We start from the raw sequence: 72,089 nt of genomic DNA, 5'->3' as shown, positions 1-72,089 counted from the left end.
TGATTGCAGACACGTGGTATTAGTCATGTCACAAGTGTCAGCTTGGGATATTCGCATCCAAACAGTTAACACCCTGAGGGCAATTAACACCTAGCTATTTAATCTCTTAATTGCCTTTAGTGTCCAACCGAAATGGATTACAATTAAAGGTGATATAATTTTTATGATCATAATCAATAATAGTTTAAAATTGAGGACAAGTAAAATAGCATCTTCAAAATAATTATAGCGTCGTGGGAATAATTATAGCGTCTGGGGAATAATTATAGCATCGCTGGAATTATTTTAGCATCACGGTGAAAAAATATAGCATCGCGGTACCACGATGCTAAAACGGCCTGGGGAGAACACTGGGACGTCAGAGTAATCTCAGACAGCCCCAGCTTGTCTGGCAAAACAGCCGTAGGACATCAGAGTAATCTCAGACTAAGGAAATCTGAACTGAAAGTCTGGAAGACTGATTTACCAGACTGATGGATGGACAGACAGACAGAAAGAGAGAAAACCTAATGCCCGCTCGACTTATTCGCTAAGGGACTAACAAACTTAGATGCCTAAAGCTCGCACTTATGTTTAAATAAAAGGACGTTTTGTTTATCTTATAAAAGAACATATATTGGTATTCAGATGTGCAAATCGTTTTACCAATGAATTGAACAAACTAACAAACAAATCGAATTGAATGAACGTTGGTCACATTCGATATGAACCAAATTTGATAATTTGTTACTGTGTGCATTTATTTTATGCTTAACATTGTTTTAAAAGAAGAAAACTTACTCGTCGCACTGGCCATCTGAACCGGAAGTTGTTTTATGGATTCAGAAAAATTATGTGTACGATTCCGACCTTGTCTCATATGATATGATTTTCATTTTTGTATTCAGAATTGACACTTTTTTGTTTCAAAACATTTATTGAATCGATTTATTCCAATAGGATAGTTTTTTTTAAATAATTTGTGACAATTCTTGCATTGTACATGTAAATTTCTTTAAATGGAGTTCGGGAGTTGAGTACATATTTTATGTTCAATAAAACAAATTTAACTAAAGACCAACTTTTGTCTGTTGAAGAAAACCAAAGATATTTATAAATTTTAGTGACTGAAAGTTATTTATGTAATTTGTTAGGTTTATTAATCTACTTTACATAGGTTTAAAGATAAATTATCACTTATACAAAAAGGCACAAATTGAATATTTAAAAAATACTGCACAGAGAGAAGTTTCATGAGTTTATAAGTACAACGGACTTAAATAGTTATTTACCTTTTTAATTAACTCGAATAATTCAAGCCCTTTCCGTGTCCGATTTTCTCCCACATGAGGGCTTGAACTCCTTATGATCATTGGCCGTGTCACCTGCTCTCTGTGAGAGAGATCCAATCGGCAGCGATCAAACTAATGAGTCTGCGCAACTGTCTTGTAATTGTCTTACCAAACATGTGTGTTCAATTAACACAAATCCGATAATAATCAATTAACATCAATTAACATCAGTTAACACAATTTAACATCAATTAACATCTGGAACTCCTCCTTCCTTAGCTGCCAATTTAAATCAAAATTCCCATATTGCATAGCGGTGTGAATTTTCCGGTTGACGGTCTTGATGGAGGAAGACGTTCAGGCGTTAATGTAGCCTTCGTAGATCAGGGGAATATAACAACTGAATTATTCGGGTTACTTTATAATGGTTATAAATTGTTGTATCAACAAACTGTAGGAAGCTTTTTAAAACACTGTCATGAATTTATTGTCTTATCACTATCACCTGTATCTTAACGATGCGACAAATGCATAGTCAACTGATCAAATGAACCACATCCAATTCTTCACAAGGAGGGTTGAAGGATTGAACAAAAAAACAAATAATATGAGCCAGGCATAACCTTTTAAAGGGGACGAAGTCTGTATGAATTATTTGTTTGTAATTCAAAAATGTTAAAAGAAGAAACAGAAATACTGTAACGTTTCTGATTTTGGTTCTGTTGTTAGGCATTTTAGTTGTGACGTTATCATGGTTATTTCAGTTATGACGTCATATTCAATGTAAACAAAGAAATTCGGTCATCAGGTACTGTTTTTTCATATCAAATAATTATAAAAAAATTAATTGGTTTTGAGTTCCTTACATTATTTTACTAGACTGATAAATATATATATATATTTTATTCAAATGAAAATTTTTGATTTAAAAAAAAAATCATTGATTTTTCTACTGTCAATGACTGTAATAGGGGACTTCTTCACGATATGATATACTGCAAAGTTCAGCAACAAACCACAATGAATTACAGGCTTCAACTTTAGAAAAGGCACATACATATTGTGGCTGGTTAGTACATGTACTAGTTTGCTGACACAAAACCCTCCCCCTAACCTGGAACAGTGGTGTAACAGTACAACATAAGAAAGATCTTTAAAAATATGTTCTGATTTACCTCCCTTACACTCCTTGTATATTATGTATAAACAAATCTCAGATTTTGAACTAATTGCAAAAAAAAAGGCTGGTGGTAGTTGTTTTCAATATTTTTTTCTTCAAATTTCTCAAATTCCAAATATTTGAAAAGTTCAAAAAATAAATCTTTAATTGCACAAAATTGCACAATAGATTTGTAAGATCTGGACATTTGTTTTGTGTCAGAAACTCATATTATGTAAAAAATTTGCTCACAATCCAAATTCAGAGCTGTATCAAGCTTGAATGTTGTGTCCATACTTGCCCCAACTGTTCAGGGTTCGACTTCTACGGTCGTATAAAGCTGCGCCCTGCAGAGCATCTGATTCATGTATAAATAAACATCAATTTTGACAATTTTGCTGGTTAAATTAATTTGGTTTAATAAACATGCATTGGTTTTTCAAGTTAAAAAAAAAGCAAAATGTGTGTTTGGTTTTTGAAACTATTTGATGAAAGTTACATTTAAAAAGATGATATTTTTAATCATTTTTTAAAACCTTTCCATTTTAGATTGTCTATGGATGTGAATGTAATGACAGTAGATGATTTCAACCCTCCTGACATATGTGGTGATGAAAGATGTCAAGACTATTTCATGGAGTTTGTGTATTGTTTCATTATTCCAGGGGGAATAGTGTTGTTACTGACAATGATAATTACAGTATCTATCCTCTGTACTTGCTGTAAAAGGTAAGATTATTTAAATCATTGTTATATTGATACTGACAAGTACCTGAAAGATAAAAGCACATTAGATAATACAGTATCAAATATGAAAATAATGCAATCAAAATGCAGGACCTCATATACTAAGTTATTTTTTTAATAACAACAACAACAACAACAATACTTTATTTTAAGAGGGTTACACAGTTAGCTATATAACTAATCTTCCCTGAGGCCCTCGTAAAACACAAACATATACTAGTACATTGCATACATACATTAGCATAAAAAGTCAAGTGTGATAATAATGTTCAATACAACTTGATAAAATGTGATGAAAAAATAAACATGATGACATGATCAGTTTTTAATATTATTTATACAGCTAGGTTGATTTCAATAAATGATCTGTTATTTTGTATTTGAAAGAATTAATATTTGTAATATTTCTTAATATGTGGGATCTGACAATAGTTATGACTTTATAAGTCTGATTGATTTTTTGTAATATTTCTTAATATGTGGGATCTGACAATAGTTATGACTTTATAAGTTCATTACAGTCATTCCTGGTCAAAATGGAATTGCAAAATCAATCAGTTTTCATCAAAATAACATACACTTTACATCTGGTTTGAATAGGCAGGATACAAATTAATGTCTAATCTAGGAATTGCGTCCCTTTGCCAAAAAATTAGAATTACAAACAATGTTGATTAAATAAACATTGTTTTTAAATAAATGGCTTATCTTTGATAAGAACCTGAAAAAATAGAATAACTGAAGAAAAAATACAGTGAACAAGCACTTTTAAGACACAATGTTCCACAATTTAGGGTTATGGAGTTATCTCCCATTTTGAATATTATTTTAGTTTATTAGAAAGAAAAATTGTCTCCCTTATTTCACATCTATGAAAATATATTTAAACTTAGTAAATGATTATATGTAAAGATGATAAAGCATGCTTAACATAGCTTCATAATTCATACTAAAAATGTTGCTTGATTTATAGGTGTGTCAAACTATTCTTGGTTTCATTTAGAAAACTGAAAACAGAAAATAAATAATTTATCAAGAAAAATGCAGATACAATGAAGTTTCTTCTAATTTAAGAAATACTGAGCAAATGGGAGAAAACTTATACTGTTATATTCAATCAATTAGAAAAAAATAATTATCTCCCTTTCTCCCTTGTTCACTGCTTAACATTAACATTTTTTGCACATCAATTGATTAAAACCTCATTATTATTTCTGAATTGACAGTATTTGAATAACTTTTAAATCAAATCTTATGCTATAAGACACTCTAATTTTAATTGACTAGGTTTGTCAGTTTTCCTATCGAAGGTCAGTTGGTTTTCTCTGAGCACTCAGGCTTCCTCCACCAATAAAAACTGGCCGCCAGAAAATTGCCTAAATGCAGTGCTTAAAAGTGGTGTTAAAACACAAAAATCAAATCAAATCAAGAGACAGGCTAACATAACACTTAGGCATATAATCTGTGTACCTTTTTACCATTTTAAACATATTTTTTTATTTTTTAGGAAAGAAAAGCCGGTGGAAGAGTAAGTCTAATGTGAAACATTAGTTATTATATAGCAATAGAGTATATATTCTGCTAAAGGAATGGTCACAAATACTTTTCAGTTTATATTGAGCAACAGACAAAGTACTAGCACCAATATACATGACATGTAATACAAAAGTCTATTCTTATTCAATTGTATATTTTTTTAAAAATGAAGATAATAAATGTGTGCTTAACTATAGTACTATTACAAATACAATTAATTGGTTAGGATTTGTTTAAATCAAATTAAGTGTTCTATCTGAATATTATGTTTTTATATATAAATATAAGAATTCAGTTCATTGTCTTCTGTTTTGCCAAAAAATATAGAATCTAAAACATAAAAATGAAGATAGAAATGAAAAAGGAAAAATATTATGAAGTTTATTATATTATCTTTGATCAGGTATGAAATGGAATGTTATAATACAATAAGGAGAGCATCTCAGAGTCTTAGAGATCTGTCACACAAGAGAGATACATTGTTAGAACCAAGGAGTGGATCTCTGAGCTTACCTAGAAATGGTTCCAGTGGCAGATCAAGAAGAACATGCTACTCTGCTCCTAATACACTACAAAGGTAAAAATTCTTGAGTTTGTCAGAATGATATAACTTAATAAGAGTCAAGTTAAATTCATCTTGAAATAATGGTGTTCCACAAGAGAATCTCTTTAATAAAAACGTGATACCTGTTTTAATGATATTAGTTTTTTATTGATTCTAAATATTTTGGTATTTTGCTGTAAGGGCCATTAACACTGGAATTTAAATCAGAAGGTTGCTTGCCTGTAAAGTGTAAGTTCATCATCACTACTTTACTAAACATGGATACAGCGCTTTATAACACTAAACTCACCCTGATCTTATTTATTTGTTTTGGTAATGTGTTTTTATTTATATTGCAAGAAGTTGTGCATCATTAGCATTTGAACGTATTCTTTTTTAAATATTTTTTACATTGTTTGAAAGTAAGCAATATGCTTGAAATATAGTTGACTAATTTATATTTTTCAGAGACAGACGTCGGCATCAAAGAGAAGAAACCCATAGTTTGTCACCACCCAGTTATCAAAATCCACCAGCTTATTCATATGTGTCAGACTTATATGGGTTAGTATAAAAATAGCTATTAAAATCCACTAGCTTATTAGCTCACCTGGCTCGAAGGGCCAAGTGAGCTTATGCCATCACTTGGCGTCTGTCGTCGTCCGTCGTCGTCTGTCATTGTCTGTCGTCGTCGTCTGTCGTCGTAAACTATTTCAAGAATCTTCTCCTCTGAAACTACTGGGCCAAATACTTCCAAACTTTAACTCAATGTTCCTTAGGGTATCTAGTTTATAAATTGTATCCGAGGTTTTGACCTATCAACAAACATGGTCGCTATTGCTAAAAATAGAACATAGGGGTCAAATGCAGTTTTTGGCTTATAACTCAAAAACCAAAGCATTTAGAGCAAATCTGACATGGGGTATCATTGTTTATCAGGTCAAGATCTATCTGCCCTGTAATTTTCAGATGAATCAGACAACCAGTTGTTGGGTTGCTGCCCCTGAATTGGTAATTTTAAGGAAATTTTGTGCTGTTTTTGGTTATTATCTTGAATATTATTATAGATAGAGATAAACTGTAAACAGCAATAATGTTCAGCAAAGTAAGATTTACAACTAAGTCAACATGAACGAAATGGTCAGATGACCCCTTTAGGAGTTATTGCCCTTTATAGTCAATTTTTAACCATTTTTCGTAAATCTTGGTTATCTTTTACAAAAATCTTCTCCTGTGAAACTACTGGGCCAAATACTTCCAAACTTTAACTGAATGTTCCTTAGGGTATCTAGTTTATAAATTGTATCCGAAGTTTTGATCTATCAACAAACATGGTTGCCATTACTAAAAATAGAACATAGGGGTCAAATGCAGTTTTTTGCTTATAACTCAAAAACCAAGCATTTAAAGCAAATTTGACATGGGGTTTTATTGTTAATCAGGTCAAGATCTATCTGCCCTGAACTTTTCAGATGAATCAGACAAGCTGTTGTTGGGTGGCTGCCCCTGAATTGAAAATTTAAAAGAAATTTTGCTGTTTTTGGATATTATCTTGAATATTATTATAGATAGAGATAAACTGTAAATAGCAATAATGTTCAGCAAAGTAAGATTTACAAATAAGTCAACATGACCGAAATGGTCAGTTGACCCCTTTAGGAGCTATTGCCCTTTATAGTCAATTTTTAACCATTTTTCGTAAATCTTAGTAATCTTTTACAAAAATCTTCTTTCTCTGAAACCACTGGGCCAAATACTTTCAAACTTTAACTGAATGTTCCTTAGGATATCTAGTTTATAAATTGTATCCGAAGCTTTGATCTATCAACAAACATGGCCGCCATGGCTAAAAATAGAACATAGGGGTCAAATGCAGTTTTTGGCTTATAACTCAAAAACCAAAGCATTTAGATGAATCAGACAACCTGTTGTTGGGTGGCTGCCCCTGAATTGATAATTTTAAGGAAATTTTGCTGTTTTTGGTTATTATCTTGAATATTATTATAGATAGAGATAAACTGTAAAGTGAGCAACAATGTTCAGCAAAGTAAGATCTACAAATAAGTCTATCTGACCAAAATTGTCAATTGACCCCTGAAGGAGTTATTGCCCTTTAAAGACTTTTTTCACAATTTGTTCATCATGTTGACTTTCTTTAAAAAATCTTCTCCTTTGAAACTGCTGTATCAATTTCAGCCAAACTTAGGCTAAATGAGTTTCATAGTATCTAGTATAAATTTTATATTTTATTTCCTTGTATGTCAAGAAACATAGCTTCTATGGCTAAAATAGAACATAGGAGAAAATGATTTTTTTTTGCTTTTGAAGAAAATAGGACGATCCAAAAAACATTTAAATAAATTGAAAAACCAAAATAATCATTGATGAGAGATTTAACCAAAAGAATTAAGAGCCTCTTGTTCATATGTGTCAGACTTATTTGGGTTAGTATTAAACTAGCTATTAAAATCCACCAGCTTATTCATATGTGTCAGACTTATTTGGGTTAGTATTAAACTAGCTATTAAAAATCCACTAGCTTATTCATATGTGTCAAACTTATTTGGGTTAGTATTAAACTAACTATCAAAATCCACCAGCTTATTCATATGTGTCAGACTTATTTGGGTTAGTATTAAACTAGCTATTAAAATCCACCAGCTTATTCTTAAGTAACTTCTCTTCTCTGCTACCAAAATCCATCAGGTTATTCATAGTTGTCTGATTTATATGGGTGGGTCACCACTCACCACCAACATCTATGAACTTATTCATATGTGTCTGACATCTCTGAGTCAGTCATTACTCAGCTGCCAAAATCCTCCAACTTATTCAGAAGTCATATTTCTTCATCATTTCATTTTAAAATATCATTTAAAGATGTGGATGAAAATAAAAAAAAAATATTGTAGCCAGAACATTCTTCAAAATTATATATTAAGAAAGAAAAATTTGTTGTACTAGCCACAATATTGTGCTTCATAAATATTTATTTAGTCCTGCACATAAAGAAGATAAAACACAAGCCTAAGACACTATCTTTATTCAGATTTTATTCTTGTATACAGCAAACATGAAGCTAATTTTTTACACTATTTATAGAACATGTTACTATGGTTATGTTTTAAAGTCTTTAACAATATGTCATATCACTTGATATATCAATTTAAAGGTCCTTTAGAACATCCAAGCTGGTTTAAATACAATACAGTTATCACTAATGATATGTTCATGTTAATATTTATACCCCCATTTTGAAAAAAGAGGGGTATACTGTTTTACCTCTTTCTGTCCTTCCATCTGTCAGTCCATCAGTCTGTCCGTCCCATTAATATTTATCATCACATTTTTCTCAGGAACTACACTGCATGGATTTCTAAAATCTGATTTCAGGCTTGATATAAGTTAGCTATACTGTATGATGCGTTTTCAGACTCATCACTTGACAACTTCCTGTTAATCTAACACTTGCATATTTTTACACTATTAATTTTATCCACGGGGTGGGGTATCATCAGTGAGCAGTGGCTCACAGTTTCACTTGTTTGCATTGTATCAGTAATAACATTTAGAATTTTTATGCTTTGTTTATCAGGCTTCATTGGTTTACTATGTCAACTCATACATGTCAAGTGTTCTTTTAAAATAACATATTTCTTATATGAAAGATGAATGTGCTGTATGTATGACACTTTGTATTTTATTTACAGATCAGAATCATACGAATTAAACCAGCCAAGTATGCCAACACATTACAAATATGACTTGTAACTACATGTACAGTGACCTAGATTTTGGATTCAAGTTATGAGTTGGGATTATAAGAATGTTACATATCCATACACTGGCAGCCTTATGTTACACAAGACCATCAGGAATTTGAGTGTTAACTTCTATAAGAAGTTAGATAATGCCATCAGTTAAGATCTTCAATGATGGCATATACATGTATAGTAAATAAATTCTAAAGAATATTCTAAATAAGGACCATTTTAATTTTTGGTCAGTTCTGTATCAATATGTTATTTATAAACTTTTTTTTTTATCACAGAATAAAAGCCAATAATTTTCTCTATTATTTTCTCTATTTTCTCTCTGTTCCAGAATATCGTTCATTATAAGGGCACTTTTTTATGACCTTTTCGCCCTTAAAATAACATTTTCATTTAACTTAAGTTGAAAATTTGCATTTAAAGTTTCCCAACAACTATTTTTATTAATCAATTTTAAACAAGGATTTCCAAAATACAGACAGATTCATATTAAAAATTAATTATTGGGTTGATATTGTCCTAGGGTGATTTATGATAGGAAGTAGATGGATTAAAAAGAGACAAAAGATACCACAGCTACATTAAAACTCACAAGTCCAAAAATACACTGTCAAGGCAATGGCTAAAATAAGACCAAAATACAAACAACAGTTAAGGTTTTATGTAGTTATGAACTTGTCATGGAATAGAAGCTCCTTTATGATATGAATTTATAATGGAAAAAATATATTGGAATATTTTTCCCACTGAAATATGCATTCATTCTTGAAGCAATAAAGGATATAGAATATTTGTTCTAAAATCTTCTTAGATTACTCTTGCCGTTTATCTGTTTATACTTATATTTTCATATTATTGGTATATTTTTTTCAAAATAGATGTTTATTGTTTTATTGTAGAATCTTTATATTCAAGTTATAATACTCCGTCCTAATATATGTGCCAAAATACTACATTTTAGTTAGTTATGTTAGTACATTCATTAAACATATCAAATTCATAATTCTTCCATATATAAAAATTAAAAACGTGTATTTATGTGCATATTTAATGTGATTTAATGTGAAATTTAAACCCACCATATTTTTGTCTTTATATTTTACACAATTATTTATTTGAACTTTGCATTTTAGTTTTGTGTAGTCTTGCCAGTTTGTAGAGATTTATCAGTGTATTTGATATTGTGCCTAGTATTGTATAGTTTATTTAAAAATTAACATGTATTTTATAACATATAGTTGTTTTTTCTGTCTTTTTTAATATCATTTGTTTAAATATTTCAGTGTATTTATACTAATATATTTTACAAGAAATAATTGGCTGGAAAAAAATAGAGATTTCTTTATCAATGTATTTTGCATGTAGTTTATTGAGAACATTTATATATGTAGCACAGCTGATATACACCAGTTTTCCTTTACTTATACCGGTAATATGTGTTCATCATTATGGCATTATAGATCAGTAGTCTGTTTTTATGAAAGAAACTATCAATGCATTTCAATTCTCTCTTGCCAGTTATTATTGTAATTGTATGTGGAGCATACAGTGTTTTTAAAGGAATCAATGAGGGGGGATAGGACCTTTATCTGGACTCCAGGATAGGGTGTTTTTAAGCTTGGAATTTCGGGATTCTGGAATAAAAAAAAATATTATCAAAATACTCATCATTACTTTGGTTAAATTTAAGATAGAATTATAAGATTGCTTTTTCATTTACATGCACCCCATACATATCATTTTATTTATATAATCCATTGTCTGCAATCATTACTAAGAAAACTTTAGAACTATTTGAACTCTAATTAAAATCTTGAGTGAACTCCAGTATTTTTGAAGAGTACTAAGAAGTTTGTTCTATAGTAATTGATAATCAAGGAATCCACAATCCCTAATATTTATAGTCATGTCAATTGTTCTTATTTTATATATATCTAAAAAGGTGCTATTTTAATGTAGGTTTTGTCAGATAGAAGGTAAACATGAAAAATGATCTAAAGGTTTAAAAAGAATTTACAAAAGTTTAATAGGTAATGTGTTAACCAATAATTTGTTCTCACTTCATGTACTGTCTGCATATTTGTTTACCAGAAATGCACAGGTCCATGATTAAAAATCTTTTTTAAAGTAGAAATGTAACAATGGATTTGTTTTCAAAAATTATCTTGAATTGAATTTATTTCCTATCTGACATACCTTTCATAGCAAGGACTTTCCCAAGGTGCAATATATCTATGTTTGTGTTTTTACAATATTTTTGTATTGATTGATAACATGTAATAAAATGTTGATAAACAAGCAGTGTTTTTGTTGATCAGTTTAATCTTTGTTAAGACCGAGACCAACCAATAATGGAATGGAAATCTTTACATATTTAAGCAAGTGCATATGCAGTTTGCAAAGACTGCAATGCAGACGCTGACTTTTTATATTCCCTCTTTAAAACAAGTGGGGGTAAACTGTTTTACCTCTGTTTGTTTGTTTGTCAGTCTATCTGTCAATTCAACTGTCAGTCCATCTGTCTGTCCCATGAATGCTTTTCATCTCATCTTTCTCAGGAAGCTGCATTACTGAAATTTTATTTCAGGGTTTATAGGGGTCAGCTATAGAGTGTGTTGCATTTTCAGATTCGTAACTCAACAACTTCCTTTGAACCCAACACTTACATAGTTTTAATCATGAACAGCCAAATTGAACATTTCGTCACATTTTTCTAAGGACAAATACAATGTCAATCACAGAAATTTGGTTTACAGTGCATTCTGTGAATCCGGTTTAGAAATTTCTACCATTTTTCAGAAAGAATCTTGTTTACAATCTCTGTTTGTTCATTTGGTTGTTAGATATATAACATTTTTGTTTAACACTGGATGGTGTAGTTCTATGAGTTTTTTTTTTACATGATTCCACTTAAAGAAAGAAGAGATATAACTATTTAGAAAGCAACCTTCACCATTGCCTTTGTTATATGTTTGCTTGTATGTACATGTATTGGAAACTGATCTATATGATTTTGTCTTGCCTGTAAATAAAAGACGGGATAATAACCAGACAGTGGCAGTGTAGATATAAACTTTTTGTATCAAACTTATGATTTCAGGAGGTAAAAGAGGTTTATGCTTTAAATCTTGTATACAGATATATGTGTTGCTATGAAGTTTCTGTCTGTTAAATTTCCTTGGTCCTTGAACCAAGAATCTTGAAAGGTCTACTTGTTCATTAGACATCATTTAATTTGACATCAACATCATTTTATGTATCAGTGATCAAGTTTAAGTTTTTAGGTCAACTATATTTTGTTTTTTTGGAATAATTGTAAGGTGTAGATGTTTGTTTGGCAGGTTTTATTTGACCTTACCCTCTTTTTCATAGCTTATTGTTCAATGATAAGGTCCAAGACCATAATTAATGACCCCGCTTATCGTTGTCCACAAATGAGGTTCCTTAATTTTTTTCTTTCCCTTTTGATTGTTTTGGGTGGAAATGAAAGAAGAGAGGTGAAATAAATTTTTGGAGGTTGTATTTAAACTGAATGGAATGAGTAAATAGGCCAAGTGCAAAAAGGTCATTTTTACAGTTTTTTTACGACTGCAAATTTTGAAAAAATTTCGTCGTATATTGCTATCACGTTGGTGTCGTCGTCATCGTCCAAATACTTTTAGTTTTCGCACTCTAACTTTAGTAAAAGTGTATAGAAATCTATGAAATTTTAACACAAGGTTTATGACCATAAAAGGAAGGCTGGTATTGATTTTGGGAGTTTTGGTTCCAACATTTTAGGAATTAGGGGCCAAAAAGGGCCCAAATAAGCATTTTCTTGGTTTTCGCACTATAACTTTAGTTTAAGTTAATAGAAATCTATGAAATTTTGACACAAGGTTTATGACCACAAAAGAAAGGTTAGGATTGATTTTGGGAGTTTTGGTTTCAACAGTTTAGGAATTAGGGGCCAAAAAAGGGCCCAAATAAGCATTATTCTTGGTTTTTGCACAATAACTTTAGTTTAAGTAAATAGAAATCAATGAAATTTAAACACAATGTTTATGACCACAAAAGGAAGATTGGTATTGATTTTGGGAGTTTAGGTCCCAACAGTTTAGGAATTAGGGGCCAAAAAGGGACCCAAATAAGCATTTTTCTTGGTTTTCGCACCATAACGTTAGTATAAGTAAATAGAAATCTATGAAATTTAAACACAAGGTTTATGACCATTAAAGGAAGGTTGGTATTGATTTTGGGAGTTTTGGTCCCAACAGTTTAGGAAAAAGGGGCCCAAAGGGTCCAAAATTAAACTTTGTTTGATTTCATCAAAATTGAATAATTGGGGTTCTTTGATATGCCGAATCTAACTGTGTATGTAGATTCTTAACTTTTGGTCATGTTTTCAAATTGGTCTACATTAAGGTCCAAAGGGTCCAAAATTAAACTTAGTTTGATTTTGACAAAAAATGAATCGGTTGGGTTCTTTGATATGTTGAATCTAAAAATGTACTTAGATTCTTGATTATTGGCCCAGTTTTCAAGTTGGTCCAAATCTGGGTCCAAAATTAAACTTTATTTGATTTCATCAAAAATTGAATAAATGGGGTTCTTTGAAATGCCAAATCTAACTGTGTATGTAGATTCTTCATTTTTGGTCCCGTTTTCAAATTGGGCTACATTAAGGTCCAAAGGGTCCAAAATTAAACTAAGTTTGATTTTAACAAAAATTAAATTCTTGGGCCTCTTTGATATGCTGAATCTAAACATGTACTTAGATTTTTGATTATGGGCCCAGTTTTCAAGTTGGTCCAAATTAGGATCTAAAATTATTATATTAAGTATTGTGCAATAGCAAGTCTTTTCAATTGCACAGTATTGTGCAATGGCAAGAAATATCTAATTTCACAATATTGTGAAATAGCAAATTTTTTTTTAATTAGAGTTATCTTTCTTTGTCCAGAATAGGAAGCAAGAAATATCTTATTGCAAGAATTTTTTTTACTTACAGTTATCTTTCTTTGTCCAGAATCAACTTAAATCTTTGTTATATACAATATACAATGTATATTCACTTTTTACTACCAACTGATAAATTTAAATAATCTTTACCATTCAGTGATAACAAGCAGTTTTTTTACATCTTAATATTTTATGATGTATTTAAATGAGTAGTTATTGTTGCAAACTCCATTAGAATATTTTAATTGAGATTAGTTTTGGAATAAGGGAAAGAGGGATGTGATTAAAAATTGGGTTCAATTTTTCTCATTTGAAATTTCATAAATAAAAAGAAAATTTCTTCAAACATTTTTTTGAGAGGATTAATATTCAACAGCATAGTGAATTGCTCTAAGAGAAAACAAAAGTTTAAGTTCATTAGAACACATTCATTCTGTGTCAGAAACCTATGCTGTGTCAACTATTAAATCACAATCCAAATTTAGAGCTGAATCCAGCTTGAATGTTGTGTCCATACTTGCCCCAACCGTTCAGGGTTCAACCTCTGCGGTCATATTAAGCTACGCCCTGCTCCTGATCTGGTTGGAACATCTCTTGACTTGTCAATAGGGGTATGGATGTGTATTGGCTAAATTTGTAAAAGTGATGGCTTCAATCTATCTGAATTTTGGATATAAATTTGGACTAGCACTATACATTACACACACACAAAATTTGACAAAAGTGCATGGTGCAATTTTTTTAATGATACAAAACATTAAGAACTGATAGAGGAATAAATGGTGGTCTGTGGCAATAAGTCTTTGTGTTTGAGTCTGTTTTTAATAGATACATAAACAAAAGATTACCTTTACTTGGTGAATGGAATGGCTGCTGTAATCTTATGTGTATGCAAATAATAATTTTATCTATAAATTCAAGTCAGACAAGTTAAATAAGGATGTCCATGAAAACAAAAACAAATATAGAAATGTCAAAAATCCTCAGCTGTGGGTGTGCAAAAGTTTGTAATTTAACGGCACACCCTTCATGAACTGATTATGACTGAAAAACTATTTGGAACTTTTTTTAGATCAACATCAATATAAAGTACTGATTGATAAGCCATTTAATTGATTTTTTTATTTAATTCAAAATATACTATGTGAATGGTTTAAAATACATTGTAAATATACATATATATATATAACATGAATAATAAAATCACTTTAAAATACATAATCATTTTTGTAACAATAATTATTTATTGGAATGTGTTTTAGCTAAAATCTATAATATTTGTCATTAAAAATTCTATGAAGTTTTGACAAAATTATTGATGCTTAAAACTTTAAAAACACCAAACTGTCTCTAATTACTAGATGTCAAATAACACTATAAGTCCATTTATCAGTAATATATGGAAAATGAAAGAAACAAAAAATGTTTGATCTGGCATTTGATCATAACAAAACTTATTGAATTTTTTTTTGTAAAATCCATGCTAGTTTGACAAGGTTATTGATGTTTTCATACTAAACCTAATTGTTGACAACCTACATAAGAATGTAGGATTACTTTGCTTTTGTGACATTGGTTTCTATTGAGATCAAAATATATGTGAAAATATCTTAATTATCACATTCATAAAAAGACTTTTGGAATTCAAATATTAAAGGATTGTATGTATGCTTTAATTTATCACTTTGCACTTAATATATTGACGTGACTATATATGGTTATTCTCAACAATTGGTTAAAATTTTCTGATCAGTTGAATCAAACTATGTGCTATGTTATTCCTTGTGTAAATAGGATTCAACATTCTGTTATTGATCAGGATACCAAAAATCGGGCGTATGACATTTGCGCCGATTTTGAAAATCTTCATTCTTTCATTTGCGCCGATTTCATTTTTTCATTTGCGCCAATTTTATATTTTTTCCTAATTGGATTTACAGGTAAGTTACAGGTAAGTTCATACTTTTACATTGGCCGAGCACAGAGTATAAAGACAAATCAAGTGACATTGCAATTGGTAAATGGCTATCCCAATGTTTCGGGTTACCATTCCTTTCCCTTAATGAAATCGATGACTGCTTCACATTTGACATTGTCTGATGCTCCGCTCCTTCTGATGACAAATTTCATACATTCGTAGACAACGTACAAGTACACATTCCATAACGGTCAACCAATTCGTGATGGCTTCCATAAAACTAACGAAGGGATGATTTCAACTTCACCATGTGGAACTCTTGGTTTAATAGCTCTCTTGTGAGAAAATGCGAACTCTAGAAATGTCCCCACTAGTACATATGCCAGGCAAAGAAAAGATGGCCTTCTTTATCGACAATTACCCCAAATATAGAAGAGACGAAATCATAAGAAAGGAATATATTAGATGTGTTGCCTACTAAACATACTCGGCAAAAACAGATTTATGATTTGAATGTATTCCGTTTCTATGGATTTGAATGACGACATATATTTTTAATTCGTCATTTTCGTATAAACAAAGTGCTTTTATCTTAGGTTTTTACTTCTTGATTTAAAACAGGAGATAACAGTTATATGCATGTTATGATTGACAATTCATAACATATGTACAACTGGCTAACGGAAGAGGTCTTTAATGATAAATGAAAATAACATTACTGGGATGGAGAGTTGTCTCGTTGGCACTCATACCACATCTTCTTGTATCATTTCACCTGTAATTTACCTGTAAAAAAATTGGCGCAAATGAAAAAAAAAATTGGCGCAAATGAAAGAAAAAATCGGTGCAAATGCAAAACGCCGCAAAAATCATACAGAAATTGTAAAAATTGTAAACAACATTTCAATACTTTAAAATCAATAAATACATACACATGTATACACAGGAAGTGCAAGAATATATATGCATAAGCTTTACTAATAAAAATACTACTTTACTTATTCTACAAGAGACTAAGTTGTCTATTATGGAATATAAATGGAGTAAAATTAATAAGTTATAAGATTTGTTCAAATTGTTATTCTTGTTCTTACATATTGTTAAAATTCAGCAATTCATTCATAATGGCAAAATATAGTTTAAGTATTTTTCAAAGGTAAAGACATTTTCTCTTATATATATCTGAATTTAGTTTGTGTAAAGTATTTTTGTAAAGACATTTCTAATTTTTCATTTATATCACTTAAGGTGGTACCTAACACTACAGGGAGATAACTCTGTAAAGTCATCTAAATGTTTTAATGACGTTGTGCGGTAAAAGGAATATTTTAAAAGCTTCTCAATGATCAAAATTGTAGTTTGTCAAACTGCTATATAACCAGTGTAATTTTTCTGACAAAACGGTTGGTTCAAAGTTTTTGAAATTTTTATATTTTTGTTAAAGGGTCAAAGTAAATACTTAGACAAAATTTAATGAAAATTAAACGAGCCAAACTAATTTTAGTTAAAGTGTTGGGTACCACCTTAAAATACGAAAAAATGAGATGATCCCTTGTTTGGAGAGCTTCAAACAAAAACATTAAATTAGACATTTAGAATTATCACCACCTGATTTTTGTCAAAATTTACAACACAAATATAATAGAACCTGTCTAGTTGACAGCACTGCATCTAAAATTTGTTCTGAATATCATGTGGTCTTTTAAAAAGTCGGTTTAATTAGTACGTGTAAACACTTTTAAAGGAATGTTATGAACTAGTTATTGTTAAAACGGGTGGCATCGCAAAAATTGTAATAAGGAATCCCTGATGACAAGACATGATAATAATACAAATTTTATTTACATTCTTCACGGTATTCAAAAGTTTTGAGTCCCACATCACATTGTATGTTTAGATATTCTTGTACTAGGAATGTATTCATAAATTAAGTTTGTGACATGTCAATTTTGACACACCTTCTTGTGAAAATCAACCCTGCAATATAATCATTTATGTTTTATAATTATTCAATATCTTTTAAAAAGGTTTATTAAATAAAATGGTAAAACTTACAATGTTCACTAACAGTATTATGCTAAATTTCTCACAGACCATGATTTCTTTTAATTTGGCTTCAAAGTATAGACCAAACTGAAACACATACACACTAAAAAAATATGTAGTAAACTGAGCAATTTTTGTTATTTTCCTTTTACAAAACAGTAACAGACAACATCCTTAGCATTGTATTCTGAAAAATATAAAGGCAATAAAATAATTATTGATAAATAAAATAACCTACCGGTGCAGATCCAGGATATTATGTCATTGGAGTTACTTTGAATATAGACTTATTTACACTTGTATGCAAATTTGTCTGCCATTACGTAGAATCACACAGGTTCCCATAAACTTTGACATAACAATTCAAAAAAATTGGCGTCACAATAAAAAAGTGATTGTTGCTTGACGTTAAAAGGTTATTCGTAGGCAATCTAAGGTCATTTGGAGACAAAATTCAGCTAAATATACCAAAAGTGTAAATATGTTTATAAGCAACTAAAGACATTTTGGTAATAATCTGACATTCATTTTCATTTTTTTCTCTTGGGCTTGGGGAAAGCCCCTACCTAACTGAATCTCCACCTGCCTAAGTACAATGACAACTTTTTTAAAAGAGCTAACAACAAATGTAACAGTAAACAAAATATGATGCTGGATCAAAATAAAACCCTGCATAACATAACAAATAAACAAAATTTTACAAAATCAGTGTTTTGAAACATACACTAAGACATGGTCAGTATATTCAGTTTATGGTCACTTTTAACATGATATATCTTGACTGACTACATTCATTCTCTTTCAATTTCACTGCTATTTTTATTACAGGGCTTGGAAATCCTGATAAATAATGTGGGAAATTTTTGAGAGGTGCTTTGTTTTCCATGTATTTCAATGATCAAGATAAAATCTTTGAAATATTCTTAAAATTCTTGATAAAGTTAAAAAAAAACAAAAAAAAACTTATGGTACTAGTTGCTTAATTATTGATGAATACATATAAGATTATAGCTGTAATGTAAAATCTATTTGATTTTCATATATTTTGTATAAACTTATAACATTTCTAGTACTGATATCTATAAATTTATCACTGAAAGAAATACAGTTCAAATGTAATGCAAAAATGGAATTCAGTTAGGAATGATATATTATTATATTTCATCTGGAATGTAAAATAAAAAAAACTAGCAAAATAAAATTTTATAAATCGCTTAAATTCTTACAAACTTTAAACCAAAGTTTAAGCATATTATAATCTTTTATTTGTAAACTTTTAAGGACAATCTTGAGTACAGTTTTGAATGCCCTAGTAACAACTTTCACCTTTCAATAAAATGACACCTTTAAAACTTTATAAAAAATTTAGCATCTTTATTCCTTGTTGAAAAAATCCATGGAAAAGAGCAAGTAAAAATTAAAAAATCTGTTCAATCTTAAAGTTTAGTTATTAGGAAATTATATGCAGGTGTGTAAAAATCCTTATTATTTCTTTGTTAATATATGTCAGAAAAAAATCTATCCAATCATATTTTACATGATTGGAAGGAGATGTTGGCTATGCATCAGTGAGACAGCAACCTGGTAATACAAAAAAAGCAAAAGATTTTAAATTATTAATATACACTTTACAACAATTGCAAATGTCATTAGAATATGTCAAAGTCTGAGTTTTGTCTATTTTAGAAAAGCAGCAAAAATATTTCAAAGAGATTATAAAAGATCTGATCTGAACACGAAACTCCCTAATGAATAAAAACATTACGATATAACATAAGACAAGCACTAGCCAGGTTCCTGACTTGAGAACATGGTCATGTGACAGGTTTTACCTTGAAAATTTAATTACATATAATATTGTCTGCAAGCTATATCATAACCATTTTTCATTATATTTACAGAGGGGAGTAAAAACGAAACAAACATAATACTCAATTATGAGAGGCATCATAATGCTTTTTTCAAGGCAGAATCTAGCAAAGTTCAATGAAATATGTATATTTAACACACACAATAATAAAATCATAAATATGCACATTTTAAAAATAGGTGTATTATAAAATAACATAGAATGATCAATAAAAATTCTCTACAGTATACATAATCCAGATAAACTTTTATATCCTAAGACAGTCTAAATACATTTTTCACATCCATAAATCATCACTAAATGGATAGTAATACATTATACAATATACGGAGCATGAACACATAAGAACAAGCATGCTTGAGATTATTGTAATGTTTTCACATTACATATGTGGCACCCTGATATATACCCAATGGCAACCACCTCGTGTTATTATCACAGATTTTATATTATTTATCACTAGACAAGACATGTAGACACTTTGCAAATTATGTTTATAAATACTTGTGTAGATCGTTTGTCATATGTTCTATGAAATGCACCCAACAAAAAGTGCCAAAATAAAACCATGGAAATAATAAGAACCAAATATCCAAACAATTTTCTACTTTTTTTTATGGTTAAATATTGTTCTTTGCTTATTTTCTAATTTTGAAATGACATTAAAACATTCTTTTTACTGGGAAATGATTAAATTTCTTTTAAAATGTTTTGTGTATTCCCTTAATTCATTATCTGCCCAGAAGTACTTTCAGGGTACTCGTGATGATAAACATATCAAACTGATAAATAATAGATTTAGTATTCTACAAAGTATTAAACTTGTTAACAACTTTTTCATTTGATACTGCTCAATCATGCATGACGTAGAAGCTTGAAATAAAATGTTGATAGATTGTAGATTTAGCTTGAAAACATTGGTAAAACTAACAATATTCTTTCCATGTGAGTTCTATGGCAGCTGTAGCTCTAGCCGAAAACAATGCTTCATCTCAAACAGAAAATCAAACACATTATCAGCCATTTCTATTCAAAAATGATTTAAGTTTTACAATATGACCAGTCTGTGAATGCATCAAAAATTATCATTTCATCGGAGATCTGATCAGCATCGTAGTGTCTTGTTTGCCGTCTTTGTGAACCAGAATGACGTCATTGGACTGGTGGTGTTTGATTAAATTTTCTACTGTCATAAATGACTGGAAATAAAAGTAATTACATAGAATTAATTTCAACTAACAATGTCTCTTTAATAATGCTTAAAGCCAAATAAATTAGAAATATACAATTTGGTTTCAATTTGTGAGCATGCACAGTAAAAATTGTTTCTAAAAAGATGTTGCCATTATGCTCAATTAATTTTTTGTACATTAAAGACATGCTCTAAAATTTATCTTGAAAGCCAATATAAAATCTGAACCAAACAGAAATTTAAAATGTCAAACCCATCAAAAGCTATGCGTGAAGGAGATTCTACTTTATCTCAAGATGAATTCTCAAATTGAGGTCACCTACTGGCCATTCATAAATATGTTTTGAAGCATATTTTCATGGATTTCATGGGTTAAAGTTTAAACCATGGATTTAAATGTTAAACTAAATACCAGTTTTCTGTAGGAATGTATGCAGACTTTGACAAAATCATGAAATCAAATATCTTTGAAAATTTGTTTTTTCCTCAATCCATTGAAATTGATATCCAAGATGATAAATAGTTATCAAATAAGAAAATAAAGAAAATAAATGAATCCACAGTATTCTTTAACTATATACAGTAAACAAAACTAAACATGTTATTATAGCATTTGAGCTATGTTATATTAACCTCCAACTAAGCATTAGATGAAGGTTTAATACATGTAATGTGTTTAAAATCTACACACAAACGTTTGAAGAGAGGAGAAGAATTATCATATCAACCTACCATTTCATCAGGTTTTTCTTCTCCTATAGCCATCCTACCATCATTTCTTTCTCTTATCTTGAGATTATATATATGGTCATTATATAAAACCATCAATGTATAGGGCTGGTTATTTCCACCTTTTGTACTTTTACGTAACAAGAAAGATCCATTCTAAAAATAGAATTACAACACTGTTATATGCATGTATGTAAATACATTCAACAAGAAAGATCCATTCTAAAAGAAAGAATTACAACATTGTTATATACATTCTCAGCATTATCAAGCTGAAAATCAGATGTTAAATTATTCACTTTCATGGAAGTCAAAAAGAAAGATTTTTACCCAAGTCTTTCAGATGGATGGAGTGGGGCATTGCAAGATCTGATTTAACTGTTGTATTATGCAATTGAGGTACAAATGAACACGATTTATAATAAAAAAGCATGCTTTACAAGATATAAGGAATAGTTTAGCTTGCTGTTTGGTGTGAGCCAAGGCTCCATGTTGAAGGCCTTACTTTGACCTATAGTGGTTCACTTTTACAAATTTAGACTTAGAGTTGTTTCACTGGCACTCATACCACATCTTCTTATATGATATATCTTTTAATTGACAATAAGGATCAAAATTTTAAACAAGAGGCTGTCACAATGACAGCAAACTTGTCTATCAACATGTATTTGTGACCTGGCTATATCACAAGAATCATAACTGATGAACAGTGAAAGTGAATTTCTTCAGTATCAAATTTGACCTCCATTTTATCATCAGTATCAACATATCAAAATTTGAAAAGCTTATAGGTTGAATGGTTCATGAGTAAATGCAATACAACATGAATGGAAATGTCATTTTTCAATCTTTCAAGAACCATAACTCCTTAATGGTAAAAGTCAAATTCGTCATTATTTAACTTGACCTCCATTTTGTCATCAGTAACAACATATTAAAATTTGAGAAGCATTGGTTGAACAGTTCATGAGTAAATGCACGAACACAACTAGAAGCGCCATTTTTCAATCTTTCTAGAACGATAACTCCTGAACAGTAAAAGTAAAAATCGTCATTATTAAACTTAACCTTCATTTTGTTGTCAGTAACAACATATTAAAATTTTAAAAGCTTTGGTTGAACAGTTCATGAGTTAATGCACAGACAACATTTGGTTGCTGCCCACTCAACCAACCGCCCGACTGCCCGGCCGCCCTGCATACATCCCCCCAAAATCAATAACCAACATTTTTGTAAAAAAATCCAGTTAAAAATCAACTTTTAAGTGGAGCATGCTGCTCATTTAACAAAAAAATTTAATACTAAATTACTCACTGTTCCCACTTTCTTTAATTTATCGTTTCCAACCATTCTGTCTATCTCTCCAAAATACCATCTCTCTTTCAACAACGGATCTTCAAACTATAAAATACAAATAATTACAATTAAAAGGCATACACTTTTTTAAAATTAACCTTCTGTCGTCCTCATATTTCATAAAGTGACTTCATTGTTTTCCTATGTTGTTCCAGTAAATATAGTTTATACATCTTTTTTCAACAGGGACCTCTATGGCTGAGTTGTTTATATAGTTCATCTATTGTATCTGACACTAGCCTAACAACACTGACGTTGCAAGTTCAAACCCTGCACATGGCAAGCACCTTTCATTCCAATCTTTATTTAAATTTACTAGGATAGCCAGTTTTTCATTGAAGGTTGGTGGTTCTCTCTGGCTTACACACCAATGAAAACTAAACCAACAGAATATTACAACTTGTGTGCTAAAACTAGCCTTTAAACTTTATATTGGCATTGTATAAACAATGTTTTAAAAGTTTTGAATCACAAAAAGTTTTGAACAGAAACAAAAGACTTACTGATATGGCATCATCATAAATTTCTTGGTCATCATCTTCATTATTGTTTTCCTCTGCATCGTTTACACTGACCTATAAAAATAATAAATGATAACAATTCACAGTAGTTATTGATCATTCTATCTAAAACATGTCTAAACTTCATATGGCTTAAAATAGAAAGCCATATTTAATATCATCTATAACAACATAATATATCAACTAATAGTGAAAACAAGCTCAGCAGTTGTAATATTCATTTCAAATGCCCCATTTGTCAAATGAGCCAAGATATCAGTAATCAAAAGCCAAATAATGCAATAAATATTTATCATCTAGAGAAAATGATGATGTGAAATGAACTAAGGAAAAAAACAAAACAATATGACAGAATATTATCTTTTCAAATCCACCTGAATTTTCTGTAGTTTTCCTTTGTTTCACTGCACATATTCAAGTGGCTGTATGAGCTCAATTAGTATACCCTCATCTTGCCTTAGCCAGTTAGCCTTGCTATAAATACTGTTGAGTAATTATCAATTTTGGGATTATGTTATGATATTCAATTTTCATTGATTTCATTTGTATAAGTTAACAAAATGAATCTGCTGCACTTTGATTTATCCCCTATGAAATCTAACTCCCCCTCCCAAATGATTGTATTGGTACATATGTGATAGCATTTTCCATATACAAAAGTAGTTCTAAGCATGGACTGAAAATCAAAATGACAAATCAGTGGGTTTAAGGACAAAGGATACATAAGAAATATCATGTCTTGTACAGACATCACAGACATTCTAAATCCCTAACAGAAAAATATAAAAAGTAACCCAATTCTCACATAAAGCAGGGAGATAACTCAGCTCCTCTGGATGGTTAGGAGTTCCTGCTCCATAAGTGAAGCAAGTGAAGCAAGTACCTATTATAAATAAAATAGAAAGCATACCTTTGTATAACCATCTTTTCCCCTGGGTGGTGGAAGACCAGGTGTGGCATTGGATGGAGGTGGAGGCAGATCTCGATGTTGGGATGGGATTTCTTTGACTGGTGGTGGCACAGGTGGCAAGGAATCACTAGATTTCTGAAATATAGCATTTCCATAAATAACTTTCATTTAAATACAATGAACATGTAATAGCTTTCTATTTCTATAAATAAATTTCACCTGAATAATGCTTTCTGATATACCATATATCATTTTTATAAATCACTTACACCTAAATAATAGCTTTTAAAATATATCTTTTCTATAAAAAAAAAAATTTTCACCTCAATAATATGTTGTGACAATAAACAAATATGGTGACAGACTTTACATGCTATTTGAAATAAACAGCATTAAAATTTATAAAAAAAGCGAAAAAAAACCCTAAGCTTCAAATCTAAATGCATATATATATACTAAAGACTGAGAAATTAATGTGATGATTTTCTCAATGTAATTACTTTAATAGAATAAATGTGTACAACTCTAAAACAACATATTTCAGTCATTGGAATAATGATTATCTTTTTTCAGTCAAAATTTAATTAAATGCTTGATTGTATTACTTTCAAACTAGAGGCTCCAATGAGCCTGTTTCAATCACTGTGCATATTATTCATAACATCTGATAGTGATATGGTTATTATTGTTACTCTAAGATTTGGAAAAAGGTATAGAAATATTAGTTAAGACATAAACATTTGTTAGATACAGTTTCAATTTGTATAGCTTTAGAATAATGATTGTTAAAATGAAACTGGAAATTTTCCACAAGTTTGTCTGTGAATTAGTTTTAGTCTAGATTATTGTCAGTCAATGTCAACATGGTCATCTCAGAACAATCATCATCGGTTATTAAATTTATTGACTGAAGAACATGATATCTGTAATCATGCATCTTAGACCCTGTTTACACTGACAAAAAGGTCGATCTTTGGTCCAGTGTAAACGGGTAAGATCGATCTTTAATTGGACTTAAAAAGCCTACCTCTAGAGGTGATTATAGAAATATCAAACTTATTTGAATTGATCTCTTTTGGTGTAAACGCTTAGATCAATCGCAATTGATTTTTTTTCAGGTGTTTGTTATATTTAGATGGGAAAATAAAGGTCAGACCGGTTCTTTTTATGTTGTAGTGTAAACGTACTTGATTAAATAAGCAATCTCGATTGATCTTGCTTGTGCAATGTAAACGCGAACTGGTCTTTTTAAGATCGATTCAAATAAAGATCGTTTCAATTTCGTTGCCAGTGTAAACAGGGTCTAAGGCTCTACCATTCTAACAATTGCCACTGAATGCTCCTAGACCAGATTTTTCAAAAAAAAGTGATGATTTCAAAATTGGAAAGAGGAATTTGTGGGAATGAAAAAGAAGCAGAAAGCAGTTTTTGACAAAATATCATTTATTGTTTGACGGAAAAGATGCAGTTAACTTTATAGAAATGAAAGTATCAAATAGTTTCATTGTTGTTTTATTAAATGCAAATTTCTTAATTTGAACAACGTAATTCTATGAGTATCAATTTTGGGTCATTCTTTTTGTGCATAGATTAGAATCTTTTAATAGCGAAGGGCTTATATTGTTTAAGTTTAAATTGTACATAAAGCCTTTAAATTTGCAACTGCCAATGTTTTATGAAAGATGTGGTCCTAATTGTCATGATAAACTAAACAAAGTGTATCAGGTATTGTCTTCCTGAGACTGAAATCTTACCAAAAAAATGTCTTTTTGGAAACATTTGAGCCTATGGAAGAACAATACAGCTTTTTGATACAGCTTTTTGATAAATTGATAAATTAATTTCAATTAAATGATGAAAGTATGAACATCTATGCCAAATGTGTTTGTTCAGGTATTAAATTAGTTAGACCATGTTTTATAGCATACTTTTTTTAGAGATAGACCCTTATGGATGATTCAAGCAATTTTTTCAAATTGATCATGTGATTTTTTAAATAAACAGATCTATGATATCTCATACATTTAGTTTTACACAACCAAAATCACTAATTTGAATATCATACATGTTATATGTGTATAATTATTATTACTACAGAACACATGCTAGTTATTCAGTTCCCAGTCTATACACTACAAGCTAATATGTACCTTAATTTCAGCATATATTACATAAAGTCAAGGTCTTAATCTGTTTTCTTAAACCAATACTAAGTCTTCATTAAAAGAATTAAAAATCTATCAACTTGGAAATTGACAAATTCAGAAGAAATATACTGTAAACCAACTTATTTTCGTGAGCGATTTATTTTCGCGACTTTCACGACTAGAAAATTAACGTGTATATAAATTGTCGCGAATATGTAAAACTTAGATCTTTCCTAAATTAACTATATCCAGAAATTACAAAATCGCAAAATTAAATAGCTGCGAAATAGTTTACAAAGGGTAAAACGCGAAATAAAGTATCCGCGAAAATAAGTTGGTTTACAGTAATCATTATTGGACAAAGTCTTGAACCTTGTAGCTTAATTAGATATTGATTATTAAAGATTATGACGAATACTGGGGATTCAATATTATTCGTTGGACACCACTTTTCAATGACTTTCGTGATACCAAGAAAATTATGTTAAACAAATAACAAATTTTCTATAAACTTGTATGCAGACTTCTGCAAAACCTTGAATATAAATGTAAACATACATTATTGGATGGAGAGTTGTCTCATTGGCACTCACATCACATCTTCCTATATCTATGTAAGTTTTCCTTAAGGGCATACGATACAGTTACAGGGAAGGTAATGTCGTTGCTAACGTAATTTGTTATTTTCGCGACGTCAAACAGCGAGATATCGGGAAAAGATGCATTTTTCGACTGATTTTTATCATTCAAACTGATTTAATTTGAAAACAAGTTCATGGACCCCTATTTTTCAAAACGGCATTTTGTTTCATTTTGTAGGGAGATTATGTGACCCAAATTTTATAACACTGTAAATAGAGGATTTTTTTTAATTTCCATAAACATGCAGTAAAAAATGGCGTTTTTCCTCAATTCATGAACATTTGATAAATATGAGTTATTTCTGAATAAAAAATTGCATATTTTGTTAGGATATTTATCAAATACAGAAATTACCGATTATTTAACAAAAAAACAATTTGTGTTTATCATTTATAACAAAAAATTATGTCTTTCTTTCGAAAAAGAAATTACGGCCACAAATCTGAATTTTGAGCAAATATACAAAATTTCGACCTCATTTTACTCAAAAAGTAGCACATGAAGGTATATTTTTTATTACATATTTGATTTAATCAGGTAAAAAATAGCCTATATGCAAATTTTCATGAACTTGTAAATACAGGATCAAAACTGTATCGTATGCCCTTAATCCAGGAAAATAAATCTATCAAAAGTAAGTGATACCCATACTGTTAGGTTATTTATCTTAAAAAGAAATTATAGACGAAAAAAACTACAAAGTACCATTATGTATTGGTAAATACTCACCCTAGATTGGGGTAATGACCTTTCACCTGGAATTGTGGGTGATACAGGGGAGTTTACTTTGTCATCTTTCGCTGGTATGGATTTCTTAAAACCGAAACCAACAGGTTTAGGAGTAATATCTGGCTTGGCACCTTTAGCTAAAGCTATTAAAGTACAACAGCATTCATTATAATTCATGCAGTATAGGATAGAATGTGAAAGTTAAATTTCTATTCAGGCTTATGATAGGAAATCTGGAAGTGTTTAAGGTCAAACATTCTGAAAATAAGAGAAAATTATTTATGCGACAGATGATTCCACTTGTAATATAACTGGTTAAAATCAATCTTAGTCCAAATAAACCCAGTAGTTGAGAAAAGCCCATTGGTTTCAAATAGTGTAAGTCAAATGTTGAAAAATAAACACCAAATAACCACATATCTAAATTTTGAGATTGAAAAATTTTAATATTTTGTATTCACATGAATTTGACACATTGCCCAATTTTATAGAATTTTAATGCTTGTCTACGCTATTAATTAGAAGTGGAACCAACATGTAGAATGAGATATATAGTCTTTTTTTCTGACTGACATGAACAATAGACATGTTTTGGAGAAATCTGTCAATATTCATTTCAAGGTACAAGGCTGGAAATAAATCTCTGAAAAATACATAGACAAGAGCTAAGGATTAATGACAACATGCTACAGATCTAGATAATCCAGTTTCACCAGTCATGCAACAGAATACACAGACATAGAAAGCTACCAGTTTAGGTACCAGTTTTGGTGGAATCCTCTGGTTTGAGACTTCTGGATTCTTGTCCAGGTAGGCATGCAGGAAGGACTTCTTTTCTGTCGGTCTGGCATTTGGTACTGGACGAGTCGGAGGAAAATTTCTTCCTGGTGGTTGTGAATTCTTCTGAGCCATAAAACTTGGTCCAGTATGATTTTGTAAGGCATTCTTGTCTGATGACTCAGAACTCCTTCCAAATTTTAAAGGTGAAGGCTCTCTCTTTGGTTGTTGTAAAGGAATATTGCTTGCAACTTCTTTTTCTACAGTTTCCGCTGGTTTATTTACATGTTTTAACTTTACCTGACTTAAAAAATTTGGTGAAGAGTCATTTTGCTCATCCGAAACACGTGCAGGTTTAAGTGGAACATTCGGTCTCTTCTTAGCAACCGGTTTGGGAAAGCGGCCACTTGGAACATCTGAAGGTTTCACTGGTAAAGGTTTATTAAGACTTGGTTTTAATGGTTTCTTAGCTTCATCACTGTCACTACTACTGTCTGTAAACAAAATACCAATGACAAAATTTAAGAGACACTAAATTCATTGTTTGAAACCTGCATAACCTCAGTGGATTGCTTTTTGACTGTTTTAAAACAATAAAAGATTGATTAAATCTGATAATACATAGCTATAAATATTTGTTAATTTGTAAACCTTAATATACTTTTAAGATCACAAGCCACAATTTTATTTTGGATAGCTTTCATGCAATTAAAACTGAATTTGTTAATCAAAATACAAATAAAAACTATTTATTTTGATTATTATGCGGCACATGGTAAGTTAGCAAGTTAGACAATAACAACTCATCGTCACACTAGGGTATTTACATGTATCTTGATCTCAACGCCCACATGTAACGTTCAAGCAACCTGGTTCCATGGGACTTCCATCTATTTTTGAAAGTATCATTTTTCAAGGGAGGAATTAGACACTAATTTGACAAAACAATCTCACTTTTATTATCATAGGTGACACAATACTCATACTCCTACAAAGCATATAATCAAACAATTCGCCAATAATATAAATATCTATACAACACCATCTAAAGGCAAATTCCTAAATCACAGTCTGCCTCTTCTAACATTTCATCTTACAAAGCCTATATCTGTCATTATATATCATATTCAGTTTGTTGCTTTACAAGAACAGCTCTTTTAAGGGCATACGATACAGTTTTGATCCTGTATTTACAAGTTCGTGAAAATTTGCATATAGGCTATTTTTTACCTGATTAAATCAAATATGAAATGAAAAATATACCTTCATGTGCTACTTTTTGAGTAAAATGAGGTCGAAATTTTGTATATTTGCTCAATATTCAGATTTGTGGCCGTAATTTCTTTTTCGAAAGAAAGACATAACTTTTTGGTTATAAAAGATAAATACAAATTGTTTTTTGTTAAATAATCGGTAATTTCTGTATTTTATAAGTATCTAAAAAAAATTAGGCATTTTTTATTCAGAAATAACTCATATTTATCAAATGTTTATGAATTGAGGAAAATACGTCATTTTTTGCTGCATGTTTATCAAAATTAAAAAAAATCCTCTATTTACAGTTTTATAAAATTTGGGTCACATAATCTCCCTGCAAAATGAAACAAATTGCTGTTTTGAAAAATAGGGGTCCATGAACTCGTTTTCAAATTAAATCAGTTTGAATGATAAAAATAAGTCGAAAAATGCATCTTTTCCCGATATGTCACAGTTTGACGTCGGGAAAATAACATTTTACTTTAGCAACGTCATTACCTCCCCTGTAACTGTATCGTATGCCCTTAACACAGTGCATAATATTTCACATACAGTTTGCTGGCAGCTTGTTTTATTCGCATGAGATAGAAAAATTGTCAGTAAAATTAAAGCTTAATGGCTCCAACACAATGATGACCATTGTTTCAAATGGTTTAACGGTTCTCCTTACAAGAGTTTAAAAGGACACCAAATAAAATGCATAGTGATTCATTTAAGGGATGTTTGTTGCAAACTCCAATCATTTTAAATTGCAAAAACACTACAAAATTAAAAAAGCTTTTAAAATTAAAGTATTTCAGAGTTTTTTTTTAACTAAGATTGTTTTTCAAAATATCTGGAATTACACAAAATACTAAGCAAACTGAAATGTAAAAGTTTAAAGCGCTATAAATTAAGAAATAATTGTGCTAGTTTAACGCAAAAAATACCACAGAATGGACATTGCAATAAGCAAAACTTGATGGAAAATTCTATTTTAGTGCACAAACAACTTTTTTTTATCCAACATACTGTCGTTATAGATTTACATGTGTAAATTCTGAGAATACAGTATCTACAAAAGGAAACATTTCTTGTGAAAACAACAAACTGTGAAAATTTCTATATAATCATGCCTTATTTATACAAAGCACTCCACCTTTATACATCTATTTATCTCTGACATTTACATGTCCTATAGCCATCACATACCCCTTCATACTTCTACATTCTATATCTAATACAGTGCTAATAGGTACAGATAAGGGGGAGTAATCCAGTAACTTACTACATGTTTAAGAATGCACTTTTCTACGTGGGTGGTAATATACTGAACAAACAAAATATAAAGATAATCAGTTTATATTCTCTAATGCTAAAGTTTTTTTTAAATTTAGTACTTACAAAATGCAGCTGCAAGTATGTTAATTGAAAGATAATTCAAGAAGGTAAACTTCTAACGTGTTGAAACATTATCAGATGTTTGGTACAAATAATGATAAAGGGCTGTGCTATAGTATCTTAAATTTCTATTTTCTGTTGGTTTTTTTTCTTCTCAAGTTTGTTGGAGGGGTGGAAAGGGGGGATGTAGAATAGAAATTATATTTTTTAGTAGCTAGAAAAATTCTATCTTGCATAACCGGGAGATGTTCTTTTTCTGCATGATTTTGAATACAAAAGGTATAGTTTTTTAACAATTTATCTGTAACTCACAATGCAAAGTATCAAATTACAATTACAGAAAAAAACTTCAACACCAGCTTCTTAAAATAGAGTAATTTGCATGTATGGAAATTAGTTCATGTAATGACAAAAAATTTTAAATTTCAAACTCAAATCCAATTTAAGTACCCGGCCAAGTCCACTTGTATTTTTTGTCTATCTGATGAGTTAAGCCTTTTTCAACTGATTTTTGATAGTTCGTTCTTATGTTGTACTGTTATACCACTGTCCCAGGTTAGGGGAGGGTTGGGATCCCGCTAACGAGTTTAACCCCGCCACATTATTTATGTATGTGCCTGTCCCAAGTCAGGAGCCTGTAATTCAGTGGTTGTCGTTTGTTTATGTGTTACTTATTTGTTTTTTTTCGTTCATTTTCTTACATAAATAAGGCCGTTAGTTTTCTCGTTTGAATTGTTTTACATTGTCTTATCGGGGACTTTTATAGCTGACTATGCGGTATGGGCTTTGCTCATTGTTGAAGGCCATACAGTGACTTATAATTGTTAATGTCTGTGTCATTTTGGTCTTATGTGGATAGTTGTCTCATTGGCAATCATACCACATCTTCTTTTTTATATTTGCAATTCAATTTACTGTTTCTTATCATTCTACATACAATAAAGAACCCATTGAACCAAACTTAAATCTACAATTGAAAATATTTACCTTTTCTTCAGGTTTAAAAAAAAAAATTAATCATTTTGTAGGTTTAGATCAAGGAATTCACTTTTTGTGCCATTTCTAATGTATCATTCTATTTTTGTCTGATAGAATGGAAGTAATCTTCCTAAGAATTTGTTCAATTTAATATAGATGCATAATTGTTGGTATCAACTTTTGTGGAATGAATTAATTTTTTTAACCTACTTTCAATTCTAAAGTTTTATCAAAATTGTGTATATAAACTTTCTGAAAATTTGTATTTTCTTGAACAGTTAAAAATATGTTGTTAAGCTTAACCCAAGAAATTCCACAAAAACTGGGAACCCAAAGTGTGAATGACTATTCTAGCAGGAAAATGTGTATATAATGGAAATGTTCAATAAAGAAAATGATAAAAAAAAACAGATGCTCCGCAGGGCGTAGCTTTATACGACCGCAGAGGTTGAACCCTGAACGGTTGGGGCAAGTATGGACACAACATTCAAGCTGGATTCCGCTCTAAATTTGGATTGTGATTAAATAGTTGACACAGCATAGGTTTCTGACACAGAATGAATGTATTCAAATGAACTTAAAATTTTTGTTTTCTCTTAGAGCAATTCACTATGCTGTTGAATATTAATCCTCTCAAAAAAATGTTTGAAGAAATTTTCTTTTTATTTATGAAATTTCAAATGAGAAAAATTGAACCCAATTTTTTAATCACATCCCCCTTTCCCTTATTCCAAAACTAATTTCAATTAAAATATTCTAATGGAGTTTGCAACAATTACTACTCATTTAAATACATCATAAAATATTAAGATGTAAAAAAACTGCTTGTTATCACTGAATGGTAAAGATTATTTAAATTTATCAGTTGGTAGTAAAAAGTGAATATACATTGTATATTGTATATAACAAAGATTTAAGTTGATTCTGGACAAAGAAAGATAACTCCAATTAAAAAAAATTATTGCAGATATTTCTTGCTTACTATACTGGACAAAGAAAGATAACTCTTAATTAAAAAAAAATTTGCTATTTCACAATATTGTGAAATTAGATATTTCTTGCCATTGCACAATACTGTGCAATTGAAAAGACTTGCTATTGCACAATACTTAATATAATAATTTTAGATCCTGATTTGGAACAACTTGAAAACTGGGCCCATAATCAAAAATCTAAGTACATGTTTAGATTCAGCATATTAAAGAGGCCAAGAATTTAATTTTTGTTAAAATCAAACTTAGTTTAATTTTGGACCCTTTGCACTTTAATTTAAACCAATTTTAAAACTGGACCAAAAATTAAGAATCTACATACACATTTAGATTTGGCATATCAAAGAACCCCAATTATTCAATTTTTGATGAAATCAAACAATGTTTAATTTTGGACCTCGATTTGGGCCAACTTGAAAACTGGGCCAATAATCAAAAATCTAAGTACATTTTTAGATACAGCATATCAAAGAACCCAAAGGTTTCAATTTTTGTTAAAATCAAACTAAGTTTAATTTTGGACCCTTTGGACCTTAATGTAGACCAATTTGAAAACAGGACCAAAAATTAAGAATCTACATACACAGTTAGATTCGGCATATTAAAGAACCCCAATTATTCAATTTTGATGAAATCAAACAAAATTTAATTTTGGACCCTTTGGGCCCCTTTTTCCTTAACTGTTGGGACCAAAACTCCCAAAATCAATACCAACCTTCCTTTAATAGTCATAAACCTTGTGTTTAAATTTCATAGATTTCTATTTACTTATACTAACGCTATGGTGCGAAAACCAAGAAAAATGCTTATTTGGGTCCTTTTTGGCCCCTAATTCCTAAACTGTTGGGACCGAAACCCCCAAAATCAATACCAACCTTCCTTTTGTGGTCATAAACATTGTGTTTAAATTTCATTGATTTCTATTTACTTTAACTAAAGTTATTGTGCAAAAACCAAGAATAATGCTTATTTGGGCCCTTTTTTGGCCCCTAATTCCTAAACTGTTGAAACCAAAACTCCCAAAATCAATCCCAACCTTTCTTTTGTGGTCATAAACCTTGTGTCAAAATTTCATAGATTTCTATTAACTTTAACTAAAGTTATAGTGCGAAAACCAAGAAAATGCTTATTTGGGCCCTTTTTGGCCCCTAATTCCTAAAATGTTGGGACCAAAACTCCCAAAATCAATACCAGCCTTCCTTTTATGGTCATAAACCTTGTGTTAGAATTTCATAGATTTCTATTCACTTTTACTAAAGTTAGAGTGCGAAAACTAAAAGTATTCGGACGACGACGACGACGACGACGACGCCAACGTGAAATTTGCGGTCGTATAAAAATCAGTAACACTTTTGTGGGATCTCTTCAGAATGTTTTATATTAATGTTAAAAGGACACAGATAGTTAGATAACTCATCTGTGACAACCTGACGTGTGTAAGTATTCAAATTGCAACTTTCAATTCTGTGGATTATTAATTTGAGGTCAGAACACATTTTCTATTTACAGTGGAAAGAAGGGATAAGAAAACTTTTTATTTTCAATCAAATGAGAAAAGGTTTTTGAATTAACAATCATTTTGAAATAATTGAGCAGCGTTCTCCCCAGGGCTTTTTAACATTATAGTAATATGATGCTATCTAATCTAATAGATTACATTATGGATGTGATTATTGCTAAAAAAAAAACTTGAAACATGATGGTACATTGTATTTCAAATTTTCATGTGCCGCAATGATTTACAGCTGAGAATAAGTATTTGTAAATTTTGGTATTTTGTCTGTGTTAAAATCAAAGCTAGATTAAAAGTTAGTTTATAATTCGCCAGAGTTATCATTTAACTTTTCAATTTAAAACGTCTCCCTTCAGACAATATAGGCCCCAGTTTTATTTCTATAGTTTAAGGTTCTTATTGGCATAGTTTAACCTAAAGCTTGAAAAATTGCTCTTTAAGTACTTTATGGATAGCAGCAATTTGAGGAATTGCAATCAATTGTTTAAGTGAAACGATACTACAAGCATATGCATGCAGTGTTATTTTCCTAAAGTTTGAATTACCATAAATATCAACTTGAAAATTGAGCAGCATTTGGTCTTTTATTTCAATTAAGGTTTCTATATTGGGTGCTGGTGATGAAAGCAGGTTGTTATTTAATGGTGTTTTAATTGCAGGTCAAATGCTTTGTTCAAGAACAATATTGTGAACCAAATGAATAGAACTGATGACCAAAGTTTAAACATCTTGACCAAGAGGAGATGACTCTGTGGAAATGTTTCATTTGGTTCACAATAAAATAAACTATAACAAAGAAAAGGTGTGAATAGACTTACGTGTAGGTGGACCTAAACATATAACAAAAAAAGCTTGCATATCCTAAATATCCTAAATATGTTCTAAGAAAAAAATATTCTAAACATAGATTATTCTAGCAGTCTGATTATAAAAAATAATAACTTCAACAAATATATATGATGTTCGTCATGTTGCCAATTTAAATAAAAGCCAGCAAAAATTTAGCCAAAAATTAGGTCTTGTGCATGAAAAACACATCCTAGCTAATTCTACTATTCAAACAATCGACGCAAGTGCAAAAGAACAAAAAACTTTAGTGGTCTATATATTTCCCATAACAAAGGATGTACTATTGTGAAGTATTTCATGACCCCAAAAATATCTTACTATTTGTCCATCTTTAGCTTTACTACTTTACAAACAACATTAATCAAGCTGTGATGTTATGCTGAATTAATACCTTAAAACTAATATAAAACATCAATATAGAAGCAACAAGTAATGAAATGTTTTCCCTTACCTTCTCTTTCTTTGTTTTTAAAGAAATTAAATTTAGCTTGAAGTTCGTTATGATCTGTGTACTGCTTTGGTTCTTTCTTGTCTGGTTCTTTTTGGGGAACTGTGACTTTTTTGAGTCTGTCTTTTATATTGAGTATGTCTCCCATTCCTATAGCAGGCATACCCATACCAGTAGGTTTTGGTACTGGTTGTTTCTTTTCTACATTCCTAGGCGCTAAATTATATTATTCTTATTAAAACAACATTACAGAAATACCATTGGCGCCTAAGCCAAGTTGTTACATAATAGAAAAAAAACTATAGGGGGAATACCTCCTTGATACAAAATCAGTACATGAACAGCAAAAATCACACAATCAGCACAGAAACATATTTTTATTGCTGTTCTTCATCTTAAAGAAAAAAATTCTTTCAAATCAGCTTTTTAGTTCAGAAAACTGCTTATCTGATCACTTTCAATATAAATTTCTACAAATTTTGATTCTGTTGGTAAAAAAAGGTAGAATATAGTACTTTTACTATACAATAATATTTCATTAAAAGCTGATTGTAGGGGGTATACCTCCTTGATACAAAATCAGTACATGAACAGCAGAAATCACACAATCAGCAAAGAAACATATTTTTATTGCTGTTCTTCATCTTAAAGAAAAAATTCTTTCAAATTAGTTTTTTAGTTCAGAAAACTGCTCATCTGATCACTTTCAATATAAATTTCTACAATTTTTGATTCTGTTGGTAAAAAAAGGTAGAATATAGTACTTTTACTATACAATAATATTTCATTAAAAGCTGACTTTACTAATGAATACATACGAGGTGGTGCATCATCTCTTTTCTGTTTCTGAAATATAAAAAAAAAAGGCACACTTACAATATGATGAAATTGTAAAAGATCAACACCACAAAAAAAGTTTTACCAATTTTCTATTATGATCAAATTCAATGATAAAAACTACATTTTTAGTATTACTGGTTTTTTAATTACAAATTTTTAATGAACAAAATGATTTAAGTATGCTTCATAAAGTATATATCATTGTTCAGGAGAGTCAATATGGTTTAACATTGTGTTGCTATTTTTGTGATCTTGATACTAAGTTGTAGAATGAGATGAGATGAAACAATATTTGATAAAATAAAGTTGCTTTGCCAAATTCAAGATCATTTAGGCTGAACAGAATCAATCAGGATAGCATTAATAAATGGATGCAAAAAATATTTACAGCAGTATAAAAGCAAACAATCCTCTCTTAGAAACCTTCATTTAATTACACAAAAGATGATTTCTGAGTCATAAACATATATCTTTGGTGTTTTAAGAAACCATTATTTTCACTTGATGTTACTGTAAAATAGTTTAAAAACAAGAGTAAACTTGTTACTAATCATGTTAATGAAAATGAAAGTAGAACAAGTGAAACTGCGAGCTACTGCTCACTGATGATACCCCCGCCGCAAGTGGATAATATAAATAGTGTAAAAATATGCAAGTGTTCGGTAAACAGGAAGTTGTCGAGTGATGAATCTGAAAACGCATCACACGGTATAGCTGACTTATATAAATCCTAAAACCAAATTTCAGAAATCCTTGTATTGTAGTTCCTGAGAAAAGTGTGACGAAAATTTTCAACTTGGCTATCATGTGTAAAATCATACAAGTGTTCGGTAAACAGGAAGTTGTCAAGTGATCAATCTGAAAACGCATCACACGGTATAGCTGACTTAGATAAACCCTGAAACCAAATTTCAGAAATTCTTGTATTGTAGTTCCTGAGAAAAATGCGACGAAAAAATAAATAGTGTAAAAATATGCAAGTGTTCGGTAAACAGGAAGTTGTCGAGTGATGAATCTGAAAACGCATCACACAGTATAGCTGACTTATATAAATCCTTAAACCAAATTTCAGAAATCCTTGTATTGTAGTTCCTGAGAAAAGTGTGACGAAAATTTTCAACTTGGCTATCATGTGTAAAATCATACAAGTGTCGGTAAACAGGAAGTTGTCAAGTGATCAATCTGAAAACGCATCACACGGTATAGCTGACTTATATAAACCCTGAAACCAAATTTCAGAAATCCTTGTATTGTAGTTCCTGAGAAAAATGCGACGAAAAAATAAATAGTGTAAAAATATGCAAGTGTTCGGTAAACAGGAAGTTGTCGAGTGATGAATCTGAAAACGCATCACACAGTATAGCTGACTTATATAAATCCTTAAACCAAATTTCAGAAATCCTTGTATTGTAGTTCCTGAGAAAAGTGTGACGAAAATTTTCAACTTGGCTATCATGTGTAAAATCATACAAGTGTCGGTAAACAGGAAGTTGTCAAGTGATCAATCTGAAAACGCATCACACGGTATAGCTGACTTATATAAACCCTGAAACCAAATTTCAGAAATCCTTGTATTGTAGTTCCTGAGAAAAATGCGACGAAAAATATTCATGGGACGGACTGACGGACGGACTGACAGACAGAGGTAAAACAGTATACCCCCCCTTTTTTTAAAGCGGGGGTATAAAAATTCCCTTGTATTGACAGCAATGATTTTTTTATTATTATATGCAATGAAACATTGAAAACACTAAAGTACTGGAAAGAACTAAATCTTAAGCAGGCAACATTTTTCTCTATTATGTGCAAAAATAAGTTCTGCATATTTTTTAGACTGTTAATTCAACACAGGATAAAAGGATAACGACTTGGTGGAATTATTCTTATGGCAACACCAACAGATATTAAAAATTAGGTTTAACCAAATGCCATACATTGTAGGAACACTAAACGGGAATTACTCACCAATACTAAACATGCAACTAACACATTTTAACCATAAAGTACTCACAAAAATTGATGCAAATAATTTTTCTTCAAAATATTTAATTATATCTTTCTGTAAATAACCACAAAAAAACAACTTAATACCATTTCTTAAACAAGTCATTGCATTGCACCTGCATATTTCTTGAAGGTTTGGGTAAAAAACATATTTGGTGAATGTTGGAGTTATACCATTTCTGTATAAAAATTGTGTTAACTTAATGATCATAAAATTCTTTGCAAGGACAAAAATTGCTTTTCAAAGTCAAAAAATCATGCAAAGACATAACAGTGCTATGCAAAGATACAAATATACAATGCAAAGACTTTAAATATGGTATGCAACGACTTAAATAAGCAATGAAAAGACATAAAATTGTTATGGTACGCAAAGACATTCCACTGCTTTGCAAAGAAAAAACAGTGCTCTGCATAAACATAACTATGTTATCAAAAGACATAATAAACAGCTGCATTGAGAGTGCATGACACAAACCTTATAGTGCAAATGGAACAAATGGAAATCGTTGTAATAAAAAATGGGATATTTCAAAGGAATTTACTATAATCAAAAGCAAATAAAATGGGTCTGTAGAAAAACATACCTGAGGAAACTGTTGAAATCAAAATGTTTGTTATGTTTAACCATCAAACAGTTTGTATTTGTCTAAGCAAAATGAAGTACAAAATGTGAAATATATACTAAAATCTGATAATTAAAGTCCTAGTTATAACTCTGGAACGACAAACTTAAAAAAAAAATCACATGGGAACCTCCTTTTATCAATTCCCACAATAACGTGATGTTTTGATGAAATCAGTCCAGGAATACTGGAGTTTAAGTGTGATTTGTGAAAATTGTCTTAAATGTAAAGAGTTTCATAACTCTGAAACAAAACACAGAAAAATTCCAAAAATTGGAAGGGGGCTCCCTTTCACAATACCTCACAATAATATAAAGTTTTGAGGATATCAATTAAGAAATACTGGAGAAAGCTGGTGATTTAAAAAAAACAGCCTAAAATTTAAATCAAAAGGGAGCTTTTTCTATCAATTGCAATTGTTAACACTGCCCAATACTTACAGGTCTTGGTGGTGGAAGTGCTGGAGCTGCTGCTATTGGAGGGGCTGGGGCCGGAGGAGGGGGTGTCTCATCATCAATAACCAATACTTACAGGTCTTGGTGGTGGAAGTGCTGGAGCTGCTGCTATTGGAGGGACTGGGGCAGGAGGAGGGGGTGTCTCATCATCAATAACCAATACTTACAGGTCTTGGTGGTGGAAGTGCTGGAGCTGCTGCTATTGGAGGGGCTGGGGCCGGAGGAGGGGGTGTCTCATCATCAATAACCAATACTTACAGGTCTTGGTGGTGGAAGTGCTGGAGCTGCTGCTATTGGTGGGGCTGGGGCCGGAGGAGGGGGAGTCTCATCATCAGCAATCTGTCAACAAAATTGTAAAAATTAATAACTATTTGTGATGAAAAGCTGTGATAATATATATTTTTATAGATTTCAACAGACATGTAAGTTTTGATACTTAAAAGTATAAATACCATAACAGGAATCATCATATCAAGTTGAAGGTAAAGTAATTTATTGACCTATCTTCACTTTGAACTTTCTTAGTATAAATGTGTTTAAAATATATACCTATTAGCTTTAAATTTGACTACTGCTGAAATATTGCATTAATTTTCTAATTATACTTTTAGAAATGATTGGCAATGAATTTGTCATTTGTATGATAAATCCTCAAAATTATTTATTGACATCGTGCATATTTTACCTGATACAATTCTTCTGATACTGGTGCTCCTACGTCACATTCCTGGTACTGAAAATGTCAGAAACTAAATTAGAATTAATTCTCATAGTGGAAATAATTACAATATCTAGCGACGATAAGGCTGGTTTTTATCAGTCTTGACTACCCATGAGGACCTTGCATCGTAGTTAATCTCTTGCAATCTTTGTTTCCTTATTTCAACCTAACTGACCAAAATACTGGAACTTCAGTATAAAAATACTTTCATCACCAAACTATACAGTTTTATATATGTCTATATTGTGAAAAATACAAAATACAGCCATGTTTATATTTCTAAAAGACATACATTCAGTGAAAAATTCTACAGAAGTTACCAATACATATACTTGAAGAAAAAAATTGTCAACTTACAAATACTTTGAGACACCAATTGGTAGACTTTTATGAAATTGTTCCTGAGAAAAATTTGAAGAAAATATGTTTTTTCATTCAACATATTGAAAAATTCCAAAAACCAGCGAGTACAAAAAGAAGCATAAAAATGTCACCCACTGCACACTGCACAACAAGAAGTTTCATAGTCTAGTTAATAACAATGAATGAGAAAAGTTAATTATCACAACTGTTAGGAGTCAGACAGATCTGCATTGCTATACCCTTATAACCAGTTAAGGATTGTAAATAGTTGTATTTTATTGTGTGGAATTGAACACTTGCAGTAAACTTCAAAATGTATCCTGAACAGAAAGTCAAATTATTCTGTGTCCACACAAAAAAGTTAGGAATTAATATAATATACTTTTTTATTCAAGTTTCAATGCAATACAATACTGTGTTTTTTTATAACGAAGAGGAATTCTTTACTGAAATTTTATGTTACTGTATCATCTGGCCATAATATGCAAGCAAGATCTTCTCACTGTCTTTGATACCCATTTGTGGCCTTGGGCTGTTTTCTGCTCTTTGGTTAGGTTGTTCCCTGTTTTCATTCACTATGTTATTTTAAGATCACTGTGGTTTTGTTCATCTTGTATTATCATATCTAATGCAAGTAGGTGGTTATATTTTCTCTCAGCCTCCTTGGTTATATTTTCTCTCAGCCTCCAGCAGTATTTAATAATATTTAATATCATTAAAGGTGTGATGCTTGGCTAGGCATGTGGATAAGAGACATGGAAGTGCATTATCTAGGTAAGCTGTGAATTTGAATTTTGAACAGACATCTCAAAATCAAGAAAATTTCTTTGATTCTTGACATATTATTATATGAGCAAATAAATTCTGGAGGTATGGACTCAATTTTTATGGGGATTTCATAGTCACAATGATTTTGAATCTCAAAAGGTGCTTTGGATGTACATTGGTACTAAACCTGAGAAGTTTCATGATAATTGGTATGAAGAGTAAACAATGAAATTAACATAAACACACTATGTTTTAAACAATTAAAATATTTAGGGGGAGGGGCTTTATGGGAAATTTGGGATGAAATTTTCAAGATACACAGTGACACAGTCATGTGTTATACCCGTAAAAAATAACTTTTATCTTGGAATATGTTAATTTAAGTTCATACGTTAATCTATTGTTGAAGACAAAACTAAATATTTTTTCATAACAATGAGTGAAAAAGTCAATCCATAAAATTAATAAGCCAACAAAGGGATTTTAAATAATGTAGAAGAAAAAAAATTAAGAAAAAGCTTATCTAAAATTATTTGTGTTCTATAACTGTATTGAAAAAACAAAACCTACACTAACTGTGTAATAGGTTAATAAGTTCTAAAAAAAAATGATAATTCTAAAAAAGTGCTGAAAAACCCTGCAATATATGTATAGAAATAAAAAATAATTTGAAGTACCATTAAATGTTTTTAGCAGGCTGAATAAAATCAAAGTAGTTGTAATATTTTTCTCACATTGATACATTTCTTTATCTAGCTGTATATTAATCTAAAAACCTTTCATGGATATATTATATATTGTATAGAATGTTCTCCAATAATTTAATTTAAAAGCCTACTTAATATATAATGCATGTACATATTAATATTAGTGATTAACCAAAAAAAAAGCCTCTACTTGAAACAGTTCCCGTCTAACTTACCATTAATCCAATCTCCTATGTAAAATATACCAACAAGTTTTATCACTTATGTTTCAAACATTGTACATGTATTATTAAAAGAATCTTCAGTATGTTAGACATATCTATGTATAACTATTTCCTACCAATGCTTAAAGACATACAATTTGCTGACATTTCTAGTCTGTGACCTGCTGCCATAGTGGGCTTTTTTCTATTGTTCTTTTTTATTTTTATTTAGAATATTTTTCTGTTTTTTAATTATGATTCCAGGTAGTAAGAAGAAGGCACATATTATAGTACTTAGCATTACCCCCTATTGTAATTCAAAATATTGCAAAACAGAACACCAGTTTCTGCAAGATCCAGAAAGCACTTATATGCTACAACTCATTTCTATCAAGCTGCTGATCAAATATGAAGTCATTCTATTACACAGTGTTGGAGAAATATTTGTAGAAAAACATTGTTTCATTAAATAAATTGAAAGATTCAAAGTATCAGGAACAAGAAGTGGGTATACATGATATATGACAGACCCAAAAAATTATATTACAGCTGTCTGATAGTTTTGTAAAAATGGGCAGTAGGTATTGATCTCTTTGACATTCTGAACATATTTGCCCAATCTTATTGTGTCTATCAATATTTAAGGGATTCTATGATACTACACAGCTTTTTTGGTACAAGTAATCTTGATGTGCAGAGCTAAAGATGCATATCGGATGTACATCTATAAAGCTGTATATAAAATGTACATCTATAAAGCTGTATATAAAATGTACATCTATAAAGCTGTATATAAAATGTACATCTATAAAGCTGTATATAAAATGTACATCTATAAAGCTGTATATAAAATGTACATCTATAAAGCTGTATATAAAATGTACATCTATAAAGCTTTATATAAAATGTACATCTATAAAGCTGTATATAAAATGTACATCTATAAAGCTGTATATAAAATGTACATCTATAAAGCTGTATATAAAATGTACATCTATAAAGCTGTATATAAAATGTACATCTATAAAGCTGTATATAAAATGTACATCTATAAAGCTTATATAAAATGTACATCTATAAAACTGTATATAAAATGTACATCTATAAAACTGTATATAAAATGTACATCTACAAAGCTGTATATAAAATGTACATCTATAAAGCTTTATATAAAATATACATCTATAAAGCTGTATATAAAATGTACATCTATAAAGCTGTTTATAAAATGTACATCTATAAAGCTGTATATAAAATGTACATCTATAAAGCTTTATATAAAATGTACATCTATAAAACTGTATATAAAGCTGTATATAAAATGTACATCTATAAAGCTGTATATAAAATGTACATCTAAAAAGCTTTATATAAAATATACATCTATAAAACTGTATATAAAGCTGAATATAAAATATACATCTATAAAGATGTATATAAAATGTACATCTATAAAGCTGTATATAAAATATGCATCTATAAAGCAGTATATAAAATGTACATCTATAAAGCTGTATATAAAATGTACATCTATAAAGCTTTATATAAAATGTACATCTATAAAGCTGTATATAAAATATGCATCTATAAAGCTGTATATAAAATATACATCTATAAAGCTGTATATAAAATGTACATCTATAAAGCTGTATATAAAATGTACATCTATAAAGCAGTATATAAAATCTACATCTATAAAGCTGTATATAAAATGTACATCTATAAAGCTGTATATAAAATGTACATCTATAAAGCTGTATATAAAATGTACATCTATAAAGCTGCATATAAAATATACATCTATAAAGCTGCATATAAAATATACATCTATAAAGCTTTATATAAAATATACATCTATAAAGCTGTATATAAAATGTACATCTATAAAGCTGTATATAAAATGTACATCTATAAAGCTTTATATAAAATGTACATCTATAAAACTGTATATAAAGCTGTATATAAAATGTACATCTATAAAGCTGTATATAAAATGTACATCTAAAAAGCTTTATATAAAATATACATCTATAAAACTGTATATAAAGCTGTATATAAAATATACATCTATAAAGCTGTATATAAAATGTACATCTATAAAGCTGTATATAAAATATGCATCTATAAAGCTGTATATGAAATGTACATCTAAAAAGCTTTATATAAAATGTACATCTATAAAGCTGTATATAAAATGTACATCTATAAAGCTTTATATAAAATGTACATCTATAAAACTGTATATAAACTGTACATCTATAAAGCTTTATATAAAGTGTACATCTATAAAGCTGTATATAAAATGTACATCTATAAAGCTGTATATAAAATGTACATCTATAAAGCTTTATATAAAATGTACATCTATAAAGCTGTATATAAAATATGCATCTATAAAGCTGTATATAAAATATACATCTATAAAGCTGTATATAAAATGTACATCTATAAAGCTGTATATAAAATGTACATCTATAAAGCTGTATATAAAATGTACATCTATAAAGCTGCATATAAAATATACATCTATAAAGCTGCATATAAAATGTACATCTATAAAACTGTATATAAAGCTGTATATAAAATGTACATCTATAAAGCTGTATATAAAATGTACATCTAAAAAGCTTTATATAAAATATACATCTATAAAACTGTATATAAAGCTGTATATAAAATATACATCTATAAAGCTGTATATAAAATGTACATCTATAAAGCTGTATATAAAATATGCATCTATAAAGCTGTATATGAAATGTACATCTAAAAAGCTTTATATAAAATGTACATCTATAAAGCTGTATATAAAATGTACATCTATAAAGCTGTATATAAAATGTACATCTATAAAGCTGTATATAAAGCTGTATATAAAATGTACATCTATAAAGCTGTATATAAAATGTACATCTATAAAGCTGTATATAAAATGTACATATATACAGCTTTATATACAGTTTTATAGATGTATATTTTATATAAAGCTTTTTAGATGTACATTTTATATACAGCTTTATAGATGTACATTTTATATACAGCTTTATATACAGCTTTATAGATGTTCATTTTGTATACAGCTTTATAGATGTACATTTTATATACAGCTTTATAGATGTACATCTATAAAGCTGTATATAAAATGTACATCTATAAAGCTGTATATAAAATGTACATCTTTAAAGATGTATATAAAATGTACATCTATAAAGCTGTATATAAAGCTGTATATAAAATCTACATCTATAAAGCTTTATATAAAATGTACATCTATAAAGCTGTATATAAAATCTACATCTATAAAGCTGTATATAAAGCTTTATATAAAATATACATCTATAAAGCTGTATATAAAATGTACATCTATAAAGCTTTATATAAAATGTACATCTATAAAGCTTTATATAAAATATACATCTATAAAGCTGTATATAAAATGTACATCTATAAAGCTTTATATAAAATGTACATCTATAAAGCTTTATATAAAATGTACATCTATAAAGCTGTATATAAAATGTACATCTATAAAGCTGTATATAAAATGTACATCTATAAAGCTGTATATAAAATGTACATCTATAAAGCTGTATATAAAATGTACATCTATAAAGCTTTATATAAAATGTACATCTATAAAGCTGTATATAAAATATGCATCTATAAAGCTGTATATAAAATATACATCTATAAAGCTGTATATAAAATGTACATCTATAAAGCTGTATATAAAATGTACATCTATAAAGCTGTATATAAAATGTACATCTATAAAGCTGTATATAAAATATACATCTATAAAGCTGTATATGAAATGTACATCTAAAAAGCTTTATATAAAATGTACATCTATAAAGCTGTATATAAAATGTACATCTATAAAGCTTTATATAAAATGTACATCTATAAAACTGTATATAAACTGTACATCTATAAAGCTTTATATAAAATGTACATCTATAAAGCTGTATATAAAATGTACATCTATAAAGCTGTATATAAAATGTACATCTATAAAGCTTTATATAAAATGTACATCTATAAAGCTGTATATAAAATATGCATCTATAAAGCTGTATATAAAATATACATCTATAAAGCTGTATATAAAATGTACATCTATAAAGCTGTATATAAAATGTACATCTATAAAGCTGTATATAAAATGTACATCTATAAAGCTGCATATAAAATATACATCTATAAAGCTGCATATAAAATGTACATCTATAAAACTGTATATAAAGCTGTACATAAAATGTACATCTATAAAGCTGTATATAAAATGTACATCTAAAAAGCTTTATATAAAATATACATCTATAAAACTGTATATAAAGCTGTATATAAAATATACATCTATAAAGCTGTATATAAAATGTACATCTATAAAGCTGTATATAAAATATGCATCTATAAAGCTGTATATGAAATGTACATCTAAAAAGCTTTATATAAAATGTACATCTATAAAGCTGTATATAAAATGTACATCTATAAAGCTGTATATAAAATGTACATCTATAAAGCTGTATATAAAGCTGTATATAAAATGTACATCTATAAAGCTGTATATAAAATGTACATCTATAAAGCTGTATATAAAATGTACATATATACAGCTTTATATACAGTTTTATAGATGTATATTTTATATAAAGCTTTTTAGATGTACATTTTATATACAGCTTTATAGATGTACATTTTATATACAGCTTTATATACAGCTTTATAGATGTTCATTTTGTATACAGCTTTATAGATGTACATTTTATATACAGCTTTATAGATGTACATCTATAAAGCTGTATATAAAATGTACATCTATAAAGCTGTATATAAAATGTACATCTTTAAAGATGTATATAAAATGTACATCTATAAAGCTGTATATAAAGCTGTATATAAAATCTACATCTATAAAGCTTTATATAAAATGTACATCTATAAAGCTGTATATAAAATCTACATCTATAAAGCTTTATATAAAATGTACATCTATAAAGCTGTATATAAAATGTACATCTATAAAGCTGTATATAAAATCTACATCTATAAAGCTGTATATAAAATGTACATCTATAAAGCTGTATATAAAATGTACATCTATAAAGCTGTATATAAAATGTACATCTATAAAGCTTTATATAAAATGTACATCTATAAAGCTGTATATAAAATGTACATCTATAAAGCTGTATATAAAATGTACATCTATAAAGCTGTATATAAAGCTGTATATAAAATGTACATCTATAAAGCTGCATATAAAATGTACATCTATAAAACTTTATATAAAATATACATCTATAAAGCTGTATATAAAATGTACATCTATAAAGCTGTATATAAAATGTACATCTATAAAGCTGTATATAAAATGTACATCTATAAAGCTGTATATAAAATGTACATCTATAAAGCTGTATATAAAATGTACATCTATAAAGCTTTATATAAAATGTACATCTATAAAGCTGTATATAAAATGTACAATTATAAAGCTGTTTATAAAATGTACATCTATAAAGCTTTATATAAAATGTACATCTATAAAACTGTATATAAATGTACATCTATAAAGCTGTATATAAAATGTACATCTATAAAGCTGTATATAAAATGTACATCTATAAAGCTTTATATAAAATGTACATCTATAAAGCTGTATATAAAATGTACAATTATAAAGCTGTATATAAAATGTACATCTATAAAGCTTTATATAAAATGTACATCTATAAAACTGTATATAAATGTACATCTATAAAGCTGTATATAAAATGTACATCTATAAAGCTGTATATAAAATGTACATCTATAAAGCTTTATATAAAATATACATCTGTAAAACAGTATATAAACTGTGGATACATTTTTACAGTTGCAGTTTGTATACAGCTTTAAAAATGTAGTTTATATACAGTTTTACAGATATACAGTTTATATACAGCTTCACAGATGAAAAATTTATATACAGCTTTACAGATGTACAGTTTATATACAGCTTTATAAATGTACATTTCAATTTGATATGCATCTTTAGAACTGTACATCAAGATTATTTGTACTAAAGTAGCTGTCTATAAAAAAACAAAAAAAATGTGGTATGATTGCCAATGAGAAAACTATCCACCAAAGTTCAAAAATTTAAAGAAATAGCAAAAACGTGATAATAAAAACTATTAGTAGACACCTCTCTCAAAAGCAGAAATCCCATAACTGTAAAATACAAGGGCATCAATTTAAAGCACAGGGAGACATTCTGCAGCCATAATAGAACGAGCAACAAACCCTGCAATCAATATGAAATAAAATATGGTATGATTGCCATTGCAACACCTATCCACCAAATTCAAAACCTAAATTTAAAATTTAAAGAAATAGCAAAAACGTGATAATAAAAATTTTTAGTAGACAGCTCTCTCAAAAGCATAAACCCATAACTGTAAAATGTAAGGGCATACACTACAAACAGGGGGACACATTCTACAGCATACACACAGCACGAGCAATAAACCCTGCAATCAATATAAAAAAGGGAGATGTGGTATGATGCTAATAAGACAACTATCCACCAAGTTTAAAACCTAAATTCAAATTTTAAGAAATAGAAAAAAAATGTAATAACAAAAACTAATAGATAGCTCTCTCAAAAGCAAAAAAAACATAACTGTAAAATATAAGGGCATACACTACAAGCAAGGGGACACTAAAAAATTATTCTTTTTTTTCTTTTTATCCCTTTTGTTTTATTTTTAGCCATGACAACACTATATAAAGGCAAGCTGGCTCATCAGATATATTTTTAAAACTAGATACTCTAAGGATGATTGTGGCTGCATTTTCTCCAATTGGCCATACATTTTTAGAGAAAAAATGATGTAAAGGATGATAGGCCCTAAGTGATGGGATTAGCTCAAACTAGCCCTTTGTGCCAGGTGAGCTATAAATGAGTCTTGATTTTCTTATCATAATTAATATCCTTGTTCAATCTCAGTTACAGGTACTAACCTCTTCTTGGGGTTCTTCTACTTCATATGTGTCCTACAAAAAGCAAGGAAAAATACAATAATTACTCCAATCATCACATAATTGTTATAAATGGCTGTCATCGCTTAATAAAAAAAACAAAGGGGATAAGGTGATTAAAAAGGTTGATATATTCAAATAAATGCTTCTGGTTTTTCACTGAATTAAATCAGCAACTTCTAGGTATATACTGTGAAAGTACTTTTATTCGTGGGGTACCAATTTTCATGGTTTTCGTGGATGGCTTTATCCACGAATTTAAGTGTACAACGAAATAAAACAACCATTGTGCAAATCAAGACATGAGAAGATCCCCATCGGTAGGTTTGAATACTGACCTGATCTAGAGAATATATTTAATAACGCCAAATCTAAGAATTCTATAATAGCAGTCATAGAACTACAACCGCATGCATGATTACACCCATTTTATCTTAAATATCTAAACTGTACAACTTTTGATAATTTACTTCTCTCAAAAATATTTTTGATCGATGAAAGTCAAATTTCCAGTATTGGTATGCTAGTATGATAAAGTGTTCATTTTATATCCTCGTAGTTCTCGTACATATGAGAATTTATAATTTCATGCTGGGTTTGATTTTGATAAGAATTATTTGACAATTCAAGATATGTTTATAGCATTTGTTTATTTTACTGTTTTCTTTTGGGGACATGTGTATGGCCTTATTAACACCTTCAATGGTCTTTAATCATCATGGGTTAATAAGTGTTATCACTACGATTTACACTGATTAATGTTTACTTTGCAATTTCCTCAATCCAAACTATTTGTAACCTGGCTTTAATTTTATTTTTTTTTATTTTTAGAAACGTAAAATCCACGAATTTAAAAACCCGGGAACATGTGAATTTTCCTCAAACCACGAAAATTGATACCCAGGAATTAAAGTACTTTCACAGTAGTACTTTTGATTCATTTTTTTTGTTGGATACCAATTTTTGTTGATTTCTGTGAATCTATAGTGGTATTTTTCATATAAAATCATGCGTCCTTTTCCCTATTGTTATAATGTACAATCTTGAAATAATAAGCAGTAAATCTGGTATTCCCATATCATTTCAAGAAACTTTTTTAACTTACAAAGTACCAACTCCAGTACATTTTCAAGAATCCTGTCTACAAAATAATACTTACATCCGCTGCTACACCTTGAAACTCATCATAGCTTTCTTGTGGAGGCTTAAGATGAAAAAAAAAATCCAATTAGAATCATTCAATATATAAGAGAAAAATTCTAATACATGATTTACTGGTGAGGGAATATATAAATCATTACCTTATTTTCAGTATATTTCTTATTCAATATATCTAATAAGGCGGTCTACAGTTATTCACAAATTAGAAGAAAACAAATTTATTTTTTTTGGTTTAGTATTATCAATTTATTTGTAAGAACTGCAGACTTCAATAAATGTTACAAGAGTTACTGATCAAAAAGAGGTTAAAAACTAAAAGATTGTCTTATCAACCAATCACAGTATCTATATAAATGAAGAAATACATGGTTTACTATTAGTTGTTTAATCCGTCTACAAGACACATATAATTGAAGAGCATGTGTTATAATTATATCGCCATGTAGTTTGTGTTCAGTAGTGTTAGAAATATATAATGGGCATCAATATACCAGAAATCTACTTTATAATACAAGAAATACTGCATTTGTTAAAATACTGAATACTGCAATGTCTTTGGTGAATTTGGTACAGGTACAGTTTGTAATTTTTAATTATTTTAAAAACACTTTCCCTAAAATATACATGGGCAATTTTCTTTAAAAAAAAATAACAACTTTCAACAACTAATGATCTGAGGAAAAATGTAAATCTCTGGTATATGTACAATTAATTGTTCTATAAAATAAAAAGATTCCATCTTTGTAAACTATAATACAAAGCAAAAGATTCACATTTTTCCTGAATAAAATCTTACTTCAACTTCTTCAACTTGACAGTCAGCATACTCCTCTTGTTGCTACAACAGACAACAACACTAAGTTACTTTAAACAAAATAATTTATGTCAGAGTCTTATTGAATAATATAAAAATAAGGTATACTGTGCATGCTTGTTCCTTTGAACAACACCTTCTTGGTTTCACAGTGTATGTTTTCAAATATATTAAAGCTATCACCATTTCTTATTTGGTTTCACTTTAATCTTTTTTTGTTAATTGTTTCCCCTTATTTGTTTCCTTCTCCAATTTTTTTTTTCATTATTTATTTGAAAATTCATTTTACATTGATTGTTTGATCAACAGTACAAATCCACTGTTTTGAACTTTGAATTTTAAAAATACTAAGGCTTTTCTGCCAAAGGAATAGATTACCTAAGCTGTATTTGGCAAAACTTTCAACAATGTTTGGTCTTAAAAGCTCTTCAACTTCATATTTTATTTGGCCTTTCTAACTTTTTTTGTTTCAGTGTCATTGATGAGCCTTATGTAGACGAAATGTGCGCCTGGCGAAAATACAAAGTTTCAATCCTGGTATCTATGATGATTTTATTTAGATAAGAACTATTTTTATACGATAATTAAATGTCTTACATCAGCTGCATCTCCAATCTCAGCATCATCATAAGTTTCACCTTCTTCCTATAAAATTGTAATAAGTATTATATCATACTTTGCAAAATAATAAGGTCAATTAAAATTTAATAATTACATTAGATGTATGTTTCATTATAATACTTTATTCTGATTGGCTAACTTACACATCACATGTTATTCCTTAAGCAATTGCATTATTCAATAAAACTTTTCATTCATGATAACACATGGTCCTACAATAAAGCGCACAGGTGAATTAAATAAAAAACTATAAATTTCGTGTTTTAATGATCATAGCTAAATAATGTAATTATAAGTTTAGATTGCTTCTTTTTGTAACTTCATAGGTTTGTAAAAGCATTGACCATGCATACATATTTAGAATGAAGCCCTTCTGTGTTTCATACAAAATGTACTTCGGTCAACGCTTTTTCACACCACGAAGTTACAAAAAGAAGCATTCAATTCTTAAATATAACTAATATATTCTTTAATTATCAGTTTGTCAATCAATATATGATTACACACAAAATTAATAAGCAGTATAATATTAACCTGGTCTGATAGGTTCTGACATTTTCAAAATTTAAAAATATGTTACTTATTTTATAACAAACTTTAACAATAATTGATGTAGATGAAACAGAAACCAAAAACTTTTTTGTCAAAAGAAAAGGCACAAGAAGCTACAATGGTTTGAGGTCCTCACATGTCTTTTTAGAATGTCCTTTTAGGCCAGGTGAGCAAAAACTCAAGCAGAACACTTTCAAATGTAAATTGAACACACAGTAATTCTAATCTGGAGAAATTTCATTAAAGAAAAAACACACAACAAAAATTGATTGATGAAATCTACATTATTACAGAATATTTATATTTCATGTATAGTTCATAAGAATCAATACTCCAAAGTCAGATTTTATTTCTCAGTAAAATGCAACATTCATGACTGCGAATACAAATACTTTATTTCTCATAAAACTACAATTACATAGTTATAGAGAACATACATAAATATAACAAGAAAACTGCGAGCTACTGCTCACTGATGATACCCCCGCCGCAAGTGGATAATATTAATAATGTAAAAATATGCAAGTGTCTAGCTGACTTAGATAAACCCTGAAACCAAATTTCAGAAATCATTGTATTGTAGTTCCTGAGAAAAATGTGACGAAAATTTTCAACATGGCTATCATGTGTAAAATCGTACAAGTGTTCGGTAAACAGGAAGTTGTCAAGTGATCAATCTGAAAACGCATCACACGGTATAGCTGACTTATATGAACCCTGAAACCAAATTTCAGAAATCCTTGTATTGTAGTTCCTGAGAAAAATGTGGCGAAAATTTTCAACTTGGCTATCATGTGTAAAATCATACAAGTGTTCGGTAAACAGGAAGTTGTCAAGTGATCAATCTGAAAACGCATCACACGGTATAGCTGACTTAGATAAACCCTGAAACCAAATTTCAGAAATCCTTGTATTGTAGTTCCTGAGAAAAATGTGACGAAAGTGTCATGGGACGGACTGACTGACGGACTGATGGACGGACTGATGGACGGTACGACGGACAGACGGACTGATGGACAGACAGAGGTAAAACAGTATACCCCCCCTTTTTTAAAGCGGGGGTATAACTATAAGGTACAATTTTTACAAGCATGTGTGAACAATACAATGAAATTAACTTGGATGACTGACTTTCACATTTATAACTTTGATAAATTTACATAGTTTTTTCTAATATTACAATATTACATGAATTAAACAGTTGATCAAAGTTATAGATATTAGGGTTAGACCAGCAGTATGTAGGTAACAATTTCTTTCTTTCAAACATAAAAGATCCACAATTCATAATATAATGGTATTCGTCACCAATGTCGTTTGAGTCACAGAGACGGCAGATTCTGTCTTCTCTCGGTAAACCCTGCCACCTTCCAGACTCAATCGGCAAGTGGTGACTACCACATCTATATTTGCATAATGTATAAATGAATTTATAAGGTAAAACAGAAAAATATTTTTCCAATTGAAAATTATTTTTAAAAATACGATAGCATAAAGTTTTTGGTGATTCGGCAACAAATGCAAAGCAACTGCAAATGCTTCAAATGACAGAGTCACAAACTCACAACAATGTATTGAAAAAAAATTTGATATAACTCCGTTACTCGTCATCTTTTGGTCATAGAAGGGCTTCTTTGATATGTACTTTGGCCGATGCTTTTACACCCTAATATTGTTTTTTAACATTCAATCCTTAATCAAGCTGTATTGTATACCTCTGAACCTGCTCCTCCCATGGCAGCCTCATCATAGATATCACCTGCATCCCCCTCGTCATACAATTCTTCCACTTCTGGTTCAGGAAGTGGCTGAAAGTGTAAAAAGATGTTTTATTGATATTTACTTAATGAAATCAACAATTTCTCACTTTTATCTAGCTAAAAAATTAGTCATTACTAATTGATATTTTTTTTTTATTCATATCAAATTGAAAAAGATTTTTCCCCAACAAACCTGAAATTTCATAAAGCATAATTATTTGTCCCATAATACCCCTTCTCTGTTTTTCAATATCATGCCCTTAACTAATATTCTATCATTTTTAAGTCATAAACTCATATGAAAAATTTGACTAACATTATAAGTACGTTGATCTTTCACCTAAAATATTTTACCATGCATATATATATATATATCTTAAATAAGAACAAAAAGAACTAGCATTGGATATCTATTTATTCTTCCTACATTGTACATAATATATCTGCAAGCATACTGTTTGCTATAACACCAACTACACATTTAACACAGCCTAGAAGCTACAACAATACACGCCATTGTTTAAAAAAGGTTCAAATCTATATACCAGCAACCATTTAAAACTGTCTTGCTTGTAATACGTTTTTTCAATTTATTAAACTGCATGTTACAAGAGGGCAAAAAAAAATCTTTTTATAAAAATGGAAGATCTGATATGTCTTGAAACCATTGATAACTTTCACAGAAAGATATATTTTAAACATGAATAACAATATTAACAAATTAAACATATTTATAATTAAACACGTAAGAATGTTGGTTCATGTGAGAACTATGACATATTTGAATTATCTGAAAGAATTAAATGAACACTTTTCATTTCTAATTTTATCATTATTTTCTTTTGTCCTTCTTTTGTTTTATTTATACACATAATAATTCTTAGCAGATGACATTTAGCACAACAATAAATTAATGCACAAAAAACAAATAATTTTAAAAAAAATTGCTGTTAATTTGCATTCTGACACAAGGCAAGGTTATTAAAGGGGCACTAGCTATCAAATTAGTGTTCACCGATTTGACTCAAATTCTCATACTTGATCTACAACTATGTAAAACATTTATCAAAATTATAAAAAAAAGTCTAAAATAAACAATTTAAAGTGCATAGGCTTGAGAATATGTAGCTTTGTTTTGTGTGTATTAGAGTCTAGACGCCATTTGAGTAACTATCAAGTTGACCTCTGAAGACATCCAATGGTCAAAAAATGTTTACGTGAAAAAAACAAAAATATAGATAGAAATAGATAGAAACTCTTGCAATTGGATTTTTTCTAGGTCTGTTTAATTTTATTTCATCCATTAAAATCTATATGTTACTCATTGTTTTTACATGTATAAGAAAGATTTAATGTGGATCGAATCAATCAATCAATTTTGTTTCACTTTCAATGTTGACATTCTTTTCCTTTAAATAAATCAACACATACAATTCATGCATTATCCATCACTATCTAAGGGTTAAATTGAAGTTTGCATGTATAGGGATTCAATGAGGTAGAATTATTTACTGGCAAGTGAATAATTCATCATCAATGTTTCTTAGCTTATTTTGACAAAAGTGAACCTGGCTGCTAAAATTGAAGTATTATTTCACTATTTCACTTCAATTAATGACTGAACAAAAAAAATAATATCTTAAATATCTCTTAGCTAGTGACCCTTTAAACTACTTTAAAAAAAATTGTCACTTATTTTTATTTTTTATGTTATGCTTGTTAAACGAAACAAATATGAAATGACGACTTAATAATGTTGGGAATTTAGGTGGGTGTAGGAAGGAAAGGATAAAACACACACTTTTAACATCTTTTTGTTTTTATTTTTTTGGGAAGATTTGTATTATAAATGCTACTATGTGCTATATTTTATGACAGATAAAAATCATGCAATAATTGAATTGTAGAAATAATGAACTTGTCAGAATGATTTTAGTGAACTTATGATTAATGAACTTCAAGTATGGTTAAAACTTCAGGAAATTTTGAGAAAATTTAGAAAATATATAGAAATTTGTAATTCAAACAATTACTAAGTACACCAAGATATGTGAAGATAAAAGTGATAAACATGAAAACGTCAATGTGTGTTATATATAAAAGACATAGAACAGGCTATTATTTGAACATTGAATTATTTTTAATTATGGAATTTGCATAATTTCTTGTGTTTAAAATTTTTCATAAATTCCATGTTTATTTGGTATAATAATCTTTTGAGCAGTTAATAACACTTTCCTTACAATATATTTTGGTTAGATAGTGTTGTGCACGGCACAGTAGATTCTATTGAAAATATACTATTTTCTTTATAATAGAAAGTGTTGTGCACAGCACAGAACATTTCAGTACAGAATAAACATGGAATTTATTAAAAAGTTCAATAACAAGAAATCAAGCAAATTCCATAATTAAAAATAATTCCAAGTTCAAATAATAGCCTGTTAATTATCTTTCCTTTTTTTATGGTACAAAATTACAGAGCCAAAATGCAAGATGAGAATGATATGCACAAATATTTCACAAGTATATTAATAGATTAAATAGATATAAGTTCATAGTCTTGTCAATTCAATCAAAATGTTATTGAACTGCAAAAGACAGTGCAATAGAAGCAGATGACAGTTGCCATGACAACAGTAACCTTGACGTTTGCTGGTGGAGGTGGTGGCGGCCTTGTTCTGTTATCTTTATAGCCTCTTTTTGGTATATCTGGAATAGGCTGTAAACATAAAAATAAGAAGATGTTATAATTGGCAACTAGATATCATTGAGATGGAAGCCATCTCTGTGGGCCCCGCTGTCAATAACGTGGGGTAATAGTGATAGTACTATTTCATAGTATAATAGTGATATGACTGCATGATGTGAACTAATTGTTAACTACTCTAAGGAGTCTCATGTGTGATTTCAATCTAAGATTTTAAGTTAAAACTGATAAATATTCTCATCTTACTTTCATAGTATAATAGTGATATGACTGCATGATGTGAACTAATTGTTGACTACTCTAAGGTGACTTCTGGATGTATGGATTGATGTTTGAACAATATGTTTAAAGGTGCTGCCCAGACTGACCTTAGACCTAGGATGCATACATTATGACACATTCTCTGGTGTTGGTTTATATATATGTTAAGTTGAAAATGTTTGTCAGGTATAAAGTATGAAATAATAACAGCTGTCCTCTCAAAATATAGTGTGGATCAAATTTGTTAGCAATGGACAGACCAACAGACAGACAGACAGACCTTTGACCTAGGAAGTGGTACATACATCATGACACACCCTCTGGTGTTGGTTAAAATGGATGTCAAGTATAATATTTGAAATCATAATGGTTCTCAAGATATAGAGCGGACACAATCTTCACCACAGGACACAGGATTGTCAACTGAAACCAAAGTTTTTTTGACGTTGACCTTTGACCTAGGAAGTTGTACATACATCATGACACGCCCTCTGGTGGTGGTTAAAATGGTTGTCAAGTATAAACTTTGAAATCATAACGGTTATCTAGATTTGGAGCGGACACAATCCCACAGGACACAGGGTTGTCAACTCTAAACCAAAGTTTTTGACCTTGACCTTTGACCTAGGAAGTTGAACAGACATCATGACACGCCCTCTGGTGGTTGTTAAAATGGATGTCAAGTATAAACTTTGAAATCATAACCGTTATCTAGATTTGGAGCGGACACAATCCCACAGGACATGGGGTTGTCAACTCTAAACCAAAGTTTTTGACTAGGAAGTTGTACATACATCATGACACGCCCTCTTGTGGTTGTTGAAATGGATGTCAAGTATAAACTTTGAAATCATAACGGTTATCTAGATATGGAGCGGACACGATCTTCACCACAGGACAGGGGGTTGTCAACTAAAACCAAATTTTTTGACCTTGACCTTTGACCTAGAAAGTTGTACATACATGACACACCCTCTGGTGTTGGTTGATAATCATGTTAAGTATTAAGTATGAAATCATAATGGTTCTCTAGATATGGAGCGGACACGAAAGTGTTACGGACGGACGGACAGACTGATCACTATAGGGCGACCCCCCTTAGTCGGACAGACGGACGGACGGACAGACTGATCACTATAGGGCGACCCGCCTTAGTCGGCGGGGCCCTAATAAAGACTACTGTCCACTATAGGCCAAATGAAGAAGATGTGTTATAATTGCCAATGAGACTACTCTCCACTATAGCCCAAATGAAGTAGATGATATTGAATGATAGATGACTGCTTAACATCCAGCAGCAAAGTGATATGCATATTCAGGACTATAACATGTTAATGCTCCACAAAACTATACTATATTGCTTTTCCACTTCAATCTCACATTGAAAAGCTAAAAAAAAACTTTAAAATGAAATAAGTAGATGTGCCTTTAAATCTCTATCTACCAAAGTCCAAATGATTTTGATTTAAGAAGTTGTAGGTTGCTCTACAGTTCAGTTCTTTTTTTAATACTTGCTTCAACAACTATGTAATGACAAATAAAGGGTGTATCCAAAACTATGACTATCATAGATTTGGCTCATTTGATTTTCATAAAATTTTGACAAATATTATTTGATAATAGAGGAGCTTGATTTCTCTTTGCTTAAAGTATGTAAGTAAAATATTCAGTTGGTTTTTAAGAGTTAATTCGCTTAGGTGGTCTGTACCATATTTCTAAACAGTATCTACTGAATCCCTGCTTATGTACAGCTTTACTTACTGGTTCTATGCTCTGTCCTGACATATCTTCATAACTTTTTGTGGAACTGTCAGAATCAGAATCAAAACTGTCATCCTCCACATCTGAACCAGAATCAGGAGCAGGTTGTAGAATTGGTTTGTTCTGTGAAGTGGCACTTAACTCATTATTTATAAGTTATTCAACAAAACCACAAATTATCTCATAGTATAAACCTATAAACATGCAGTTTCATACATGCAACAGCTTTATCATAACTGACAAATGACCAAAAAAAATTGCACAATAGACTAAACTCAAATTTTAAAAGATATGATACACGGTTGGTAAGAAAATTAACAAACTTTCATTGTTCACATTCTGGATACTTAAATTAATAAAAAAAAACTTTATAAAACCAATGTATTGTCACATTGACTAAGTGCCCAGAAAATGCTTATCTACAGACCTCATTGTGACATAAGCCTAGGTGCTCAGAAAATGCCTTATCAACTGACCTTTTTGTTCCATGAGCCTACGTTCTCAGAAATTACTTTACAGACAGACTTTTTTTTATACAATGTATAAGCCTTAGCATGCAGCACTCATAATGCTTAGTGATCAAACACTGCTGTACTGACATTATTTAGTTCCACAGGAAATATAAATGGCATTATTTTTTATTATGTCACAGACAAAAAGCATCAAAGGACTCTGAGGTTTATAAGTTACAGTACTCATTCTCTTTAAGTGATTTATAATTCTTCCTCAAGATTGTCCTCATTGTATACTCATTATTCTAGCTTTATATCATATATATGTCAATGCAATATTTACATGTGTGCAATCAGATTCCTATGGCTAACTATGTTCCATGGAATGACCATTATTTGTCAGGTAGTTCTCTTAGATCACCTTATAATGATAAGCTCTGCCAAAACCAGAATGAAATTGTGGATAAACAATTAAACAAAAATAAACAACAACAAAAACTTCAGATAAGGGATGATTGTTGTACATTTTTTGTATTACCATGTTGTGACTTACAATATTTTCTGTTTATTTCTGATGGGAAATAAATCTCCTAATTTATAATGTCTTTTCATACATTACATTATAAAGTAAATAACGAAAAAATCACATGAAGTTGTAACATTGTACCTAATTTTTTTTGGCCCACTGGAGTTTTTCTTGACAATTTGAAAATTAAAAGCCTATGAAATGGAAAAAACTGTAATCCTGAAAAAGTTGTTTCTAATATGCTTTGTTGCGAAGAAAACAAAAGAAAATGTACAAAAAATTGCTAGTTCATAAAACTAGAGACTCTAAAGAGCCTGTGTCGCTCACCTTGGTTTATGTGCATATTAAACAATGGACACAGATAAATTCATAACAAAATTGTGTTTTGATAATGGCGATGTGTTTGTAGATCTTACTTTACTGAACATTCTTCTTGTTACAATTATCTCTATCTATAATGAACTTGGCCCAGTAATTACAGTGGAAAATATTTTCTAAAAGTCTACAGATTGTGGCCAAGTTTTGTTTAATTTGGCCCAGCAGTTTCAGAGGAGAAGATTTTTGTAAAAGATTACTAAGATTTACGAAAAATGGTTAAAAAATGACTAAAAAGGGCAATAACTCCATAAGGGGTCAACTGACCATTTCAGTCGTGATGACTTATTTGTAGATCTTACTTTGCTGAACATTATTGCTATATATTGTTTATCTCTTTCTATAATATTATTCAAGATAATAACCAAAAACAGCAAAATTTCCTTAAAATTACGAATTCAGGGGCAGCAACCCAACAGGTTGTTCAATTCATCTTAAATTTGCAGGGCAGATAGATCTTGACCTGATAAACAATTTATCTCCATGCCAGATTTCCTCTAAATGCTATGATTTTTGAGTTATAAGCCAAAAACAGCATTTTACACCAATGATCTATTTTTAGTCATGGCTGCCATCTTGGTTGGTTGACCAGGTCACCAGACACAATTTTTAAACTAGATACCCCAATGATGAATGTGGCCAAGTTTTGTTTAATTTGACACAGTAGTTTCAGAGGAGAAGATTTTTGTAAAAGATTACTAAGATTTACAAAAAAATGGTTAAAAATTGACTATAAAGGGCAATAACTCCTAAAGGGGTCAACTGACCATTTCGGTCCTGCTGACTTATTTGTAAAACTTATTTTGCTGAACATTATTGCTGTTTACAGTTTATCTTTATCTATAATATTATTCAAGATAATAACCAAAAACAGCAAAAGTTCCTTAAAATTACCAATTCAGGGGCAGCAACCCAACAACAGGTTGTTCGATTCATCTGAAATTTTCAGGGCAGATAGATCTTGACCTGATAAACAATTTCACTGCTGTCAGATATGCTCTAAATGCTTTGGTTTTTGAGATATAAGCCAAAAACTGCATTTTACCCCTATGTTCTATTTTTAGCCATGGCAGCCATCTTGGATGGTTGACCGGGTCACCGGACACAATTTTTAAACTACATACCCCAGTGATGATTGTGGCCAAGTTTTGTTTAATTTGGCCCAGTAGTTTCAGAGGAGAAGATTTTTGTAAAAGTTAACGACGACGCCGGACTTCGGGCCAGGTGAGCTAATAAAAAGTAAGTCCTTCTAGTACATGTGTTATTCTAACAAAAAAAGTATTCAAACTAGGAATATTAACATTTTTTCCTATTTAAAAGTATAGGTTTTATAAATCTACATATAATTTGGGCCAATAAAAATTCCCAGAAATATATGTATGTTAAAATTCTAAGAAATGAATAAGACAAGAAATACTTGATGAATGTGATAAAATTTTAAGATAGTTTCCCAAAAATTAAATATCTTCACAAAAAAATAAAACATGCAACAAAAAAACAATGTATATATAGCCAAAGAAATAAACAAATATGGAAAAATACTGTGGATTCATTTATTTTCGTTGGTATCAATTTTCGTGGATTGATGAAAACTAACATTTTTCGTGGATTATTGAATACCAGGTTTTACTTATATCTGCATACAAACCCTATGAAAATTTATGATTCGTTGAGCATTTGAATTTGTGGTTTACTTGTACCAACGAAACCCGTGAAAATTGATATCCAACAAATAATGATGAATCCACAGTAGACTGTATAACATGCATATCTTTCATTTAACTAATTTAATTGTTACCATATGTACCTCCTTTACGACTTCAGAGAGCATGAAATTGATTTAAAGCATATAAATACAATGTTCTAAAAGTTAGTAACTACAAATTATTGTTTAAAAATGTCATAAACAGATAGCCAAAAAATATGTTTCCCTACTGCAGCCTAATCACAAACTCAAGCAGTTACTGATGCCAACTAGGACTAATAAATGATTGTATAGATTCAATGTATTCGTCCCAGACACCACCAATGCAAAAGCTAGAAACCACATTTCTAAGTTTCTATTATTAGACTATTGTTGCAGTCTTGACAAAAGATGTGTAATTTATTCCAGACACATTTGTATTCATACAATGTGTAATTTATTCCCGACACATTTGTATTCATACAATGTGTAGTTCTATCAGTCACTTTGATTTTTTAATTGACATGATTGTCCATTTTCATCCTGCCTAAGATCATGGTTCCCTCTGGGTACTCCCATTTCCTCCAAAAAATCTGTGACACCCGACTTATTTGAACTTCAGAGGAGGTGGGTTACTCATAAGTTCAGCATGTTGTTCATTCGTTAAAAAGAAAATAATGTCCAGATTGAAAGGTAAATCAAGGGAGACACAAGGAATTACCATTTCTTTGACTCCTCTGGCCAATAATGATAACATATATTTCGATATTCAATATGAAATTAAACGGATTTGAAAGATCATAATACATTGTTATACAATTGGCAGTATTTGAGGGTCATACTGATAAATTATTAGATGGCTCTAGTCTTAAAAGCACATGAAATGCTGATACATTGTAACAGGTCCATGCATTCATAAATTGAATCTTTTGGACTTTTTATTAATTTCATTACACGTTTAAACACGATATAAATAAAATATGAGTACCTGGTTACATAATTTATACAGCTGACACCCTTAATTAGAGATATTAGAATACAAATATGTGTTTTAAGACTCCCATTCGAGCCAGAAGCATCTGAAATGATACCAATTTATAAGTTCAATTAAGAAAGAAATACTGTTTGGAAATTAATATGAATTCATTATCATTCATTGAATACTATTTTTCATGGATTTCATGGGTATAAGTGTTTTAACAAATTACAAATTTCTAATTAGCAGACTTTTGCAAAACCACAAAATCTGTTTTTAATTGGCCATGTTGTTTCAGAGAAGAAGACTTTATAAAAATTAATGGTTGAGAATGTGGAAAAAACGACGACGGACATCAAATGCTAAGAATAGCTCACTTGATCCCTTGGATCGGTTGAGGATGAGGAAAAACAACGACGGACACCAAATGCTTAGAATATCTCACTTGATCCCTTGGATCAGATGAGATTCAACTGTTAATCAAATGAAAGAAAGAGTAACAAGAATGTGTCTCTAGCACTATAATGTTTTATGTTCAGTGAACCCTGAAATTGGGGTCAAACTCTAATTTAGCATTAAAATAAAAAATATCATATCAAAAAGAACATGTGTACTAAAATTCATTAACTTCATCAAAAACTACCTTGACCAAAAACTTTAACCTGGAGCAGGACAGAAAAGCAAATGAACTAACAGACAAATGGACGCACAGACCAGAAAACATAATGCCAATAAATGGAGCATAAAAATATTAAAACAGATTGTCCATCAGAACTCCACCAAGTAGCATTTATCATTTAACAAAGTTTCAATATGTTACATGTGTATTGGTTTCTTCCTTCATTACCTTTTGAGCCTGTGGTTTTGGTACAGAAGGTCTGCTAGAGGTTGGTACCGCTGGTGGACCAGATGGAACTGATGGTGTTGGTCTCCCTGGTAACGGTCTGCTAGGTACTGGAGGTGGTGGGAACTCATCATCAGCTGGTAATGGCTGCAAATACAAAAATATAAACAGAACATCAATGCTGTAAGTATAATCATCTAACAGCACTGATTGTAGAGTGGCTCTCATTGGGGTCTAAGCGTGACATGGGATTACTGATTTTTTGGTAAGGGTGACACGTGAAAGTCAAATTATTGTGCTGGGAAAATGGGAAATGAAGTCTAGTGGGACACGTGAAATTAAAAAACTAGAGGCTCTCAAGAGCCTGTGTCGCTCACCTTGGGTCTATGTACATATCAAACAATGGACACAGATAAATTCATGACAAAATTATGTTTTGGTGATGGTGATGTGTTTGTAGATCTTACTTTATTGAACATTCTTGTTGCTACAATTATCTGTATCTAAAAAATGTATGATGAACTTGGCCCAGTAATTACAGTGGAAAATATTTTCAAAAAATTTGCAAAAATTTACAAAAATTTATGACTATTGGTCTATGTGAATATTTAACAACAAAGGGCGCAGATGGTAACATGACAAAATTGTGTTTTTGGTGATGGTGATGTGTTTGTATTGAACATCATTGCTGCCTACAATTATCTCTATCTATAATGAACTTGGCCCAGTAGTTCCAGTGGAAAATGTTAGTAAAGATTTACAGTTTATGAAAATGGTTAAAATGGACTATAAAGGGCAATAACTCCTAAAGGGGTCAACTGACCATTTCGATCATGTTGACTTATTTGTAAATCTTACTTTGCTGAACATTATTGCTGTTTACATTTCATCTCTATCTATAATAATATTCAAGATAATAACCCAAAACAGCAAAATTTTCTTAAAATTACCAATTCAGGGGCAGCAACCCAACAACGGGTTTTCCAATTCATCTGATAGATCTTAACCTGATAAACAATTTAACCTCTTGTCAGATTTGCTCTAAATGCTTTAGTTTTTGAGTTATAAGCCAAAAACTGCATTTTACCCCTATGTTCTATTTTTAGCTATGGCCGCTATCTTGGTTGGTTGGCCGGGTCACCAGACACATTTTTTAAACTAGAGACCCCAATGATAATTTTGGCCAAGTTTGGTTAAATATGACCCAGTAGTTTCAGAGGAGAAGATTTTTGTAAAAGTTAACGACGCCAGATGCCTGACGCCAAGTGGTGAGAAAAGCTCACTTAGCCTTTTAGGCCAGGTGAGCTAAAAATGAGAATTGCTTACATACATGTAGTGTAAGCACTCACTATTAAACCAGGATACAGGAATCTGACAAAACAGTAAGCAGAATCTGGGATCAGAACCCCCCACTGAGATCCCCTGTAGAGGTCAAATCAATTTAACATCATGTTTTTATAACCCAACACTTATCACAGGCATGTTTGTATTTTATTTTAAAGGAAGTCAGGTAGTGGCAACCCTACATAAACATCTCTCCTTAAAAAGCAATCTGTATTGAAATATTTCATTTTCAAAGGGTTATAATACATTTTCAAAAACTTTGAAACTGAAATAAGATACAAATAGAAATAAAATACTTCACTGAGTGCACCTGATACACTTACAGAGGTTAAACCCTAAACAGTTGGGGCAAATTTGGACACAATATTCAAGCTTGATACTATCTGAATTTGGATTGTGATCAATTTTTGACATAATTTAGGTTTCTGACACAAAAAAATTTCATTATCTTAGAAATCAATTGTGCAATACATTGTACTGTGCAATTAATTCAAACTTTGAAGAAAAACAAAATGAACTCCTCCAATCATTTTGAATCCCCCCTTGAAGCAATTAACCCCACACTCAATCCCAGTCTTTCCTTTTTAGTATCAAACATTGTTGTACAATTTCAGAGAGATCCATACTTTTAAACACAAGTTATTTTCTGGAAACTAGAATAATGCTGGTTTTTGGTCCCCTAATTCGTACGAGAATGGGGCAATAGCCAGTCTCAATTCTTGTCTTCCTTTTGTGATATGGAACTTTGTGGTATAACATCAGAGAGATCCATACACTTACACACAAGTTATTGTCCAGAAACTATAAAAATGCTTGTTTTGGCCCCTTGTTGGCCCTTAATTCCTATATTGTTGGCACTATAACCCCCAAAATGAATCCAAACCTTCTACTTGTGGTATTTACCATTGTGGTCCATTTTCAGAGCAATTGAAATACATACACACAAGTTCTTATCCTGAAGGTAGAAAAATGCTTGTTTTGGGGCCCCTTTTGGGCTCCTAATTCCTAAATGGTTGGGACCATCATCCCAAAAATCAATCCAAATCTTCCTTTAGTGGTACATTGTATTGAACCTTCCAATTAAATCTCAAAGAGATGCATTCATAAATTTATTGTCTGGAAACCAAACGGAGCAAACGACTACATCATACCATTATACATTCTCAAAAAAAAAATTGTGGGTCCTATTATAAGATGTGGGATGAGTGCCAATGAAATCTCTCTCCATCCAAGTCACAATGTGTAAAAAGTAAACAATTATACATGTAGGTCAAAGTACAGCTGAGCCTTGTCTCACACTTAATGGCAAGTTATACTTACACATGAAGTGTGTATGTATAAATCTCTTCCTTGTTTTCAAGATTTTAATAATCTTAATATATCTATATCTACCTACTGCTGATGTTCTTATTAAATAATACAAAAAATAAGTGGCTACTTACAAAAAAGCTCCATATAACCTGTTTTTAAGTTTTAGCAGAAAATATGTGGATGGAAGTTTTTTAATTGTAAGTAAAGTGCCCTGATCTTCTTGAATAATTTGAACTTTACTCCTTTACTCTATAGGTAAGGCCTAAATTAAAATATTGTTTGTTTGCCCTTTTCCGACCCTATGTTTTGAAACAGGGTAGGTAGGTAGGAAATTTTTTTTATTTTTTTTTCCCAAAAAAAATAACTTGACTCGGTATAGTTTTTGTCATTGGTAGGCTGGTAGGTATAAAAATTTTATTTTATAGATACAAAATCTGCATTTAATGTTATTTTTGTCTGCTTTGCTTTTTTGGCAAAAGCAAAAATTGCTAATAAGTTTCTGGGACTATTAATATAATATTCCTAGGAAGTTTTGAAAAAAAAAATATCATGTAGAATGTCAAGTTAATTCATATGCACAGCCACTACTATTTTGTTTTCAAATATCAAAATATAGAGCTGTGCCACATATTTTCAACACTTATATGCCTGGAACTTTGAAGAGTTTTAACTTGTATTAATATTCTGTACTACGTACCTTATACGCTTACATCTACCTAAAGGTTTTCTGTGAGAGATAACTTTGTCACGATGATGACTGCTGTACTCATATTTTGACTATTTTATTTATTGTGTCTGTTTAGTTAAAGCATCATTGTAAATATAACAGAATTTGATGAGACTGTCATCAAAGTGAGGGGGTTAGCGCCACAAAACCATGTTTAATCCACCATTTTCTACATTTGAAAAAACCTGTACCAAGTCAGGAATATGACAGTTCTTGTCCATTAGTTTTTGATGTGTTTTGTTATTTGATTTTGCCATGTGGTTATGGACTTCCCCAATTGATTTTCCTCTAAGTTCAGTATTTTTGTGATTTTTCTTTTTTGTCCTGGTAAAATATGTCCAGGCAGACATACATTACTAGTAGAAAAAGTCCCTAGAGTGTTTAAATTTTCGTGTGTGCCTATGTTTCCAATGACTTGAAACTCAATTGTCACTTATTTAAAATCGCGTTTATAAATGATCTTTATGGAAAACTTGGGGGATTTTACTGCCATATATTCTCCACGTTACAGGCTTTTGTCACCTTTGGTTCATGTAAGATATAAATAATATAGCAATGCTGGTCGAAGTCATCGTTAACATAATCATCCTGATCTACGGATCACAAAAGGCCATCCCTTCATAAAATACAACGTACACAAAATAGTTTGTACACACGTTGATAATTTTGTAAATGAACGCTGCTCTTCAAGTATAAAAATTAACAGAGTAACGTACGTCACATCTTCACTAGCGAAGGGTTACGATCCACTCCCGCTCTCTTCACTAAAGGGGGAGTGGATCGTAAAACTTGGCTAGTGAAGATGTTCGTCATATCATGATACGTGATAAGCTCACGTGATACCAAACAGACTAGACCTTATACGGTAAAGATAAAACCGAGGATTCCGGTAAAAAAGTTTTGAGCGGGAAAAACAAATATAAGATTTTTGGTAGGAACGACAAAATAGAATAAAATAAAATCTTGCTGGTAAATATAAATAAAAGATTTTCTGGCGGAAAGAATTTATAGGGCAAATGTAGGGTCGGTCGGTAAAGGGCAAACAAACAATATTTTAATTTAAGCCTAAGAGATCTTCTGGAAATGAAACAGGAAAATAAATGTATTGAAATTTAGTCAATATTTATCTGGTTCAAAGGCGTTTCTTGTTTTTTATATATATAGATAAGACAGCTGGTTTTCCCGTTTGAATGGTTCTACACTAGAAATTTTTAGAGCTCTTTATAGCTGGCTGTTCGGTGTGACTCTAGGCTCTATGATGAAGTCTGTATCTTGACCTATAATGGTTTACTTTTATAAATTGTGACATGGATGGAGAGTTGTTTCATTGGCGCATACCACATCTTCATATATCTATATGATTTTTCACTTCTCAATAGTACTGACTTACAGGTGGTGCTCTCCTTGATGGAGCTATGCCATCTGGTAGGGGTAACTGACGTCTCGCCATCAAAATCTACCTGTAAAGTAGAAGTAGAAAGCATTTTTATTTTATTCAATTTTAGATTGCTCACCCAAATTTTCAATATAATGGAACAATAAACAACTAACAAGTGGGAGGTTTAGCTACAAACTATAATCCCAGGTTAAACCCATCACTTTCTTCAGAAAATATGTGTACTAAGTCATGAATATGGCAGTTGGTTTTTTTCTTTTATTGATCTTTGCCTTGGAGCATTGTATTTTTCATACACTTTTTTAACAATAAATAAATAAAAAAAATGTCCACCAACTGTTCTATTCATCTATTAGCCTTTCAATTTTGATAAGATTTCTCTGCAGTCAAAGAGCAGGGTGGGATAAGAACTGTATTTAGCCTAAATTTGCTTTTAATCTAGGATTTCAATTGATGTCTGTTTTAAAGTGTATGTGCAGTAAAACTAAACTAGAATCTCTCAAGAGCCTGTGAATCTCACCTGACTCTACTTGGGATTTGAAATCATATAAAAAAAGATAAAAATTATAAAAGATACCCTTAAAAAATGATTGAGGCCAAAAATGGTTTAATATTGAATTCCTTTCTGTGATCTCTAAAAGAAGACATTTGTAGGCATTTCTCATAGGGTTGTGTGTTAAACTAAGTGCCCTGCTGGTGGCCATCTTGGATGATCGATTGGCTACAAAGTAACAACACTTGGTTAGCACCTCATCAGGGAACATTCATGCCATTTTTGGTTTCATTCCATTCAGGGGTTCTCTTTAAGAAGACGTTTGTATGCATTTCCCGTAGGGTCCTATGTTAAACTAAGTCCTTTCTTGATGGCCATCTTGCATGATGTATCAGCTACAAAGTAAGAACACTTGGTAAGCATCTCAAAAGAGTTAAAGGAAAATGGACATATGACTAGTGGAAACTTTGTCACTCAACAAATCTGTGCATAAAAATATGAAGCATCAAGCTCTTTTACTCTCTGAAATATAGTATTAAACAAATAGGTTAAGCTGTCTCTGCTCTTCGTCTTTTAACACAAGCCAGACAATATGCAGGGGCGGATCCAGGATTTCAGATTAGGGGGGGGGGGGGGGGGGGGGGGGGCCGCAACTTTGATATTTTTTTTGAAATATTCTTCTAAAGGGGTGGAATGTAGGTATTTCGAACTTTTTTGAGGTACAGTCAGCAAGAAATTAAAGTTTCAAGTAGAAGCCACCTAAATCCAACCTGACAACAATCTACAAGACACCAGCACTTCTAAAATAATCTATATGTCAGTAATAAATATCTCAGTCAACTATAATCTTTGAAAGACATTGGTGCTGGTAGTTGTTTTAAACAGAAAAAAACAGAAACAGCACAAAAATAAGAAGCCCTTGTTTGCAGATCGTCAATGCGTTTCACTTAAGAATTACTTTATCACTCCATAACACCATCCTCGACAAACTTGGTTAGGACGATGGAAATGCAAAGAGTTGACAGATAGACGGGCGGATCTCTGGAAGCAAAGTGAGACAAGACAGATCAGCTCACATGACCAATACTAGATACTAGTATTAGATTTTGCAAACGAAAATTTCGACTTTTCGCCGTGATTTTCAATTTTCCTTTCATAATATCTGTTTTTACTTTTTGGATTTTCGGAGGTTGTGCCAGACATATATACTGACTCTATACTGTGTTCACCACAAACCACTAAAATCAGAATGAGATGCATTTACGAAGTTATTTATATTTTGTGGTGATCCCAGCCATGCATGTAATACGGTATATATAATTTGGCACTTCGATTATCAAAGAAATTGATCATAAAAACGGCAAATACAATATAACATTTTTTTGTACTTTAAATGCTAAAATATTTTTTTTTCAGACACCTTCCTTTGAAGTATACAATATTTATAGTTGATTAGTAAACATGTTGATTCTTTTACTAAGTTACTTAGTATAGAAAGTCACTGGTTACTTAAACTGACTGTTTTATATACTTTGAATGTTAAGAAGTAGTGCCTAAGAAGTAATGGTCTCTTCTGATACTTAAACAAGTTGAAAACGACCCATGCTTTGCAAATTTTAAGGGGGGGGGGGGGGGGGGGCGCACATCCGCCACGCCCCCGCCCAAATATGCCCCTGCAATATGTACTTGCACAAAGCATGCAAAATCAGTCTGTAAGCATGAAATCTCATAATAAAAAATGTCAACTTGAAATATTTAGAAAAAGATTATGAGTAGTCCAATACCACCATCATAAATGATGATAAAAGTTCTTCTTCTTCCAAATACTGCCCCATTCAACTTTCTGAATATACTGGGAAAATGTTTTGTTTTCTAGTATATGGTTATTTCGACAAGAACATTATACGTCTCTGGTTCAAATTGAGGAAATTGTAACCATTCTAGTCGTTTACCTGTAATGTCAGTTTTGTTAATTGGTACCGTAAATAAGATGCATACACAAGATTTCCTTCCCTACAGTGTGTACAACTATCTTTATTGTCTTCAATCAAATCACTTCCTTGTTTCAAACTTCCGGGTTAAGCAGAACTAATCAATCAACAAAGACGGAAAAGTCCCCAATATCCGTACATTTTTCAAGAAAATGTGGAACGTTGATTGTTAATAATAATATTAATAATAATTATAAATTCTTTATTTAAAGAGGGTAACTCAATTAGAAATAGTCTAATTTTCATTGAGGCCCTCAAACAAAATACATGCATACAGTTAACATTGATACATTAAATTACAATATATATTACTATATATAGTATATACAACAATTCAATCATTGAAATATACAAAGGCCAATAAATAAAAATATTTGATATAGTTT

The 72,089-nt window shown here is 30.4% G+C and overlaps 3 protein-coding genes across 9 annotated transcripts in view; 1 reads left to right on the top strand and 2 right to left on the bottom strand.

The window, feature by feature from the left end:
* LOC134716214 (bromodomain-containing protein 8-like) overlaps nucleotides 1–824 on the bottom strand; it is a 15,479-nt gene extending 14,655 nt beyond the window's left edge. The window contains exon 1 of the mRNA XM_063579066.1: nucleotides 781–824. Within this exon, the coding sequence (XP_063435136.1) occupies nucleotides 781–796 (16 nt within the window). The 5' untranslated portion in view covers nucleotides 797–824. The remainder of the gene's footprint in view (nucleotides 1–780) is intronic.
* A 215-nt stretch (nucleotides 825–1,039) lies between these two features.
* Nucleotides 1,040–11,271, top strand: LOC134716213 (uncharacterized). 2 transcript variants are annotated; one of them, XM_063579064.1, is made up of 6 exons: nucleotides 1,040–1,121; nucleotides 2,980–3,159; nucleotides 4,685–4,705; nucleotides 5,117–5,290; nucleotides 5,726–5,821; nucleotides 8,968–11,271. In XM_063579064.1, exons 2-6 carry the CDS (start codon nucleotides 2,987–2,989, stop codon nucleotides 9,026–9,028), a joined length of 525 nt encoding a protein of 174 aa, XP_063435134.1. In that variant the 5' UTR covers nucleotides 1,040–1,121; nucleotides 2,980–2,986; the 3' UTR covers nucleotides 9,029–11,271. The 2 variants fall into 2 exon arrangements, with proteins under 2 accessions (XP_063435134.1, XP_063435135.1); XM_063579065.1 differs by lacking the exon at nucleotides 1,040–1,121 and adding an exon at nucleotides 2,256–2,340.
* A 4,262-nt stretch (nucleotides 11,272–15,533) lies between these two features.
* LOC134716211 (B-cell linker protein-like) lies at nucleotides 15,534–71,796 on the bottom strand. 6 transcript variants are annotated; one of them, XM_063579058.1, is made up of 20 exons: nucleotides 71,665–71,796; nucleotides 69,214–69,283; nucleotides 64,445–64,588; nucleotides 59,585–59,707; nucleotides 57,497–57,574; nucleotides 54,808–54,900; nucleotides 52,517–52,564; nucleotides 51,902–51,943; nucleotides 51,104–51,148; nucleotides 49,927–49,959; nucleotides 40,836–40,883; nucleotides 40,409–40,489; nucleotides 37,044–37,071; nucleotides 36,229–36,441; nucleotides 28,782–29,302; nucleotides 24,514–24,648; nucleotides 23,586–23,657; nucleotides 23,041–23,127; nucleotides 21,730–21,882; nucleotides 15,534–21,004 (listed from the first exon to the last, which is right to left on the bottom strand). In XM_063579058.1, the coding sequence occupies exons 2-20, from the start codon at nucleotides 69,271–69,273 to the stop codon at nucleotides 20,891–20,893; spliced, it is 2,118 nt and encodes a 705-aa protein (XP_063435128.1). In that variant the 5' UTR covers nucleotides 69,274–69,283; nucleotides 71,665–71,796; the 3' UTR covers nucleotides 15,534–20,890. The 6 variants fall into 6 exon arrangements, with proteins under 6 accessions (XP_063435128.1, XP_063435131.1, XP_063435133.1 ...); XM_063579061.1 differs by having other exon boundaries at nucleotides 28,794–29,302; XM_063579063.1 differs by lacking the exon at nucleotides 28,782–29,302 and adding an exon at nucleotides 28,032–28,174.
* Nucleotides 71,797–72,089: the final 293 nt, after the last annotated feature.

The sequence above is a fragment of the Mytilus trossulus genome, chromosome 4, assembly GCF_036588685.1.
Source record: "Mytilus trossulus isolate FHL-02 chromosome 4, PNRI_Mtr1.1.1.hap1, whole genome shotgun sequence".
NCBI lineage: Eukaryota > Metazoa > Mollusca > Bivalvia > Mytilida > Mytilidae > Mytilus > Mytilus trossulus.
Note: the sequence above shows the minus strand (reverse complement) of the source record. Positions and strands in the feature narration are given on the sequence as shown.

Excerpts from the sequence above, each read along its gene's own strand:
- LOC134716213 (XM_063579064.1), top strand. The coding sequence starts at position 2,987 with ATGGATGTGAATGTAATGACAGTAGATGATTTCAACCCTCCTGACATA. Across the intron at positions 3,160-4,684 it reads CTCTGTACTTGCTGTAAAAG|GAAAGAAAAGCCGGTGGAAG; the intron begins GTAAGATTATTT and ends TTTATTTTTTAG. Across the intron at positions 5,822-8,967 it reads TATGTGTCAGACTTATATGG|ATCAGAATCATACGAATTAA; the intron begins GTTAGTATAAAA and ends TTTTATTTACAG.
- LOC134716211 (XM_063579058.1), bottom strand. The coding sequence starts at position 69,273 with ATGGCGAGACGTCAGTTACCCCTACCAGATGGCATAGCTCCATCAAGG. Across the intron at positions 64,589-69,213 it reads CATCAAGGAGAGCACCACCT|CCATTACCAGCTGATGATGA; the intron begins GTAAGTCAGTAC and ends TTGTATTTGCAG. Across the intron at positions 49,960-51,103 it reads TTCAAGGTGTAGCAGCGGAT|GACACATATGAAGTAGAAGA; the intron begins GTAAGTATTATT and ends TGCTTTTTGTAG.